The 72,089-nt window shown below is 46.3% G+C and overlaps 1 pseudogene; it reads left to right on the forward strand.

The window, feature by feature from the left end:
* Nucleotides 1-21,587: 21,587 nt before the first annotated feature.
* On the forward strand, nt 21,588-40,019 carry LOC123158462 (uncharacterized; annotated as a pseudogene).
* The last annotated feature ends 32,070 nt before the right edge of the window (nt 40,020-72,089 follow it).

Raw genomic sequence — 72,089 nt, forward strand, 5'->3', positions numbered from 1 at the left:
CCTCCCTCACTGGAGCCGGGCAAAACTTATTGTAATAGACAGTCGAAAAGTCGTTGTGCTAAGGCCCCATAGGACCAGTGCAGCAGAATAGCAACCGCCGTCGATGAAGTGTAGTGTAGATCGAAAGGATCCAAACTGAAGACACACGAAGGTAGATGAACTATGATCAGATTTGAGCAAATCCACCAAGGACAGATCCGCCAGAGACACATCTCCACACGCCCCACCCACAATGCTAGACACACCACCGGCACGGGGCTGGGCGGGGAGGACCTTATTCCATCTTCAGGGAGCCACCATTGTCTCGTCTTTCTGAGCAGGACACAAAACCTAACGAAACTCAAATAAACATCTGAAAAACATAGCCTTCCCGCTGGCAAGGTGAAAGTGCTAGTTATCGACTAGAGGGGGGTGAATAGGCAATTTTTATGAAAGTATTCAAGACAGGCAATGTCTTCGAAGACAGATAATCAAATAATACCTAAACAGGATGCAGCGGAAGATAACCTACACTAGTCATGCTACAGTCAAGGAAACAATACAGTGAAAGCACAAAGACAGATGGCAGCTAGGTAGAACAGATCGGAACAGGAAGACAGTATGAAGCCAATTATGCAAACAGAGATGATAGTCTTCACACAATGAATTCAAATGGAATAGACAAGCATAGACTTCATGAAGCTAAACTATAGGTAAAGGGTGAAGTGACAGAACCAGTTGCTTGACGAAGACAAGGATTTAGTAGACCAATTCCAGTTGTTGTGACAACTGTACGTCTGGTTAGGGAGGTTGGGATTGAACTAAGAAGACCACGTCTTCACCTTATTCCCCTTGAGCTAAGGTAACTTAGTCCTCGCCCAATCACTCAGGTAAGTCTTCAAGGTAGACTTCCAAACCTTCACAGACTTTGTTCATTATCGATCCACAATGTCTCTTGGATCCTCAGAACACAACGCCTAACCGACTGGAAGATCACGGTCTTCAAGTGTAATAAGTATTCAGATCACGCGGACAGAAAAAGACTTCAGTGATGCCAACACTCTTTGCGCTTTGGGTGTTTTGGGTTTTTGTCCTCGCAAGGATTCTCTCTCAAAGGCTTCGGAGGTGGTTTGCTCTCAAACGACAAAAGCCGTGCACTAACTCTGAGCAGCCACCAATTTATGATGTATGGGGTGGGCTATTTATAGCCAGGAGGCAACCCAACATGATATGTCCGAAATGACCCTGGGTCACTAAGGAACTGACACGTGTCCAATGGTCGGATTTCAAACACACGCGGCAGCTTGACTTGGGCTACAAGTAAAGCTGACTTATTCAACTTAGGATAAGATTTCCTCTCATTGTCTTCACTCGAAGACATAGGATTTGGGTTGAGCATCACGTCAGTTTTCTGACTTTGTTCACTTGAACCCCACTTGACAGTTCGGTGGTTCCTATGACTCAAGAAAGAAGAAAATGAAATTACGAAAGAAACTATGTCTTCGCACTCCATTGTCTTCAAGCGAATGTCTTCACGTGTCATTATGTTCAACACGAATGTCTTCGCGAACCACCATTGTCTTCAATGTCTTCATACATTTTTAGGGGCTAACTTCGGTGGTTAAACCGAATCAATAGGGACTTCTATCTGTGTTCTCCTGTGAAACTCACAAACACATTAGTCATTCAACCATGTTTGTCGTCAATACTCCAAAACCAACTAGGGGTGGCACTAGATGCACTTACAATCTCCCCCTTTTTGGTAATTGATGACAAACTGGTTGAAGTTTTCAACGGGGATAAAATATGTGAAAGTTATGGTACGTGGTCATTGGCTTCATGAAGTTGACAGGGCTCCCCCTGAAGATGTGCATATAAGTAATTTGCCTTTGAATGCAAATGCACATTGCAGGTTTTGCTTTGTGGAGATCTCCCTCTATTCATGAAGTCAAATCATAGTGCATACAAGAATGTATTGAAGATAATGATATGCACAATGATAAATGGGTGTCTGCAGAATGATTTCATGCGCATAAGATAGAATTTCAACCACACAAAGAGAACAACAGAAAATGTAGCAGATGCCCCACTTGGACTTAAGTGTTACAACTCAAAAACCAACAGTTCATGAACGAGAGTTGCAAGATTTAACAAAATAAGGCACCCGACCCATATAGACCCGCTTGAAGACTATCAACCCATATACTTCTCCCCCTTTTGTCATCGAATGACCAAAAAGGAATGAAGACATAGAGTGTCTAAGCATTCCCCGGAGGTGTTGGTGAAGATTTTGGGGTAGCGGGGTCGATGTTGGAGTTGGGTGGTGCAGAGGGGCCTGATGCAGCGTCTTGGTGCAGTGAAGCCATAGTGGGTGAAGTGGCATTGTCCTCCTCATCGATGACGCGCGCAACGACAGTTGGAGCGGATGATGAGTAATCAGAATCTTCAATGGAAGGTGCAAGATGCCACTTAGCTGATTTAGGGGCTTTGGAGTCGAATTTGAATCTCTCCGTGAAGCCATCTGCAATGAGATCGTCTTCAGAACAGAGCATTGTGAGGCTCTTCCAAGCACGGCTGCAGGCTTCATGAGCAACAAAAGAGTTCTTGGTGGAGAGGTTGTGAACCCGATTGACATCCACGAGAAGACTTTACATTTGATGCTTCATCCAATCATGATTCCTATCATGCTTCTGACGTAGAGAAACTATAAGTTCCCTGTCGTTCAACACATGAGCATGCTTCTGAGGCCTTTGAGAAACTGTGCTGGCGGTCACATCAGTGTTAGCACTATGCGGCAGACGAAGTTGACCGACAAGAGGACCAGCGGCAGCAGGATTTGGCACATGGGTGGCTTCAAGAGGTGCAGAGAAGCTTTAAAAGGCAGTATTGTCTTCACGGATGGGTTCCTTGGCAGGCTGTGGATAGATGGCTTCATGGGACATATCCACGTCAGGCAAGAAGACAACATGATTTCGTGTTGAAGCTTGATAGTTGATAATAGAACGAAGCTTAATCAGCCGCATAATCCATGGAGCATAGAATTTCTGGCCAAAAAGATCAATGCCTGAGGCTGCCAGCTGCCCGATGAAGAAATCATGTGTATTAAAGTGGATGCCATTGAGGATGTAGAAGACCAATGTCTTCATGGTGACTTCAAGCTTCGCAGAGGAGGAGTGCCCTTTGATTGGCCATAGAGTATGCCTCACAATGTGGTAGATGATGCGGGGCAAGTACTCGAGGTCACTGACAAAGAAATGTGTGGGGACTCAGCATCTGCAGGCAATGGCTTCATCATAGATAGCATTTGGCTCATGTTGGGCTTTGGCTTCTAGAAGATGCTCTCTAACTCCTTGCGATGGGCTTCACAACCTGGCTCATATAAATCTAGGAGTGGGTAGGGATGTGAGCTCAAGGATATCTTGAGCTTTGGCTTCAGGATACACGTCACCTGTCATCCACTCAAGGATCCATGTCTTCGGATCCCTGTTGTACCCAGATATGTGCAGAGTTGCATAGAATTGGAGCATAAGTTCTTCATTCCAGTGCACCTTGTCAACAACAAAAGGGAGAAAGCCAACGTCACGGAAGTAGTCAATGGCTTCTTCTAAACATGGCAATCCAACCATGGCATCACAACAGAGGCGCTTGTGGGGAAAGATTTTGTCCTGATTATACAAGATGCATGAGTAGTACCTTCGTTGCAAATGACTCCAGAATTTGTCTGAAGAAATCTTTGGCTTCTTGAAGGGGTTATTGGCCTTTTCAAAGAAGGTGTTGTGCTCATGGAAGTTCAACACACTGAAGGAACTTGCAGTTGCGACAACACTGGGAAGCCTTGGCATTCTTAGCATGGGCTTCTGCATCTGAGGCCTTTGCTCAATATGATAGTCATATTGAGGCCCATGAGATTCAGGAGGTGTCAGGGCAGGCCACCCGATGCCGATCAGCTCTCCTTCACGATTGTATGTCCTTGCCATAGTGTGTGGAAATTACATATTCTACCCTCCCACCTCCTTACTTCAAGGGTAGCCTTTGTCACCCACACGCTTGCGCGACATGGCTGGCACCATATTATACAGGGTAGAAAACGAGGGCGACGCATGCGGTGATGGCGTAGTCTTCTCCATATCTTCTGGTGTATCTTGTGAAGGAAATATGCCCTAGAGGCAATAATAAAGTTGTTATTTATATTTCCTTATATCATGATAAATGTTTATTATTCATGCTAGAATTTTATTAACCGGAAACTTAGTACATGTGTGAATACATAGACAAACAGAGTGTCCCTAGTATGCCTCTACCTGACTAGCTCGTTAATCAAAGATGGTTAAGTTTCCTAACCATAGACATGTGTTGTCATTTGATGAACGGGATCACATCATTAGAGAATGACGTGATGGACAAGACCCATCCGTTAGCTTAGCATTATGATCGTTTAGTTTTATTGCTATTGCTTTCATCATGACTTATACATGTTCCTCTGACTATGAGATTATGCAACTCCCGAATACCAGAGGAACACCTTGTGTGCTATCAAACGTCACAATGTAACTGGGTGATTATAAAGATGCTCTACAGGTGTCTCCGATGGTGTTTGTTGAGTTGGCATAGATCGAGATTAGGATTTGTCACTCCGTGTATCAGAGAGGTATCTCTGGGCCCTCTCGGTAATGCACATCACTATAAGCCTTGCAAGCAATGTGACTAATGAGTTAGTTATGGGATGATGCATTACGGAACGAGTAAAGAGACTTGCCGGTAACGATATTGAACTAGGTATGAGGATACCGACGATCGAATCTCGGGCAAGTAACATACCGATGACAAAGGGAACAACGTATGTTGTTATGCGGTTTGACCGATAAAGATCTTCATAGAATATGTAGGATCCAATATGAGCATCCAGGTTCCGCTATTGGTTATTGACCGGAGATGTGTCTCGGTCATGTCTACATAGTTCTCGAACCCGTAGGGTCCGCACGGTTAACGTTCGATGACGATTTATATTATGAGTTATGTGATTTGATGACCGAAGTTTGTTCGGAGTCCCGGATGAGATCACGGACATGACGAGGGGTCTCGAAATGGTCAAGAGGTAAAGATTCATATATTGGAAGGTTGCATTTGGACATCGGAATGGTTCCGAGTGGTTAGGGCATTTTTCCGGAGTACCGGGAGGTTACCGGAACCCCCCGGGAGAAGTATTGGGCCTATTGGGCCTTATTGGAGGAGAGGAGAAAGGGCCACGTGAGAGGGGCGCCCCCCTTGCCCAAACCGAATTGGCCTAGGTGAGGGGGCGGACCCCCTCTTTCCTTCTCCCTCTCTCTCCCTTCCCTTTCCCTCCGGTAGAAGAAAGGAAAAGGGGGGGGGCGAATCCTACTTGGGCCGGGAGTCCAAGTAGGACTCCCCCCTTGGCGCGCCCCCTTGGGCCGGCCTCCTCTTCCCCCCCTCCTTTATATACGTGGGAGGGGGGCACCCCAAAGGCACACCAAGTCTTCTATTAGCCGTGTGCGGTGCCCCCCTCCACAGTTACACACCTCGGTCATATCGTCGTAGTGCTTAGGCGAAGCCCTGCGCCGGTAACTTCATCATCACTGTCGCCACGCCGTCGTGCTGACGGAACTCTCCCTCGTCCTCAACTGGATCAAGAGCTCGAAGGACGTCATCGTGCTGAACGTGTGCTGAACACGGAGGTGCCGTACGTTCGGTGCTAGGATCGGTTGGATCGCGAAGACGTTCGACTACATCAACCGCGTTACTAAACGCTTCCGCTTTTGGTCTACGAGGGTACGTGGACACACTCTCCCGTCTCGTCGCTATGCATCTCCTAGATAGATCTTGCGTGATCGTAGGATTTTTTGAAATACTGCGTTCCCCAACAGTGGCATCCGAGCCAGGTCTATGCGTAGATGTTATATGCACAAGTAGAACACAAAGAGTTGTGGGCGATAATAATAGTCATACTGCTTACCACCAACGTCTTACTTTGATTCGGCAGTATTGTTGGATGAAGCGGCCTGGACCGACATTACATGAGCGCGTTCATGAGACTGGTTCTACCGACGTGCTTCGCACACAGGTGGCTGGCTGGTGTCTTTTTCTCCAACTTTAGTTGAATCGAGTTTGACTACGGCTGGTCATTGTTGAGGGTTAAAATAGCACACTTAACGAAAAATCATTGTGGTTTTGATGCGTAGGTAAGAACGGTTCTTGCTAGAAGCCCGTAGCAGCCACGTAAAACTTGCAACAACAAAGTAGAGGACGTCTAACTTGTTTTTGCAGGGCATGTTGTGATGTGATATGGTCAAGACGTGATGAGATATAAATTGTTGTATCAGATGATCTTGTTTTGTAAAATTTATCGGCAACCGGCAGGAGCCTTATGGTTGTCGCTTTATTGTATGAAATGCAATCGCCATGTAATTGCTTTACTTTATCACTAAGTGGTAGCGATAGTCGTGGAAGCAACAATTGGCGAGACGACAACGATGCTACGATGGAGATCATGGTGTCAAGCCGGTGATGATGGAGATCATGACGGTGCTTTGGAGATGGAGATCAAAGGCACAAGATGATGATGGCCATATCATGTCACATATTTTAATTCCATGTGATGTTTATCCTTTATGCATCTTATTTTGCTTAGTACGGCGGTAGCATTATAAGATGATCCCTCACTAAATTTCAAGGTATAAGTGTTCTCCCTAAGTATAAACCGTTGCTACAGTTCGTCGTGCCGAGACACCACGTGATGATCGGGGGCGATAAGCTCTAAGTTCACATACAACGGGTGCAAGCCAGTTTTGCATGTGCAGAATACTCGGGTTAAACTTGACGAGCCTAGCATATGCAGATATGGCCTCGGAACACTGAGACCGAAAGGTCGGACGTGAATCATATAGTAGATATGATCAACATAGTGATGTTCACCATTGAAAACTACTCCATCTCACGTGATGATCGGACATGGTTTAGTTGATTTGGATCACGTGATCATTTAGATGACTAGAGGGATGTCTATCTAAGTGGGAGTTCTTAAGTAATATGATTAATTGAACTTTAATTTATCATGAACTTAGTACCTGATAGTTTTGCATGTCTATATTGTTGGAGATCAATGGCCCGTGCCACCGTTCCTTTGAATTTTAATGCGTTCCTAGAGAAAGCTAAGTTGAAAGATGATGGTAGCAACTACACGGACTGGGTCCGTAACTTGAGGATTATCCTCATTGCTGCACAGAAGAATTACGTTCTGGAAGCACCGCTAGGTGCAAGACCCGCTGCAGGAGAAACTCCGGACGTTGTGAACGTCTGGCAGAGCAAAGATGATGACTACTCGATAGTTCAGTGTGCCATGCTTTACGGCTTAGAATCGGGACTTCAAAGACGTTTTGAACGTCATGGAGCATATGAGATGTTCCAGGAGTTGAAGTTAATATTTCAAGCAAATGCCCGAATTGAGAGATATGAAGTCTCCAATAAGTTCTATAGCTGCAAAATGGAGGAGAATAGTTCTGTCAGTGAACATATACTCAGAATGTGTGGGTACCACAACCACTTGACTCAACTGGAACTACTGCAGGATGCTGCTAACGCGACACTGCGATCGGAGACCCTTCGACGAAACTGTGTGCGATGCCATAATCGCAAACGGTGGTGTAAAAAACCCGTCAAAAAAGGTGCAAAACGTTTGCGATGGAGGATGCATCAAACACAGTTCAGATTTTAGTTGCGTGTGCGATGCAGGCCACACGGTTAACCCGTTCGAACTATTTGCGATGAGGCAGAACAACAGAAATGGGCAGCCATATCAATGTGTGTGCAATACGGCATACAGTTCGCTCTGATGAACCGTTTGCTATTAGGGAGTGCAACATAAATGGTTAGCCAAATCAAGGTGTGTGTGATATAGGGCATACGGTTCACTCGGACGAACTGTTTTCGATTAGCAAATGCAACAGAAACGGTTCAACTTAATAAGATGTGTGTGATACGTGGCAAACAGCCGACTCGATGAATTGTTTGCGATGAGAAATTATAACACAGACGGTTAATACAGTTAGTTCGTCTGCGATTCTGTGTGTACAAAAAACTTTGAAAAATGCAAACTAGTTGCTTGCGGTGGCTAGGAGTATCGCACACGATGCGTCTGCGAGTACTCGTGTGCGATGATTAGTAAGTTACACATACGTTTCCTTATGTTAACACTTGTGTGATAAATAACATGTGGCACCGGCTACGGTATTTGGGTTGTGTGTGTGCTCCACTTAGTCTTCCCGCGCTCCAGTGAATGCTTCCCGCGCTCCACGTGGGTGAATTGTAAAATCCATGCTAATTCCCTTGAAGGAAATATGCCCTAGAGGCAATAATAAAGTTGTTATTTATATTTCCTTATATCATGATAAATGTTTATTATTCATGCTAGAATTGTATTAACCGGAAACTTAGTACATGTGTGAATACATAGACAAACAGAGTGTCACTAGTATGCCTCTACTTAACTAGCTCGTTGAATCAAAGATGGTTAACTTTCCTCGCCATAGACATGAGTTGTCATTTGATTAACGGGATCACATCATTAGAGAATGATGTGATTGACTTGACCCATCCGTTAGCTTAGCACAATGATCATTTAGTTTGTTGCTATTGCTTTCTTCATGACTTATACATGTTCCTATGACTATGAGATTATGCAACTCCCGAATACCGGAGGAACACCTTGTGTGCTATCAAACGTCACAACGTAACTGGGTGATTATAAAGATGCTCTACAGGTGTCTCCGATGGTGTTTTTTGAGTTGGCATAGATCGAAATTAGGATTTGTCACTCCGATTGTCGGAGAGGTATCTCTGGGCCCTCTCGGTAATGCACATCACTATAAGCCTTGCAAGCAATGTGACTAATGAGTTAGTTACGGAATGATGCATTACAGAACGAGTAAAGAGACTTGCCAGTAACAAGATTGAACTAGGTATTGAGATACCGACGATCGAATCTCGGGCAAGTAACATGCCGATGACAAAGGGAACAACGTATGTTGTTATGCGGTTTGTCCGATAAAGATCTTCGTGGAATATGTAGGAACCAATATGAGCATCCAGGTTCCGCTATTGGTTATTGACCAGAGACAAGTCTCGGTCATCTCTACATAGTTCTCGAACCCGTAGGGTCCGCACGCTTAACGTTCGATAACGATCGGTATTATGAGTTTATGTGTTTTGATGTACCGAAGGTTGTTCGGAGTCCCGGATGTGATCACGGACATGACAAGGAGTCTCGAAATGGTCGAGACATAAAGATCGATATATTGGAAGGCTATGTTTGGACATCAGAATGGTTCCGGGTGAGTTCAGGCATTTACCGGAGTACCGGGGGGTTACCAGAACCCCCCGGGGAGTCTATGGGCCTTATTGGGCCTTAGTGGGAGAGAGGAGGAGGCGGCCAAGGTCGGGGCGCTCCCCCAAGCCCAATCCGAATTGGGGTGGGGGGCCGGCCCCCTTTCCTTCTCCCTCCCTCCTCCTTCCTTCTTCTCCTACTCCAACTACGGAATGGGGAATCGTACTCGCACCGGGAGTAGGACTCCCCCCTTGGGCGCACCATGAGAGGGCCGACCCCCCTCCTCCACTCCTTTATATACGGGGGAAGGGTGCACCACATAGACACACAAGTTGATTGTTTAGCTGTGTGCGGTGCCCCCTCCACAGATTTCCACCTCGGTCATATCGTTGTAGTGCTTAGGCGAAGCCCTGCGTCGGTAACTTCATCATCACCGTCATCACGTCGTCGTGCTGACGAAACTCTCCCTCGACCTCAGCTGGGTCTAGAGTTCGTGGGACGTCACCGAGCTAAATGTGTGCAGATCGCGGAGGTGTCGTACTTTCGGTACTAGGATCGGTCGTATCGTGAAGACGTACGACTACATCAACCGCGTTGTCATAACGCTTCCGCTTTCGGTCTACGAGGGTACGTGGGCAACACTCTCCCCTCTCATTGCTATGCATCACCTAGATGGATGTTGCGTGTGCGTAGGAATTTTTTTGAAATTACTTGCGTTCCCCAACAGTGGCATCCGAGCCAAGTCTATGCGTAGATGTTATATGCACGAGTAGAACACAAAGAGTTGTGGGCGATAATAGTCATACTGCTTATCAGCATGTCATACTTTGATTCGGCGGTATTGTTGGATGAAGCGGCCCGGACCGACGTTACGCGTACGCTTACGCAAGACTGGTTCTACCAACGTGCTTTGCACACAGGTGTCTGGCGGGTGTCAGTTTCTCCAACTTTAGTTGAATCGAGTGTGACTACGCCCGGTCCTTGTTGAAGGTTAAAACAACACACTTGACGAAAAATCGTCGTGGTTTTGATGCGTAGGTAAGAACGGTTCTTGCTCAGCCCGTAGCAGCCATGTAAAACTTGCAACAACAAAGTAGAGGACGTCTAACTTGTTTTTGCAGGGCCTGTTGTGATGTGATATGGTCAAGACATGATGCTAAATTTTATTGTATGAGATGATCATGTTTTGTAATAGAGTTATCGGCAACTGGCAGGAGCCATATGGTTATCGCTTTATTGTATGCAATGCAATCGCCGTGTAATTGTTTTTACTTTATCACTAAGCGGTAGCGATAGTCATAGAAGCAATAGTCGGCGAGACGACAACGCTGCTACGATAGAGATCAAGGTGTCGCGCCGGTGATGATGGTGATCATGACGGTGCTTTGGAGATGAAGATCAAAGGCACAAGATGATGATGGCCATATCATATCACTTATATTGATTGCATGTGATGTGTATCCTTTATGCATCTTATTTTTCTTAGTTCGGCGGTAGCATTATAAGATGATCTCTCACTAAATTTCAAGGTACAAGTGTTCTCCCTGAGTAACATTGCGAAAGTTCGTCGTGCCGAGACACCACGTGATGATCGGGTGTGATAAGCTCTACGTTCACATACAACGGGTGCAAGCCAGTTTTGCACACGCAGAATACTCGGGTTAAACTTGACGAGCCTAGCATATGCAGATATGGCCTCGGAACACTGAGACCGAAAGGTCGAGCGTGAATCATATAGTAGATATGATCAACATAGTGATGTTCACCATTGAAAACTACTCCATCTCACGTGATGATCGGACATGGTTTAGTTGATTTGGATCACGTGATCACTTAGATGATTAGAGGGATGTCTATATAAGTGGGAGTTCTTAAGTAATATGATTAATTGAACTTTAATTTATCATGAACTTAGTACCGGATAGTATTTTGCATGTCTATGTTGTTGTAGATCAATGGCCCGTGCTACTATTCCTTTGAATTTTAATGCGTTCCTAAAGAAAGCTAAGTTGAAAGATGATGGTAGCAACTACACAAACTGGGTCCGTAATTATCCTCATTGCTGCACAGAAGAATTAAGTCCTGGAAGCACCGCTAGGTGCCAGGCCTGCTGCAGATGTTGTTGATGACGTTAAGAACGTCTGGCAAAGCAAAGCTGATGACTACTCGATAGGTGCCAGGTCTGCTGCAGATGCTTTACGGCTTAGAACCGGGACTTCAACGTCGTTTTGAACGTCATGGAGCATATGAGATGTTCCAGGAGTTGAAGTTAATACTTCAAGCAAATTCCCGGATTGAGAGATATGAAGTCTCCAATAAGTTCTACAGCTGCAAAATAGAGGAGAATAGTTCTATCAGTGAACATATACTCAGAATGTCTGGGTACCACAACCACTTGACTCGGGTGGGAGTTAATCTTCTTGATGATAGTGTCATTGACAGAGTTCTTCAATCACTGCCACCGAGCTACAAGAGCTTCGTGATGAACTATAATATGCAAGGGATGGATAAGACAATTCCCGAGCTCTTCGCAATGCTAAAGGTTGCGGAGGTAGAAATCAAGCAGGAGCATCAAGTGTTGATGGTCAACAAGACCACCAGTTTCAAGAAAAAAGGTAAAGGGAAGAAGGGGAACTTCAAGAAGAACGGCGAGCAAGTTGCTGCTCAAGTGAAGAAGCCCAAGTCTGGTCCTTAGCCTGAGACTAAGTGCTTCTACTGCAAAGGGACTGGTCACTGGAAGCGAAACTGCCCCAAGTATTTGGCGGATAAGAAGGATGGCAAGATGAACAAAGGTACATGTGATATGCATGTTATTGATGTGTACCTTACTAATGCTCGCAGTAGTGCCTGGGTATTTGATACTGGTTCTGTTGCTTATATTTGCAACTCGAAACAGGGACTACGGATTAAGCGAAGATTGGCTAAGGACGAGGTGACGATGCGCGTGGGAAATGGTTCCAAAGTCGATGTGATCGCTGTCGGCACGCTACCTCATCTACCTTCGGGATTAGTTTTAGACCTGAATAATTGTTATTTGGTGCTAGCGTTAAGCATGAACATTATATCTGGATCTTGTTTGATGCGAGACAGTTATTCATTTAAATCCGAGAATAATGGTTGTTCTATTTATATGAGTAATATCTTTTATGGTCATGCACCCTTGAAGAGTGGTCTATTTTTGTTGAATCTCGATAGTAGTGACACGCATGTTCATAATATTGAAGCCAAAAGATGCAGAGTTGATAATGATAGTGCAACTTATTTGTGGCACTGCCGTTTGGGTCATATTGGTGTAAAGCGCATGAAGAAACTCCATTCTGATGGATATTTGGAATTGCTTGATTATGAATCACTTTGTGCTTGCGAACCATGCCTCATGGGCAAGATGACTAAAACTCAGTCCTCCGGAACAATAGAGCGAGCAACAGATTTATTGGAAATCATACATACTGATGTATGTGGTCCAATGAACATTGAGGCTCGCGGCGGGTATCGTTATTTTCTAACCTTCACAGATGATTTGAGCAGATATGGGTATATCTACTTGATGAAACATAAGTCTGAAACATTTGAAAAGTTCGAAGAATTTCAGAGTGAAGTGGAAAATCATCGTAACAAGAAAATAAAGTTTCTGTGATTTGATCGTGGAGGAGAATATTTGAGTTACGAGTTTGGTCTTCATTTGAAACAATGCGGAATAGTTTCGCAACTCACGCCACCCGGAACACCACAGCGTAATGGTGTGTCCGAACGTCGTAACCGCACTTTATTAGATATGGTGCGATCTATGATGTCTCTTACTGATTTACCACTATCGTTTTGGGGTTATGCTTTAGAGACGGTTGCATTCACGTTAAATAGGGCACCATCTAAATCCGTTGAGACGACACCATATGAACTATGGTTTGGCAAGAAACCCAAATTGTCGTTTCTTAAAGTTTGGGGCTGTGATGGTTATGTGAGAAAGCTTCAACCTGATAAGCTCAAACCCAAATCGGAGAAATGTGTCTTCATAGGATACCCAAAGGAGAGTGTTGGGTACACCTTCTATCACAGATCCGAAGGCAAAACATTCATTGCTAAGAATGGATCCTTTCTTGAGAAGGAGTTTCTCTTGCAAGAAGTGAGTGGGAGGAAAGTAGAACTTGATGAGGTAACTGTACCTGCTCCCTTATTGGAAAGTAGTTCATCATAGAAATCAGTTCCTGTGACTTCTACACCAATTAGTGAGGAAGCTAATGATGATGATCGTGTAACTTCAGATCAAGTTACTACTGAACCTCGTAGGTCAACCAGAGTAAGATCCGCACCAGAGTGGTACCGTAATCCAGTTCACGAGGTCATGTTACTTGACCATGACGAACCTACGAACTATGAGGAAGCGATGATGAGCCCAGATTCCGCAAAATGGCTTGAGGCCATGAAATCTGAGATGGGATCCATGTATGAGAACAAAGTGTGGACTTTGGTTGACTTGCCCGATGATCGGCAAGCCATTGAGAATAAATGGATCTTCAAGAAGAAGACTGACGCTGACGGTAATGTTACTATCTACAAAGCTCGACTTGTTGCGAAAGGTTTTCAACAAGTTCAAGGAGTTGACTACGATGAGACCTTCTCACCCGTAGCGATGCTTAAGTCTGTCCGAATCATGTTAGCAATTGCTGCATTTTATGATTATGAAATTTGGCAAATGGATGTAAAGACTGCATTCCTGAATGGATTTCTAGAAGAGTTGTATATGATGCAACCCGAAGGTTTTATCAATCCAAAGGATGCTAACAAAGTGTGCAAACTCCAGCGATCCATTTATGGACTGGTGCAAGCATCTCGGAGTTGGAATAAACGTTTTGATAGTGTGATCAAAGCATATGGTTTTATACAGACTTTTGGAGAAGCCTGTATTTACAAGAAAGTGAGTGGGAGCTCTATAGCATTTCTAATATTATATGTGGATGACATATTGTTGATTGGAAATGATATAGAATTTCTGGATAGCATAAAAGGATACTTGAATAAGAGCTTTCAATGAAAGACCTCGGTGAAGCTGCTTATATATTGGGCATCAAGATCTATATAGATAGATCAAGACGCTTAATTGGACTTTCACAAAGCACATACCTTGATAAAGTTTTGAAGAAGTTCAAAATGGATCAAGCAAAGAAAGGGTTCTTGCCTGTGTTACAAGGTGTGAAGTTGAGTGAGACTCAATGACCGACCACTGCAGAAGATAGAGAGAAAATGAAAGTCATTCCCTATGCTTCAGCCATAGGTTCTATCATGTATGCAATGCTGTGTACCAGACCTGATGTGTGCCTTGCTATTAGTTTAGCAGGGAGGTACCTAAGTAATCCTGGAGTGGATCACTGGACAGCGGTCAAGAACATCCTAAAATACCTTAAAAGGACTAAGGATATGTTTCTCGTTTATGGAGGTGACAAAGAACTCGTCGTAAATGGTTACGTCGATGCCAGCTTTGACACTGATCCGGATGACTCTAAGTCACAAACCGGATACGTATTTATATTGAACGGTGGAGCTGTAAGTTGGTGCAGTTATAAGCAAAGCGTGTCATTCTTGTTTTGCTTGCCATTTGCAAACCGTGCATCCGTTTCTGGTGATCTTTATATCGATTTCGACCGAAATCATCTCATCTTTCCAGTGGCATGATTGGTTTGCCAAGTTACTGCCTTGTTCATCATTTTTCCTTCCGGAGCACGCATATGCATCGCATATCATATCTCGCATATCTTACATGTTTTGCATCATGTTGCTTGTGCATTTCTCGTGATTGATTGTGGTTCCGTTGCTTGTGTTCTTGTCTTGGGTAGAGCCGGGAGACGAGTTCGTGAACGAGGAACCTGTTGAGTACGCTTACGAGGATCAAGCTTTCGACAACTCTGAGAACCTTGCAGGCAAGATGACCACCCCTCGAAATCACTTCTATCTTTGCTTTGCTAGTTGTTCGCTCTATTGCCATGCTGCGCTACCTATCACCTGCTATATCATGTCTCCCATATTGCCATGTCAGCCTCTAACCATCCTTTCCTAGCAAACCGTTGTTTGGCTAAGTTACCGCTTTTGCTCAGCCCTTCTTATAGCGTTGCTAGTTGCAGGTGAAGTTGAAGTTTGTTCCATGTCGGAACATGGATATGTTGGGATATCACAATATCTCTTATTTAATTAATGCATCTATATATTTTGGTAAAGGGTGGAAGGCTCGGCCTTATGCCTGGTGTTTTGTTCCACTCTTGCCGCCCTAGTTTCTGTTATAACGGGATTATGTTCCTTGGGTTTGCGTTCCTTACACGGTCGGGTGATTTATGGGACCCCCTTGACAGTTCGCCTTGAATAAAACTCCTCCAGCAAGGCCCAACCTTGGTTTTACCATTTGCCACCTAAGCCTTTTTCCCCCGGGTTTTCGCGAGCCCGAGGGTCATCTTTATTTTAACCCTCCCCGGGCCAGTGCTCCTTCGAGTGTTGGTCCGAACCGAGCAGCCTGCGGGGCCACCTCGGGGAAACTCGAGGTCTGGTTTTACTCATAGCTTGACTTATCCGGTGTGCCCTGAGAACGAGATATGTGCAGCTCCTATCGGGATTTGTCGGCACATTCGGGCGGCTTTGCTGGTCTTGTTTTACCATTGTCGAAATGTCTTGTAAACCGGGATTCCGAGACTGATCGGGTCTTTCCGGGAGAAGGTTTATCCTTCGTTGACCGTGAGAGCTTATGATGGGCTAAGTTGGGACACCCCTGCAGGGTATTATCTTTCGAAATCCGTGCCCGCGGTTATGAGGCAGATGGGAATTTGTTAATGTCCGGTTGTAGAGAACTTGTCACTTGACCCAATTAAAATACATCAACTTGTGTGCGTAGCCATGATGGTCTCTTCTCGGCGGAGTCCGGGAAGTGAACACGGTTTGAGTTATGTATGACGTAAGTAGGAGTTCAGGATCACTTCGTTGTCATTGCTAGAGGACGTCCGTTCCGTTGCTTCTCTTCTCGCTCTCTTTTGCGTATGTTAGCCACCATATATGCTTTTTGCCGCTGCAGCTCCACCTCATTACACCATCCTTTCCTATAAGCTTAAATAGACTTGATCTCGCGGGTGTGAGATTGCTGAGTCCTCGTGACTCACAGATTCTACCAAAACAGTTGCAGGTGCCGACGATGCCAGTGCAGATGATGGGATCGATCTCAAGTGGGAGTTCGATGAGGAACGTGGTCGTTACTATGTGTCTTTTCCTGATGATCAGTAGTGGAGCCCAGTTGGGACGATCGAGGATCTAGCATTTGGGGTTATCTTAGTTTCATTTGGATCTTGACCGTAGTCGGTCTATATGTGTGTATTTTTGGATGATGTATGATTTATATTTATGTATTGTGTGAAGTGGCGATTGTAAGCCAACTCTTTATCCCATTCTTGTTCATTACATGGGATTGTGTGAAGATGACCCTTTTTGCGACAAAACCACTATGCGGTTATGCCTCTAAGTCGTGCCTCGACACGTGGGAGATATAACTGCATCGTGGGCGTTACAGAGACATAGAGATTTGCAAGATACATACGGATCTGAATGTTGCAGATCCGTTGACTAAGCCTCTCTCACGAGCAAAACATGATCAGCACCAAGACTCCATGGGTGTTAGAATCATTACTGTGTAATCTAGATTATTGACTCTAGTGCAAGTGGGAGACTGAAGGAAATATGGCCTAGAGGCAATAATAAAGTTGTTATTTATATTTCCTTATATCATTATAAATGTTTATTATTCATGCTAGAATTGTATTAACCGGAAACTTAGTACATGTGTGAATACATAGACAAACAGAGTGTCACTAGTATGCCTCTACTTGACTAGCTCGTTGAATCAAAGATGGTTAAGTTTCCTAGCCATAGACATGAGTTGTCATTTGATTAACGGGATCACATCATTAGAGAATGATGTGATTGACTTGACCCATCCGTTAGCTTAGCACGATGATCGTTTAGTTTGCTGCTATTGCTTTCTTCATGACTTATACATGTTCCTATGACTATGAGATTATGCAACTCCCGAATACCGGAGGAACACCTTGTGTGCTATCAAATGTCACAACGTAACTGGGTGATTATAAAGATGCTCTACAGGTGTCTCCGATGGTGTTTGTTGAGTTGTCATAGATCGAGATTAGGATTTGTCACTCCGACTGTCGGAGAGGTATCTCTGGGCCCTCTCGGTAACGCACATCACTATAAGCCTTGCAAGCAATGTGACTAATGAGTTAGTTACAGGATGATGCATTACAGAACGAGTAAAGAGACTTGCCAGTAACAAGATTGAACTAGGTATTGAGATACCGACGATCGAATCTCAGGCAAGCAACATGCCGATGACAAAGGGAACAACGTATGTTGTTATGCGGTTTGACCGATAAAGATCTTCGTAGAATATGTAGGAACCAATATGAGCATCTAGGTTCTGCTATTGGTTATTGACCAGAGACGAGTCTCGGTCATCTCTACATAGTTCTCGAACCCGTAGGGTCCGCACGCTTAATGTTCGATGACGATCAGTATTATGAGTTTATGTGTTTTGATGTACTGAAGGTTGTTCGGAGTCCCGGATGTGATCACAGACATGACGAGGAGTCTGAAAATGGTCGAGACATAAAGATCGATATATTGGAAGGCTATGTTTGGACATCAGAATGGTTCCGGGTGAGTTCGGGCATTTACCAGAGTACCGGGGGGTTAGCGGAACCCCCGGGGAGTCTATGGGCCTTATTGGGCCTTATTGGGAGAGAGGAGGAGGCGGCCAAGGTGGGGGTGCTCCCCCCAAGCCCAATCCGAATTGGGGTGGGGGGCCGGCCCCCCTTTCCTTCTCCCTCTCTCCTCCTTCCTTCTTCTCCTACTCCAGCTAGGGAAGGGGGAATCCGACTCCCACCAGGAGTAGGACTCCCCCCTCGAGCACACCATGAGAGGGTCCGCCCTCCCCCTCCACTCCTTTATATACGGGGGAAGGGGGCACCCCATAGACACACAAGTTGATTGTTGAGCCATGTGCGGTGCCCCCCTCCACAGATTTCCACCTCGGTCATATCGTTGTAGTGCTTAGGCGAAGCCCTACGTCGGTAACTTCATCATCACCGTCGTCATGCTGTCGTGCTGACGAAAATCTCCCTTGACCTCAGCTGGATCTAGAGTTCGTGGGACGTCACCGAGCTAAACGTGTGCAGATTGCGGAGGTGCCGTACTTTCGGTACTAGGATCGGTCGGATCGTGAAGACGTACGACTACATCAACCGCGTTGTCATAACGCTTCCGCTTTCGGTCTACGAGGGTACGTGGACAACACTCTCCCCTCTCGTTGCTATGCATCACCTAGAAGGATCTTGTGTGTGCGTAGGAATTTTTTTGAAATTACTGCGTTCCCCAACATCCCTCACCGGTTTCCCGCCACCAGCTAACGGTTTGCTGCATATAACCCAGGCGGCAACGCACCGCCGCGACACTCTGCGAAGATCTAGTCCTCACCCATCTACCATTAGTTATTCGAAGCATGCCAGGCAACGACCAAAGCTTCGACGTCGACGCCTACCTATGTTACATCTTCGGCGAGGAGAACGAGCCGGAGCAGGTCGGGGAGCAAGAGCTTCATCAGCCGGTGTAGGCACCATGGCCTATCGGCAGCGATATTGGCGTCACAGTCCTTGGGAGCACAATCGACATATTGTAGAGGAGGTGTGATGAGCAGTTTGCCATCCACCATGCAAAAGATCCAGAGCTGCTCGGCGGCATGATCGACGAGCCACCCGAAGAGCTGTCGTCACCAGTGCTCATCGAGAGCCTGATGCCCCGCAAGGAATGGGCAGAGGACCTCTGCGATTCAGTCAAGACAAAGGCGGCCTACGGCTTCATCATTGCCGGCGGCGGCCGTGTTAACCTCGATCCCGATGATGTGGTGGCCAGGCTCGAGCGCACCCTTGGCGGAGTTGACGTCCCCGACGAAGTAGAACATCACCAACGTGATATCTTGAGGATGCAGGTGATCGACGAAATTTGCTACCAGGACAGAGACATGGAAATGGAGCGGTTTCGCGGAGTTGTCATGCGCCCGATTGCACGCTGTCAAGCTCTTCTAGAAGAGGCATAGCAGCCCCAAGAGCCTCCCAGCGCTAGCAGCTCCATAGGCGGAGGCGGGTCGGGACACTTGGAGTGAACGACCGCAAGGGTGCTATGTTGATCATGGAGTCCGAGAAGACCATCGTCGGAAGGCCGCCAGCTCAGCCTTTTAGCTTATATTTTATTATAATTGTATGCATATGTAGGTCGTGAGTGTTCTCGGCCTTGCCGCATTTGGCATTTTTATTATCCTGAATATGTAAGACAATTATTAAGAATTATTAACAGTTGCCATTGTAACTTTGCCTCAACGGCGAGCAGAGCGCGCAGGGACGCCAGGCGGAGCGCGCCACGGCCGCCTCAACGGCGAGCCACCACGTGGTCAACCTTCTGCCATCAATAAATTTTTACCTTGTTTCTCGTCACATGGCTGATTACAACGCAATAAGTAATTGCAAATATGTTCACAACTATCAAACTAATATGTGTTCACACTTAGCACCGGGCTATAAAAACCACCCACTCGAAAATTACTTCACAGTTCCTCTCCTCGTCACCCAAAAAACTGGTTTTTTCTGTCAAGTCGTTCCGCCATGACCGGTAGGAGGAGTTTAGGGTGGACATATAACTAGGAAGCAAAGACCAAGGCCGCGGAAGCACTAGAGAGGTCACGCTGCGAAGCTGCAGCCGTAGCAGAGATGTCCCGGCACGCCGCGGAGCCCTCGAACAAGCTCTCATGGGCACGCGAGGGCTCTCACAAGCGCATTCGCGACATCGGCCATCGCGACGAGCCGGCGTTCCTGAAGTCTTTCGCCGGCGACGACGACATTATCGCTGGCGTCACTACGCAGCAGGAGCTGGTCGACGGCTTGATGAAGCTGCTCAAGATCAGCGATGCCTCGGTGACAAGGCGACCAGCCTCGTCGAGCAACTCATGGGTGACAATGCGAAGCTCCTCAAGTTGGTCGTGGAGAAGGAGGAGGAGGCCGCCAGCTGGAAGATGCTGCATGAGCAGAGCAGTGCCTCGGAGATGACGCTGAAAGCGGTCGTTGAGGAACTGATGGGTGGCTTGAGGAAGCTCCGGATCGAGCACGAGCAGGAGGTGGAGGAATCCGTGGCTGCTTTCAAGCAAAGTCATGAGGAATTGAAGAAGGAGCTGGAGGATTTCGCCGCCCGGCGATCCATCGATGAGTATAGTCAGTAGCGACCCAGATCGTTGTCTGCAATTTCCTTCTTCTCTTGCCCCCGTGTCTTCCGGGCTTTGCCGCATGTGGCATTTTAAATTATCCAGAATATGTAAGACAATTATTATCTGCGCCATTGTAAATTTGTCGTCGTATTATCCGTTGCCATTTTATTTGTGGTCGTATTATCCGTTGCCCTATGTGGCAATTTAAACTAGGGCGGAATACGAGTTGAAAACACGAACAAATCAAATGCTGCCATGGGATCACAAGCAAACACCCTCCGTCCAGGTGATTTAATTAACCCATTAATGGAGAAGTTGTGAGCGAGGCGGGCAGCGGCTGGTGCATGGAGGTCAAAGAGCTCGCTTCCTGGTGAGCATGGGCGGCCTTGCTGCTCGCACGTGTCCCATCGAGCCTGCCAGGTGGACAGGATGCATGCGTCCCATCGAGCCTGCACGGCGGACTTCTCGCGCTCGTCCTGTCTAATCAAATAGCTGCACGCACGCCACACGGTAAATACAATACAACCGTTTGCGAAATTAACGTGTCAGCTTTTTGTTTCAAAAAGGACTTCGTTGGCTACTAATGTGTGCGCCTCTTCTCAAACTAGACGATTTTTTACCACGACATATATGTGCCATGTCATGAAACCATGCCAAGTTTCATGTTTTTTGAGTGACTTTTTGATTTACTGGGATTTAAAATCCGAGATTCTCATTGTTTCAGGACGACGACAAGTTTGTAATTCATTCTCATTCCTTAAACGAGACCTAAACATGCACCCAATGACACATGTACGATTTCCCACCCATTTTGCTTCACTGGAGCATGTGGTTGTAGTTCAAATTTGAATTATGGACTACATTAAATGCATAAAAAACTTAGTAATTAGTAATATATATACAATGGCCAAACGAACCCTGAACAGTTTCAAATTTTAGCCCGACACTCCTGTTATTCTATGTTGCCTGTAGAAAACAAAGTTCAAGGCGAGAAGAGGCAGCGATTATCGTTTCGCCCACAAGAGGGGCATATTTCCCTACCGGAACCACGAGGGTTGCGATAGGCTCTGGTTTGTAAAAGGCTTGTAATATAGCTTCGCCCAAATTGGACAATTATATGTACCATGTAGTGACACCATGCCAAGTTTCATGATTTCCTGGTGAGTTTTGGATTTACAGACATTTAAAAACCGAGATTCGCAATGTTTGTGGCCAAGCCAGGACGGCGAGGCGGTTGAATTCGTTCCCATTCGTTCCATGGGACCTAAACATGCACCCCAAGGAAACATGTACATTTTTTCTAGCCATTTTGGTGCATTGGAGCATGTATTTGTAGTTCGGATTTGAATGATGGACATTAAATGCCTAGAAAACTCAATTAATGAATAAAAAAGGTCAAACGAACCCTGAATAATTTCAAAGTTCAGCGCGAATCTCCAGTTGTTCCGTGTCGCGTGTGGAAGAAAATACGAGGCTAGAAGAGGGAGTGATTATCGTTTGGCCCACAAGGGGACACGTTTCCCTATCGAAACCACGAGGGTTCTTGCGACAGGCTCCGGTTTGTAAGAGGTTTGTAATAAAGCTTGGCACAAATTGGCAATGTTTTTACCACGACATATATGTGCCATGACGTGACACCATGCCACCTTTGATGACTTTCTGGTGAGTTTAGGATTTATGGGGACTTAAAAACCGAGATTCGAAATGTTTGAGGACGAGCCAGGACACCGGTACGGTTGTAATTCGTTCCCATTCCTGGCATGAGACCTAAACATGCACCCAAGGACACATGTATAATTTTTCTAGCCATTTTGGCGAACTGGAGCATGTATTTGTAGTTCAGATTTGAATTATGGACATTAAATGCCTAGGAAACTCAATTAGTGTATAAAAAGGCCAAACGAACCCTGAATAAGTTTAAATTTCAGCATGGATATCTTGTCGTTCCATGTTGCCCATGGAAGAAAATACAAGGCAAAAAGAGGCAGTGATTATGTTTCGCCCACAGGGGGAACATGTTTCCCTATCAGAACCACAAGGCTTCTTTGAGAGAAGCTCCAGTTTTTGTAAGAGGTTTGTAGTAAAGCTTGGCCCAAATTGGACAATGTTTTTACCATGACATATATGTGCCATGACGTGACACCATGCCACCTTTGATGACTTTCTGGTGAGTTTTGGATTTATGGGGACTTAAAAACCGAGATTCGAAATGTTTGAAGACGAGCCATGACACTGGTACGGTTGTAATTTGTTCCCATTCCTGGCATGGGACCTAAACATGCACCCAAGGACACATGTATAATTTTTTATCCATTTTGGTGAACTGGAGCATGTATTTGTAGTTCAGATTTGAATTATGGACATTAAATGCCTAGGAAACTCAATTAGTGTATAAAAAGGCCAAACGAACCCTGAATAAGTTTAAATTTCAGCACGGATATCATGTCGTTCCATGTTGCCCGTCGAAGAAAATACAAGGCGAAAAGAGGCAGTGATTACGTTTCGCCCACAAGGGGGACACGTTTCCCTATCGGAACCACGAGGCTTCTTTGAGAGAAGCTCCGGTTTGTAAGAGGCTTGTAATAAAACTTGCGCCACAATGGACGAAAAAAATTCCTCGACATATAAGTGCGATGTCGTGACACCATGGCAGGTTTCACGATTTTCAGCTTAGTTTTGGATTTACGGGGATTTAAAAACCGAGATTCTTCTCACGAAATGTTTTCAAATAGCACACGGTTCACTCACGAAAGCCGATATTCAATGAAAACTTCGTGCAAACCATATTTTAAAGTTTCATAAAAATCTGAAAAAAATGTGGGATGTTAAGAACGTGATGTTTTATTGCGACACAAAATTTCAAGTTGAAAAACATTACGAGATGTGAGCTATGAAAAAGACAAATTCCGCCCTGAATAGTGACATTACTATTCGGCACTATTCAACACTGATTTTGTCTTTTTCATAGCTCACATCTCGTAATGTGTTTCAACTTGAAATTTTGTGTGGCAATAAAACATCATCCTCTTAACATCCCGCATTTTTTTGAAACTTCAAAACATCTTTTTCTCGTGGTTTTCACCGGTTCCCACCGAATGTTGGTTTCCGTATGATATTCCCACCCCCGCTGCGCACGCGATCTGAGTCGTGCGTTCTGAATGGCCAGAACCCAAAGCCCACGGATCGTACGTGTGCACCGTTGGATGCTCCCAAATCGAACGGCAACCCTAGCCCTTTCGACAGCACATGCAGTACATGGGTAAGCACTGTGCGCATGCGTCGTGTAGCTCACACTTCCTTCTCTACTAGGTTTTCATTCAAAACAGGCTACCATTTCTCGCCACTCCTCTCATCGGTTTCCTGCCTCTTCTCCCAGATATGCATGATGTAGATGTTCGTTTAATTCTTATAGTTCATCTCATCCAAAATCAATTAGTTTTATAAAAAAACTATTTTAAGATTCATGGAATTGTGCATTGTAAAGGTAAAAACAAGAAGTGACAATTCATTTTGAAAAAAAGGTTTGGGCAATTAAGATATGAAAGATTCTAGAGAACAAAGGAGAAGTGCTTGTAATTTGAGGGTTGTGCATTATGCTTAAGTTCAACCATGGGGTCTTCTAGATTGTACATGTGGCAGAATCTGGTGGAATGTAGATGATATCCAACGGCCAGTAGTGCTTGGATTTGCCATCTCTGTACCGTCGGATTGGCTTCATCCAACGAGCAACTTTCAAAGTATTCGCACACTATATAGGTATGTATAGATATATATAGATGTGTCCCATGCTAGAGAAAATAAAGTTTGAGCGCATGCGTGAGATGACCCTCCTGCCCCCCCGCCGCCGCCGCCTCGAAGTTGGGAAACTGACATCATAGGTATTGAACCAGGCTTGCAGTCGGGTACGGTGTTCGGTTTGTAATGTAGTTGGCGTGGTCCATCGAAGTTGTGCATTTGGGATTTAAACACATCATACACCATCGTACCCATACATATTTTTGGGCCGCATGCAGTGTATATGGGGTCTTCTGATCGACCACGTCTCCCTCTTGTGTGGTTTTTTTGTGACAACACGGATATCTGTGGGCTCCCCGAGTGTATATATATCATCCTTTGACCGATAATGAGGGGTATGTGTGTTGGCCATGAATGGATTCCTCCTAGTTCGTGTTAGGGCCGGTCACCGTCAAATGTCGGTCAACCAAAGCTCGAGCTCATGCCTTGTCAGGATTCCCTCCCAGATGCTTGGATTGCTGGGTTCGACCTACATTAAACCCTGCGTACGTATCTCGTCCTTAACTACCTTGCCTTCATGGTTCTTGTATGTATCGAGAGGTAGGCACCACATCCAAATTGTACATTATTCTATATTGAAAACACACATCACCCCTTCCCAACGTACATCATTTTGGGCCGCATGCAAGAGGTGCTGGTTTTGTGGTCCCTCTCGTGCGATTTTTATGATGGTTCAATCTATTGGCCCAAGCGGTTTATCAACAACAACAATTGTCATTTGACCAAACGAAAGATTCATTGATCCGTCTTATGGTAGGTCATGGCGGCATGCATGTATGACCAAAGTATCGATCATTACGCGCATCCGCCTCGCTGACACGAAGTGGGAGGTGGTGGGCCAAGCATCCTAGCTAGGTACGACATTATGTGATTATATATATCCTAGCTAGGTGGTTGTTAGGATGCTTTCGGGTTTGCGAGGCAGGTGCCACCAAAGTTATGCATTGTGTATTTAAAGTTTTAAACATCCCCAATATTCGTACATATATTTGGCCACTTCCATGTGGTTCTTGACTTCTGGCCCCTCTCATCGATCTTCAACGACGCGCCCAACCGTGGGCCCGCGGGGTCAAAGTTGTGCATTGGAATTTTGAACATCACAGACCACCCTTTTCACTCATATATATTTGGCCCACATGCTGGTGTGGCTATCTTTTGACCCTATCTAACGTTATTTTTTGCTGCAAAGACTCTGATGACCCTCAACGGACACATGGTATAATATCTTAATCGTGTGCGATACAAGTGCAATGTGAATCACCACGACCGCGCAAGCGCGAGCAAATTAAGGTGGAGGTACTGGCTCAACCGTGTGTGATGCCAGTGCGCTGAAATCACCACGACCGCGCAAGCGCGAGCAAAGGGTGGAGGTACTGGCTCAACCGTGTGCGATGCAAGTGCGCTGAAATCACCATGACCGTGCAAGCGCGAGCAAATTAAGGTGGAGGTACTGGCTCAACCGTGTGTGATGCAAGTGCACTGAAATCACCACGACCGCGCAAGTGCGCTGAAATCACCACGACCGCGCAAGCGCGAGCAAAGGGTGGAGGTACTGGCTTAACCGTGTGTGATGCAAGTGTGCTGTAAAACCACCACCTGTGCAAGCTAAAGGCGGGTAAGTTCATTTAGAAATTAGGACGAACCATGTGCGATAGACCAGCTAGCTAGAAATATAAAAAACAAACTACCCGCCTTGAGCGTTGCAAAAATCGGCGGATCCACGCCACTTTTCCTTATTATCATACACGCATATTGTTATTGGACCGTGCGCGATCTTGGGCACTCCTGCCCCGCATCAATTCCTTTACCCAAATTTTAGTAGCCTCCGTACTTCAACCGTCGCCCACACTCCTCCAGCACCGACCTTATAGTAAAATTGCAGTAGCCGAGGCATTTGAACCGTCGCCCTCCCTCGTCCACCACCCTCTCCACCCACCATTACTAAAAATTTCAGTAGTCGCGGCGTATCCTCAAACACCACCCCCCTCCACAGTCCCCCACCCGCCCCCTCCCCCTCGAACCCTAGCTCGTGGCCGCCGCGGGCGCCACTGCCAACCCTGCCGGTCTGCCCGTTCCTCCTAGCTTAGATAATAAAGTTCAGGTTACCCAACGATTCCCATACCGTCGCCCCACTCCCCTAAGTTTTTAGATGAGGCCTGCGGTGTCCCTCCCCGCTAGATCCACATCCCCTGTTCCAGAATGTCGCAGCCTAAGCTCGACCACGTATCCCGGGGAGCCCGACGAGCGTTCGGCCAAGAAGAGGTTTATCATGGCCTCTCCGGGGGACGTTGGCGAGGTGGCCGCCGTTCGCCCCGACCTATCAATCCTGGAGCAACACGTCGCCACGGAAGCCGGCAAAGACGTTGACTATGTTGCCATGCCGAAGGCTTCATATCAGCAGGCTAGCGTATTACTGTATCTCGGGAGAGTTGGCTACGACATCAAGCTCGTCCACACCGACGGCTTCACGCGGGCCATGTCACAGGTTAAGTGGTCCATCCCCAACCCCTTTGGTTCAACCGCCGTCGATCTCTTCGACGTCCCTGCCGCTGATCTCCTCCGTCAAGCGGTCAAGGATTTGCGAGCTTTATACGCCATCGAGCCCATTTTGTCACTTCTGAAGGACATGTTCTACGACGGTGGCTTGGGATCCTCAATTGCCAAGTCAGATCTCATCGACCACGACCATGAGGAGGGCACCCACGAAGGTTCTTCCAAGGTGAAACAACCCATCTGTGACATCGAAGAGCGCACCATGGGTCTATGCTCTTCCAACTGGAAGGATCCCGTCCATGAAATGTGAGGCAACATTCTATCAGCAAATCTTACCTTTTCTAGCTTGCCAACCCATACCCTTTGTTGTAGTAGCATTTGCCGTGCGGTGCTTTAACTGTGCCATGTTTAATTATTTCAGTTATGCAAAAATGTATTGTTCAATAGGTCTATGTGATGTTTAAGTATGAATTGTCCACTTTAGTTTCACGAATGGCTATATTTGGTTGTTTGTAGTGAGTAGACACCTTGTTTATCTGTATTTGGTTGTTAGGTTGGTCGGAGTGAGCATTTTTCAGTTATCGAGCAGATGCCTTGTTTATCTGTATTTGGTTCTTAGTTTGGTTGCAGTGAGTATTTGTCCAGTTATCAAGCAGATGCCTTGTTTATCTGTATTTGGTTGTTAGGTTTCTTTTTTAGCATTTGTCCAGTTATCAAGCAGATGCCTTGTTTATCTATATTTGGTTGTTAGGTTGCTTAATTTTAGCATTTGTCCAATTATCAAGCAGATGCCTTGTTTATCTTTATCTGTTTGTTAGGTTGGTTGCAGTGAGCTTTTGTCCAGTTTTCAAGCATATGCCATGTTTATCTGTATTTTCTTGTTAGGTTGGTTGCAGTGAGACTATCCAGTTTTCAATGGCTATATTTGGTTGTTACACTGGTCATTCTGCCTTGTTTATTTCAGTCATTCACAATGTGTTGTTCATTATGTGCAAGTCGGAACTGTGCCGCTCGACTACATCAATACCAGTTTGAACGGCTATATTTGGTTCCAGTTATTCCTGGTGTAGTTAACACATGCCCTTTATTTCAGTTTTACACATTTATCCAGTGTGATGTTTAAGCATTACCTACGTTCTATTCATTTTCAACAATACCAGTTTGAATTGCAATATTTGATGGCTGTTAAGCCTGCTGTCGGTAACATTGCCTTCCATTTTATATCTGCTTTAACAACATGCTGAAACCAACACATTCAAGCTATCATTTGGAGATGATGTTGTTTACCTTTGCTATATTTTTTTGATGTTAAGATTGCTGTACTTATCATGCTTTTCCACTACTTATGCAGGACAACAACGGGAGTGGCCACCATTTTGCACCGAGGTTAGCTTCATCCCTTGGCTTGTACTCCCCCGTCGTTCCATAATGTAGTGCATATAGACCCAGACCTGGACACTAGTTAGCTTCTAATATTGACTCGTTGCTTGTAGGTACATATGTCCTTGGCAAGGATCCACGCATCGACCCTTTTTGCGTATGGGGCAATGAGATATTGATGAACAAGCATCAAGTGAGGAAACTGATAAGGATTATTAGCAAAAAGATACGAATGGTGGCAAGCAAATTATTTGTATATGCTCTATCCAACACAACAGTGAGCTGTAGGATGGTAACTACAAACTCTGCAGCTTTCTCTCTTTACTGCCCATAATGAGTTGTTAGACAACAATGTCTGAATCTTTTTCGTTCCCAGTGGTTCCTGAAGCAGTTCACTCAAGATTACCTCACAAAGTACATGATTGATGGACACACAATGAAGGTTAAAGTATTTCATCCAGACTACAATGAGCATCGAGAAGTCCTAATGAAGATAGTGAAGGATGGACGGGCAGCCATCACAAGGGGTTGCCCAAGAGTCGTGCGCGCATTACGCATGGAGGAGGGCACAATATGGGCATTCCGCTTCACCTTCTCCAGCAACCAGAATGTCTTTCGCCTCTCTCTTTACAGTCTTTAGTACAACTGTGGTTCATCATTCTTTACTTGGTGCTTGTGTAGTTCTTTAGTATATGTACCTGTGCATCAAATTATGGATTCGTGGTTGAACCTATATTTGTAATAAACATGGTTGGATATGAAATAAGTGATTGCCTACTTTCAAATTCTAAACATGTGATTTTTAAATTAGGGATTACACTACACACGGTTTGCAAAAGCTAAACGTCCGCGATATACGTGGAGATCAGAAACGTTTCTAGGATCCACTACGTGTGCGATCAATCTCCACTGCACACACGACTTTCTCTTGAAAACTGTTTGCGTTAGGCCACCTTGCGCAAACGTTTACCACATAAAAAGTGTGTGTGATGGGCAACCTTTGCCACATAGTTTCTTCTACGCACCGTGTGTGATGCATTCAATAACGCAAACGATAAAATTATTAATATCGTGTGCCATGGCAACGCTATCACAAACGATTTAATGGGAAAATGAAGGAGTCTGGATGAAGGAGTTCATATCCGATCTAGGTGTTATACCTAGTGCATCGGGTCCAATGAAAATCTTTTGTGACAATACTGGAGCAATTGCCTTGGCAAAGCAATCCAGTTTTCACAAGAGAAGCAAACCCATCAAGAGATGCTTCAACTCCATCGACGATCAAGTCAAGGAGGGAGACATAGAGATTTGCAAAATACATACGGATCTGAATGTTGCAGACCCATTGACTAAGCCTCTCTCACGAGAAAAACATGATCAACACCAAGAATCCATGGGTGTTAGAATCATTACTATGTAATCTAGATTATTGACTCTAGTGCAAGTGGAAGACTGAAGGAAATATGCCCTAGAGGCAATAATAAATTTGTTATTTATATTTCCTTATATCATGATAAATGTTTATTATTCATGCTAGAAGTGTATTAACCCGAAACTTAGTACATGTGTGAATACATAGACAAACAGAGTGTCCCTAGTATGCCTCTACCTGACTAGCTCGTTAATCAAAGATGGTTAAGTTTCCTAACCATAGACATGTGTTGTCATTTGATGAACGGGATCACATCATTAGAGAATGATGTGATGGACAAGACCCATCCGTTAGCTTAGCATTATGATCGTTTAGTTTTATTGCTATTGCTTTCATCATGACTTATACATGTTCCTCTGACTATGAGATTATGCAACTCCCGAATACCGGAGGAACACCTTCTGTGCTATCAAACTTCACAACAAAACAGGGTGATTATAAAGATGCTCTACAGGTGTCTCCGATGGTGTTTGATGAGTTGGCATAGATCGAGATTAGGATTTGTCACTCCGTGTATCGGAGAGGTATCTCTGGGCCCTCTCGGTAATGCACATCACCATAAGCCTCGCAAGCAATGTGACTAATGAGTTAGTTATGGGATGATGCATTACGGAACGAGTAAAGAGACTTGCCGGTAACGAGATTGAACTAGGTATGAGGATACCGACGGTCGAATCTCGGGCAAGTAACATACCGATGACAAAGGAAACAACGTATGTTATTATGCGGTTTGACCGATAAAGATCTTCGTAGAATATGTAGGAGCCAATATGAGCATCCATGTTCCGCCGTTGGTCATTGACCGGAGATGTGTATCGGTCATGTCTACATAGTTCTCGAACCTGTAGGGTCCGCACGCTTAACGTTCGATGACGATTTTGAAGGAAATATGCCTTAGAGGCAATAATAAAATTGTTATTTATATTTCCTTGTATCATGATAAATGTTTATTATTCATGCTAGAATTGTATTAACCGTAAACTTTGTACATGTGCGAATGCATAGACAAACAGAGTGTCCCTAGTATGCCTCTACTAGACTAGCTCGTTAATCAAAGATGGTTAATTTTCCTAGCCATAGACATGTGTTGTCATTTGATGAACGGGATCACATCATTAGAGAATGATGTGATGGACAAGACCCATCTGTTAGCTTAGCACTATGATCGTTTAGTTTATTGCTATTGCTTTCTTCATGACTTATACATGTTCCTATGACTATGAGATTATGCAACTTCCGAATACCGGAGGAACACTTAGTGTGCTATCAAACTTCACAACGTAACTGGGTGATTATAAAGATGCTCTACAGGTGTCTCCGATGGTGTTTCTTGACTTGGCATAGATAGAGATTAGGATTTGTCACTTCGATTGTCGGAGAGGTATCTCTGGGCCCTCTCGGTAATGCACATCACTATAAGCCTTGCAAGCAATGTGACTAATGAGGTAGTTGTGGGATGATGCATGATGGAACGAGTAAAGAGACTTGCCGGTAACGAGATTGAACTAGGTATGATGATACCGACGATCGAATCTCGGGCAAGTAACATACCGATGACAAAGGGAACAACGTATGTTGTTATGCGGTTTGACCGATAAAGATCTTCGTACAATATGTAGGAGGCAATCTGAGCATCCAGGTTCCGCTATTGGTTATTGACCGGAGATGTGTCTCGGTCATGTCTACATCGTTCTCGAACCCGTAGGGTCCGCACGCTTAGCGTTCAATGACGATTTGTATTATGAGTTATGTGATTTGATGAACCGAAGGTTGTTTGGAGTCCCAGATGAGATCACGAACATGACGAAGAGTCTCGAAATGGCCGACACATAAAGATTGATATATTGGACCATGTTATTCAGACACCGGAAGTGTTCCAGATAGTTTCGGGTAAAACCGGAGTGCCGGAGGGGTTACTGGAACCCCCGGGGGAACTAATGGGCCACCATGGGCCTTAGTGGAGAGAGAGGAGGGCAGCCAGGGCAGGCTGCACGCCCCCTTGCAGTCCGAATTGGACAAGGGAAGGGGGGCGGTGCCCCCCTTTTCATTCTCCCTCTCGCCCTCTCCTTCCTTCCCCCTCTCTCCCTCTTGGTGGAATCCTACTAGGACTTCGAGTCCTAGTAGGACTCCCCTCCTTGAGTGCGCCCCCTAGGGCCGGCCGGCCTCCTCCTCCCCTCCTTTATATACGGGGGAGGGGGGCACCCCATAGACACACAAGTTGATCTTTTAGCCGTGTGCGGTGCCCCCTCCACAGAAACACACCTCGGTCATATCGTCGTAGTGCTTAGGCGAAGCCCTGCGCCGGTAACTTCATCGTCACCGTCACCACGCCGTTGTGCTGACAAAACTCTCCCTCGGCCTCAACTGGATCAATAGTTTGAGGGACGTCACCGAGCTGCACGTGTGCAGATTGCAGAGGTGCCGCGTTCAGTACTTGGATCAGTTGGATCGCGAAGACATTCGTCTACATCAACCACGTTACTAAACGCTTCCGCTTTTGGTCTACGAGGGTACGTGGACACACTCTCCCCGCTCATTGCTACAGTTCTCCTAGATAGATCTTGCGTGATCGTAGGCAATTTTTTTGAAATACTAAGTTCCCCAACAGTGGCATCCGGGTCTATATGTAGATGTTATATGCACGAGTAGAACACAAAGAGTTGTGGGCGATAATAGTCATACTGCTTACCAGCATGTCATACTTTGATTTGGCGGTATTGTTGGATGAAGCGGCCCAGACCGACATTACATGACTGCGTTCATGAGACTGGTTCTACTGCCGTGCTTCGCACTCAGGTGGCTAGTGGATGTCTGTTTCTCCAACTTTAGTTGAATCGAGTGTCACTATGCCCGGTCCTTGTTGAAGGTTAAAACAACACACTTGACGAAAATCGTTTTAATTTTGATGCGTAGGTAAGAATGGTTCTTGCTAGAAGCCTGTAGCAGCCACGTAAAACTTGCAACAACAAAGTAGAGGACGTCTAACTTGTTTTTGCAGGGCTTGCTGTGATGTGATATGGTCAAGACGTGATGATATATAAATTGTTGTATGAGATGATCATGTTTTGTAACAGTTATCGGCAACTGGCAGGAGCCATATGGTTGTCGCTTTATTGTATGAAATGCAATCGCCATGTAATTGCTTTACTTTATCACTAAGCGGTAGCGATAGTCATAGAAGTAATAGTTGGTGAGACAACAACGATGCTTCGATGGAGATCAAGGTGTCAAGCCGGTGACGATGGTGATCATGACGGTGCTTTGGAGATGGAGAACAAAGGCACAAGATGATTGTGGCCATATCATATCACTTATATTGATTGCATGTGATGTTTATCCTTTATGCATCTTATTTTGCTTAGTACGGTGGTAGCATTATAAGATGATCTCTCACTAAATTTCAAGGTATAAGTGTTCTCCCTAAGTATGCACCGTTGCTACAGTTCGTCGTGCCGAGACACCACGTGATGATCGTGTGTGATAAGCTCTACGTTCACATACAATGAGTGCAAGCCAGTTTTGCACACGCAGAATACTCGGGTTAAACTTGACGAGCCTAGCATATGCAGATATGGCCTCGGAACACTGAGACCGAAAGGTCGAGCGTGAATCATATAGTAGATATTATCAATATTGAAAACTACTCCATTTCACGTGATGATCGGACATGGTTTAGTTGATATGGATCACGTGATCACTTAGATGATTAGAGGGATGTCTTTCTAATTGGGAGTTCTTAAGTAATAAGATTAATTGAACTTTAATTTATCATGAACTTAGTACCTGATAGTATTTTGCATGTCTATGTTGTTGTAGATAAATGGCCCGTGCTACCGTTCCGTTGAATTTTAATGCGTTCCTAGAGAAAGCTAAGTTGAAAGATGATGGTAGCAACTACACGGACTGGGTCCGTAACTTGAGGATTATCCTCATTATTGCATAGAAGAATTACGTCCTGGAAGCACCGCTAGGTGCAAGACCCGTTGCAGGAGCAACGCCACACGTTGTGAACGCCTGACAGAGCAAAGCTGATGACTACTCGATAGTTCAGTGTGCCATGCTTTACGGCTTAGAACCGGGACTTCAACGACGTTTTGAACCTCATGGAGCATATGAGATGTTCCAAGAGTTAAAGTTAATATTTCAAGGAAATGCCCGAATTGAGAGATATGAAGTCTCAAATAAGTTCTACAGCTGCAAAATGGAGGAGAATAGTTCTGTCAGTGAGCATATACTCAGAATGTCTAGGTACCACAATCACTTGACTCAACTGGGAGTTAATCTTCCGGTTGATAGTGTCATTGACAGAGTTCTTCAATCACTGCCACCAAGCTACAAAAGCTTCGTGATGAACTATAATATGCAAGTGATGGATAAGACAATTCCCGAGCTCTTCGCGATGCTAAAGGCTGCGGAGGTAGAAATCAAGAAGGAGCATCAAGTGTTGATGGTTAACAAGACCACTAGTTTCAAGAAAAAGGGCAAAGGGACGAAGGGGAACTTCAAGAAGAATGGCAAGCAAGTTGCTGCTCAAGGGAAGAAGCCCAAGTCTGGACCTAAGCCTGAGATTGAGTGCTTCTACTGCAAAGGGACTGGTCACTGGAAGCGGAACTGCCCCAAGTATTTGGCAGATAAGAAGGATGGCAAAGTGAAAGGTATATTTGATATACATGTTATTGATGTGTACCTTATTAATGCTCGTAGTAGCGCCTGGGTATTTGATACTGGTTCTGTTGCTCATATTTGCAACTCGAAACAGGGGCTACAAATTAAGCGAAGATTGGCTAAGGACGAGGTGACGATGCGCCTGGGAAATGGTTCCAAAGTCGATTTGATCGCAGTCAGCAGGCTACCTCTACATCTACCTTCGGGATTAGTTTTAGACGAGAATAATTGTTATTTGGTGCGAGCGTTAAGCATGAACATTATATCTGGATCTTGTTTGATGCGAGAAGGTTATTCATTTAAATCAGAGAATAATGGTTGTTATCTTTATATGAGTAATATCTTTTATGGTCATGCACCCTTGATGAGTGGTCTATTTTTATTGAATCTCGATAGTAGATACACATATTCATAATATTGAAGCCAAAAGATATAAGTTTAATAATGATAGTGCAACTTGTTTGTGGCAGTGCCATTTGGGTCATATTGGTGTAAAGCGCATGAAGAAACTCCATGCTGATGGTCTTTTGGAATCACTTGATGCTTGCGAACCATGCCTCATGGGCAAGATGACTAAGACTCCGTTCTTCGGAACAATGGAGCGAGCAATAGACTTGTTGGAAATAATACATACTGATGTATGCGGTCCGATGAGTGTTGATGCTCGCGGCGGGTATCGTTATTTTTTGACCTTCACAGATGATTTGAGCAGATATGGGTATATCTACTTGATGAAACATAAGTCTGAAACATTTGAAAAGTTCAAAGAATTTCATAGTGAAGTGAAAAATCATCATAACAAGAAAATAAAGTTTCTACGATCTGATCGTAGAGGTGAATATTTGAGTTACGAGTTTGGTCTTCATTTGAAACAATGTAGAATAGTTTCGCAACTCACGCCACCCGGAACACCACAGTGTAATGGTGTGTCTGAACGTCGTAACCGCACTTTATTAGATATGGTGCGATCTATGATGTCTCTTACTGATTTACCGCTATCGTTTTGGGGTTATGCTTTAGAGACGGTTGCATTCACGTTAAATAGGGCACCATCTAAATCCGTTGAGACGACACCATATGAACTATGGTTTGGCAAGAAACCCAAATTGTCGTTTCTTAAAGTTTGGGGCTGTGATGGTTATGTGAAAAAGCTTCAACCTGATAAGCTCGAACCCAAATCGGAGAAATATGTCTTCATAGGATACCCAAAGGAGACTTTTGGGTACACCTTCTATCACAGATCCAAAGGCAACATATTCGTTGCTAAGAATGGATCTTTTCTAGAGAAGGAGTTTCTCTCGAAAGAAGTGAGTGGGAGGAAAGTAGAACTTGATGAGGTAATTGTACCTGCTCCCTTATTGGAAAGTAGTTCATCACAGAAATCAGTTCCAGTGATTCCTACACCAATTAGTGAGGAAGCTAATGATGATGATCATGAAACTTCTGATCAAGTTACTACCGAACCTCGTAGGTCAACCAGAGTAAGATCCGCACCAGAGTGGTACGGTAATCCTGTTCTGGAAGTCATGTTACTTGACCATGACGAACCTACGAACTATGAGGAAGCGATGATGAGCCCAGATTCCGCGAAATGGCTTAAGGCCATGAAATCTAAGATGGGATCCATGTATGAGAACAAAGTGTGGACTTTGGTTGACTTGCCCGATGATCGCCAAGCCATAGAGAATAAATGGATCTTCAGGAAGAAGACTGACACTGACGGTAATGTTACTGTCTACAAAGCTTGACTTGTTGCGAAAGGTTTTCGACAAGTTCAAGGAGTTGACTACGATGAGACATTCTCACCCGTAGCGATGCTTAAGTCCGCCCAAATCATGTTAGCAATTGCCGCATTTTATGATTATGGAATTTGGCAAATGGATGTCAAAATTGCATTCCTTAATGGATATCTTAAAGAAGGGTTGTATATGATGCAACTAGAAGGTTTTGTCCATCCAAAGGGTGCTAACAAAGTGTGCAAGCTCCAGCGATCCATTTATGGACTGGTGCAAGCCTCTCGGAGTTGAAATAAACGTTTTGATGGTGTGATCAAAGCATATGGTTTTATACAGACTTTTGGAGAAGCCTGTATTTACAAGAAAGTGAGTGGGAGCTCTGTAGCATTTCTGATATTATATGTGGATGAGATATTGTTGATCGGAAATGATACTGAATTTCTGGATAGCATAAAAGGATACTTGAATAAGAATTTTTCAATGAAAGACCTCGGTGAAGCTGCTTATATATTGGGCATCAAGACCTATAGAGATAGATCAAGACGCTTAATTGGACTTTCATAAAGCACATACCTTGATAAAGTTTTGAAGAAGTTCAAAATGGATCAAGCAAAGAAAGGGTTCTTGCCTGTGTTACAAGGTGTGAAGTTGAGTCAGACTCAATGCCCGACCACTGCAGAAGATAGAGAGGAAATGAAAGTCATTCCCTATGCTTCAGCCATAGGTTCTATCATGTATGCAATGTTGTCTACCATACCTGATGTGTGCCTTGCTATTAGTTTAGCAGGGAGGTACCAAAGTAATCCAGGAGTGGATCACTGGAAGCAGCAAATGAAAACCTGAAAAGGACTAAGGATATGTTTCTCATTTATGGAGGTGACAAAGAGCTCGTCGTAAATGGTTACATCGATGCAAGCTTTGACACTGATCCGGATGACTCTAAGTCACAAACCGGATACGTATTTATATTGAATGGTGGAGCTGTCTGTTGGTGCAGTTCTAAACAGAGCGTCGTGGTAGGATCTACGTGTGAAGCGGAGTACATAGCTGCTTCGGAAGCAGCAAATGAAGGAGTCTGGATGAAGGAGTTCATATTCGATCTAGGTGTCATACCTAGTGCATTGGGTCCAATGAAAATCTTCTGTGACAATACTGGTGCAATTGCCTTGGCAAAGGAATCCAGATTTCATAAGAGAACCAAGCACATCAAGAGCGCTTCAATTCCATCCACGATCAAGTCAAGGAGGGAGACATAGAGATTTGCAAGATACATACGGATCTGAATGTTGCAGACCTGTTGACTAAGCCTCTCTCACAAGTAAAACATGATCAGCACCAAGACTCTATGGGTGTTAGAATCATTACTATGTAATCTAGATTATTGACTAGTGCAAGTGGGAGACTGAAGGAAATATGCCCTAGAGGCAATAATAAAATTGTTATTTATATTTCCTTATATCATGATAAATGTTTATTATTCAAGCTAGAATTGTATTAACCGGAAACTTAGTACATGTGTGAATACATAGACAAACAGAGTGTCCCTAGTATGCCTCTACTAGACTAGCTCGTTAATCAAAGATGGTTAAGTTTCCTAGCCATAGACATGTGTTGTCATTTGATGAACGAGATCACGTCATTAGAGAATGATGTGATGGATAAGACCCATCCGTTAGCTTAGCACTCTGATCGTTTAGTTTGTTGCTATTGCTTTCTTCATGACTTATACATGTTCCTATGACTATGAGATTATGCAACTCCCGAATACCGGAGGAACACTTAGTGTGCTATCAAACGTCACAACGTAACTGGGTGATCATAAAGATGCTCTACAGGTGTCTCCGATGGTGTTTGTTGAGTTGGCATAGATCGAGATTAGGATTTGTCACTCCGATTGTCGGAGAGGTATCTCTGGGACCTCTCGGTAATGCACATCACTATAATCCTTGCAAGCAATGTGAATAATGAGTTAGTTGCGGGATGATGCATTACGGAACGAGTAAAGAGACTTGCCAGTAACGAGATTGAACTAGGTATGATGATACCGACGATTGAATCTCAGGCAAGTAACATACCGATGACAAAGGGAACAACGTATGTTGTTATGCGGTTCGACCGATAAAGATCTTCGTAGAATATGTAGGAGCCAATATGAGCATCCAGGTTCCGCTATTGGTTATTGACCGGAGATGTGTCTCGGTCATGTCTACATAGTTCTCGAACCCGTAGGGTCCGAACGCTTAACGTTCGATGACGATTTGCATTATGAGTTATGTGATTTGATGAACCGAAGGTTGTTCGGAGTCCCGGATGAGATCGCGGACATGACGAAGAGTCTCGAAATGGTTGAGACATAAAGATTGATATATTGAACCATGTTATTCGGACACCGGAAGTGTTCCGGATAGTTTCGGGTAAAACCGGAGTGCCGGAGGGGTTACCGGAACCCCCGAGGGAACTAATGGGCCACCATGGGCCTTAGTGGAGAGAGAGGAGGGCCGCCAGGACAGGCCGCCCCCTTACAGTCTGAATTGGACAAGGGAAGGGAGGTCGGCGCCCCTCCTTTTCCTTCTCCCTCTCGCCCTCTCCTTCCTTCCCCCTCTCTCCCTCTTGGTGGAATCCTACTAGGACTTGGAGTCCTAGCAAGACTCCCCTCCTTGAGCGCGCCCCCTAGGGCCGACTGGCCTCCTCCTCCCTCCTTTATATACGGGGGAGGGGGCACCCGATAGACACACAAGTTGATCTTTTAGCCGTGTGCGGTGCCCCCCTCCACAGAAACACACCTCGGTCATTTTGTCGTAGTGCTTAGGCGAAGCCCTGCGCCGGTAACTTTATCATCACCGCCACCACGCCGCCGTGCTGACGAAACTCTCCCTCGGCCTCAACTGGATCAAGAGTTCGAGGGACGTCACCGAGCTGAACGTGTGCAAATCGTGGAGGTGCCATGCGTTCGGTACTTGGATCGGTTGGATCGCGAAGACGTTCGACTACATCAACCGCATTACTAAACGCTCCCGCTTTCAATCTACGAGAGTACGTGGACACACTCTCCCCGCTCGTTGCTATGCTTCTCCTAGATAGATCTTGCGTGATCATAGGCAATTTTTTTGAAATACTACGTTCCCCAATAGATTTATATTATGAGTTATGTGATTTGATGACCGAAGTTTGTTCGGAGTCCCGGATGAGATCACGGACATGATGAAGAGTCTCGAAATGGTCGAGAGGTAAAGATTCATATATTGGAAGGTTGCATTTGGAGATCGGAATGGTCCGAGTGGTTCGGGCATTTTTCCGGAGTACTGGGAGGTTACTGGAACCCCCGGGAGAAGTATTGGGCCTATTGGGCCTTATTGGAGGAGAGGATAAAGGGCCACGTGAGAGGGGCGGCCCCCCTTGCCCAAACTGAATTGGACTAGGGGAGGTGGCCGACCCCCTCTTTCCTTCTCCCTCTCTCTCCCTTCCCTTCTCCCTCTGGTAGAAGAAAGGAAAAGGGGGGATCCTACTTGGACCGGGAGTCCAAGTAGGACTCCCCCCTTGGCGCGCCCCCCTTGGGCCGGCCTCCTCTTCGCCCCTCCTTTATATACGTGGGAGGGGGGCACCCCAAAGGCACACAAAGTCTTCTATTAGCCGTGTGTCGTGCCCCCCTCCACAGTTACACACCTCGGTCATATCATCGTAGTGCTTAGGCAAAGCCCTGCGCCGGTAACTTCATCATCACCGTCGCCACGCCGTCGTGCTGACGGAACTCTCCCTCGTCCTCAACTGGATCAAGAGCTCAAGGGACATCATCGTGCTGAACGTGTGCTGAACACGGAGGTGCCGTACGTTCGGTGCTAGGATCGGTTGGATCGCGAAGACGTTCGACTACATCAACCGCGTTACTAAACGCTTCCGCTTTCAGTCTACGAGGGTACATGGACACACTCTCATGTCTTGTTGCTATGCATCTCCTAGATAGATCTTGCGTGGTTGTAGGTAATTTTTTTGAAATACTGCGTTCCCCAACAGCTTGGGGGGTCTCAAGCACTGGAGTAGTGACATGAGATGGTGGAGTGCGCAGAATGACTTCATGGAGCGTGGAGTCGGGGTGTTTCTCTTTCCAGAACTCATCTTGTGCAATTGGCATCGTGGGACCACCAATGCTTATTTGCTCACTGCTCGTGGGAGCAGGCGATGATACTGGGTTCTAAGATAGCTGAGGAAGGACTTCGTCATCATTTCTTTCAACATTGTCTTCATGACCAATGTCTTCAGCTGCGGTGGTGTCAGCAGCTGGAATCTCAATAGTGACATGATCCTCTGTGATAGCAGGTTCATGCACGACAAGTCTTCGCTCTTGGTTGGTGGAGGCAGGCAAGGCAATTGATAGTGGCTTCACAAGCAACGGCTCTTGAGGAGCAGATGAGGACCCTTGTGCTTGTGCCCTTCTTGAAGCCTTTGAAGACTTTGTCTTCTGCTTCTTCTGGGAGGGAGCAGCATCAGAAGCTTCTTGATGCTTGCGCTTCTTGGCTTTAGCTTCAGCTTGCTTGGTCCTTTTCCTTTCGGAAGGAATTGATGGAGCAGTAGGCTTGGGACCAGCAAAGCCTTTGGGAAAGATAATCTTCAACACCTCTTGCTGTGAAGCTTCTGCTTCGGGTGCAACTGCCTTCTTCTTCTTGGCGGCAAGCTTGGGGTCAATTCCTGGGCGCCCAAGTGCCTTTCTCTTCAAGGCTTCATTATGATCCTGAACACATTTTTTAGCATAATACTTGATACGCTCTCGGGATCCCTTGGCTTCATCATGATGCTTTTGAAATTCTACCTTCAGATCAGTCATCATCAATTTGAAATTCTGAACATCAGAAACACTGAGCTTTGCCATGTGCTTCTTGAAGACTGCCTTCTCATGGTCAATTTTTTTCTGCCCAATGACCTTCTGAGCAATCGCAAGTTCCTTGGCAATGCAGCCTTGGGAAGTGACACTGATGTCAATTGGCAGCTGCAGATCATCAATGGTAAGATAGGTGTCTTCAAACCATTTATTGATGAAGTTGTTCAGAATATCAGTATCAAACAGAGGCTGATTCTTGAAGATTTCAGCCTCCTGTTCGCTCTTGATCAGTAGCTCCAGGGCATCATCAGCAAGATCTTCATCACTGGACAGATCTATAATATCATCTTCATTGGCAGAATGCTTGTTGGAGTAAGGCCTTGCCTTGAAATTCTCTTTGTCTTCGAAGAAGTCCAAGACAAGTCTTCAGAATGCACACTGGTTCTAGGAGGTGCAATTTTCAGTGGTTTCACTCTTGAAGCCTTTGGTGTAGATGTAGACTTTGAAGCCTGGGACTTCTTGGATGGCTTAGGGGAATCAGGAGCAGTAGTTGGTTGGGCTCTTTCTTGAGCAGCTTCAGCATGAGCTCTTTGCTCAGCACAATGTGCCAGATACACATTGAAGTCATTGAAGGGGCCAACAAGGTTGGGTTCAGCATCACGACTGCCATCGTACCTTGGTACTGCTGGACCTGGGTTGAACTCAATCCCATAGTCCTTCTTGTTTTGGGCAGTAGAGGCCTTGGCGAACTAATAGTTGGCCTCAAACAGATCATCATCTTGACACCATAACAGGCTTGAGGGATCAAGGTTTTCAGGCAATGGCCCTCTCACCATGCACAGATAGAAGTTCAACTGAATGGCTTCAGCCTTTGTCTTCGGATAAAGCTTCTTATATATGATGTCGACCCATGGTGGCCTCACAACATTCTCGGCAGCGTACTCTGGTGTCACAAACTTGTATTGAAACCATTTCTCTGCCCAGTACCTGCGAATCCATTGAACGCATGATTTCCACTCCCCATAGGTTTCTTCAGGATCAGACTTGAACATCTTATAAAGATCTGGAGGTAGACCATTGCAGTGTTGTCTCGTTGCTATCTACCCCCCTTCTTAACTGATTTGCCTCCTGCTGTTGGCTTCACATATATGATTGGCTTTGCTTTACTGGTTAGACAAGAACTGGCTTCAGGAGAGTCAATATGCCGCTGTAAGAAGTCTACAAACACTGGTACGCGTCGGTGCTATACAAACGGTTTTTAACCCCCGCGACGGCGTTTGGAACCGTCACCTAGTGAGTGACTGCGATAAGGGGTTCCTTCCCACACGACCAAGAAACCGTCGGGGATATGCCCTCCTGGCACACACGCTCGGCAAAATAAGGTCGTGTGCAATGGGCGAGCGACCAAGTACGGTTATACGTACAGTAGTGCTAAAAAATACAATTATACAGGCGAAATCGTTTCCGGTCGTAAGTACATCCCACACAGTCAGTCCCCGCTAAACATTTCTGTCCGTATATACATTCCGCACAGTCACTCCAAGGAAAACGTTTGCACAAGGTGGCGTAACGCAAACAGTTTTCAAGAGAATGTCATGTGTGATTGTTCATTGATCCAACACGGTTTATTCCTAGAAACTGTGAGCGTTGCGTGAGGTCATCGCCCACTGTGTTTTCTCAATAACCGTTTGCAGTAGGAAAACCCAATTAGCAGGCTAATTGCCCTATTATTAATAATCCATTTACTAATCTAATTGACATTCATATTAAGCACATAATATATTTCATTTCCATATAAGGAAGCAAGATTTCATAATTGAAATACATCCGAGTACAACATGATATAGCTTCAGCACTCAGCAACTGTCGGATCTCGGGTTCCGGCAAAACCCTTAAGGTTCGAACTCTGGGGTGCGCGCGAAGATCCCTCCCTCACAAATCATGCCCTCACACGCTTCACGATCTCTAGGCTAGCTCGACCAACTCGCAACACAGGGGACACAAGATTTATACTGGTTCGGGCCATCGCTGTGGTGCAATACCCTACTCCAGTGTGGTGGTGGTGGATTGCCTCTCGGGCTGAGGATGAACAATACAAGGGGAAGAACAGCCTCCTGAGGAGAGGTGTTCTTGTGCTTGGTGAACTTGAGGGTGTGCGAGGATGATCTGAATCAGTTCGTCCCCTCCTATGGTGGCTAGTCCTATTTATGGAGGCCCCGGTCTCTCTTCCGGAATATTGAGCGGGAAGGGATCCCACAACGGCCAATTTGAAAGGGGACAACTAGTACAACTTATCCTGACAAAAGCAGTCTTCGCCTGCCAAAGGCTCTGGTGGTGACGCCGCCTTGGGCTCCACGGTGACCTCCGTCCTGCCGTCCTGCCGGTCTTGGTCTCGTTGCATCGATAGGGAAACCTTTGCTTGACGCCTCGGTACTCCTCGCCTACGCTTTCCCCTTAGCACCAAAGAGGAAACAAGGACACTACGCGTGCTGGCGCCCGCCTGGTCTCGATCATCATGGCTCACGTCACGAGAACCTCGCGAGGTTTGCCTTGCCTTGATCTCTCCGCCCCTCGTGAGCCAGCCTGGTGAGGCCGCTCCCGAGGAGGTCTTGTGTCGTCCGCCTCGCGAGGGTCTTGAAGTCTTGTTGGTGAAGATGGGCCGTACGGGCCCGCTCGCAGAGCCACGCCATGGGCCGCAGGCAGGCAGGTCTGGGGACCCCCGTTCCCAGAACGCCGATAGTAGCCCCCGGGCCCAAGGCGCGCTCGGGCTTGGCTTCGAGGCGAAGCCAAAGGGCAAGTGCGGAGCGCCGCGGGCCCCAATAGCCTGCGGCCTTGGTCGACGCGTGGCGGTTGATTGGACGTGGGCGTCTCCGCTTCCCCACACCGCCTCGGTAACTGCCCGACTTGACAAGTCCCTGCGACATGCAAGGAAAAACCACCATTACCTGTGATCATGGGGGGCGCTGGTTGGCCTTCTCCTGCTATAAATGGGGAGGGGGGCAGAGCCCCCGTCGTCCATCTCTTCCCATTCCGCTGGCTTCTCTCCCTTTGCTCCATTGTCGCCACCAATGGCGCCCATCCGAAGGTTTTCTGCTGCGGAGAAAGGAAAGACCCCCCTCGACGGGCCGGGGCCGCTCCCGCCAAAGAAGAGGCCGGTCCACCGCAGTGACGCGGCGACGATGCAGGTGGAAGCGATGCCACCAAGGAAGGAGCACCTCTTGTGGGCGACGACGGTGTCCAGGGGTGACATGCGGCTGCTTTCCTGTTTTATTCCTGCAACATGCATCATGCCTCGTGGAGGCGTTTAAACTTGTGGTTGGTATTTGGGAGAACAATATGGCTTGTAATATTTGCTTTGGGATTTTGTGATTTTCTTCCTATTTGCTTTACGCTCTGCGTCGGCAGAGCCCGACCCCGCGCATACCTCAGCCGCCGTTGGGTCATCCGGAGACCAGGACGAGACCAAGGAGTGAGGGGCTACGTGACCAGTTAGGCTCCTGAGTCGCGATGCTCAGGAGTCCCCCTTGACGCGCAAATAGCTTATAGGAAGGAGACGCGAGGGTGGGTTTAGTGTTCTACGTCGGCAGAGCCCGGCCCCGCGCATACCTCAACCGCCGTTGGGCCGATCGGAGACCAGGACGGAACCAAGGAGTGAGGGGCTACGTGACCAGTTAGGCTCCTGAGTCGCGATGCTCAGGAGTCCCCCTTGACGTGCAAACACCCTTCATACCTTTGCCCTCGCCGAGGCTCGACTCGGGAGGGGCGCGCGACGACCAGGTCCGGGGAACCTGGTTGGGTGGCGTACGCTTGGGCGTGACCCGAGCGCAGCCCCCGTGCCCAGCCCCCTCGCGCAACTTTCCCGAGGGGAGATGTTGCGGTGAGGCCGGACACTGAGCTCAGGGGCTCCCTGAGGTTGATGCGGCCATGGGGCCGCCCTCAGTTGTTTATCGCCAGCGTGGACATAGCGCTTCCGCACTTGCACGGGCATAGCCACTCCTCGGTAGTGTCGACGGCCAGCGCGGAGCATGGTGCTTCCACTGGTACGTGGGAGGGGACTCCCTACTGCGGAGAGCCCCCGGGGCGTGTACAGCCCCGCCCTGACACGTGGCTTGCACGGCAGGGCTAGACGAGGCGTGTCTGGGCACTCATGAGCGCGGGACTCACGAGGCCCTACCTCAAGGCGGGTTGCGCCTGGTCTTGGTTCTTGTTCGCTGTGTTGGTCCTGCGAGGTGGTCAGACAACCTGCGCCGAACGAATCTCCTGAGGTTATCGCGTGAGAAGGCCAAGAACCAACGACCCCAGGAGGTGACGTGAACGGGGCCCGCCCGCCAGACAGAGCTCGGCCATTGGATTTATCGACGCTGCAGGGACGGGCCTGAGCACAGACGCCGTGCCTAACCCTCTCACGCGAAGGGTCCTGAAGAAAGACGATCGGCGCGCGGCTCCCGCGGTGGGTGACAATCGAGCAGGTGATAGTCATAAATAGATTAAGCATGGAAAGAAAACTGGCTCAAGTAAACGCAGGGGAAATATATGCCACTGGGTCAGGCCTGAGCGGCTTGGGGGATGATGCAGCCTAAGGGGCGCCCCCAACAAGGTAGGCTAAAGACATAAAAAGGGATACATGCCACAGGGACGGACCCACGCGGCCTGGGAATGATGCAGCCCTGAGGGCGCTCCCAGCTAAATAAACTTGGAAAATGTCACCTAGTTTTGTTGATGAAGGGATGTCGCGGCAGCTGAAGGTACACGGCGAAGGGGTTGCTCCTCACGAGCCACCGGGGCCCTGAGCCTCGGGAGGCTCTGGGGGTCCAGGCGGTTCCTTGAGGACCGTCTCCATCTCCGTCAGGATGGCATGGTGCCTGGCCTCCTGAGACGCCAGGACACGCCGCAGGTTGCGCTGGTAGGCGGATGCCACGCTCGGCAGGCCAAAAGGCATGCAAACATAGTTGTGCGGTGGGCCCTCACAGCGTCCCATGCGCGAAGGCCAGAAGAGCTCCTGAGACGCGGCCCGGTTGAGCCCTGGGACGTCGACGCAGACGCGCAGCCCGACATCCTCGCCTGGACGGGGAGCTGCGCCCGGTGAGCAGCGGTCGCTGCGCATGGCTCTCGCGTCCTGTAGTTCCTGAGTGGTCTTGGTAATGAACTCCTGAGCGGTGGGCGCTCCTCGCCTTGTGTCCTCCTGAGGGAGACGTGCCGTGAAGCACGCCTCCAAGTGGTGCCTGAGCGCCTCCCTCGTGACGTTGGCAAGGTTTGAGGCCCTCCAGAAGAGAGCCCCCGAACCCTGCCCAAGGAGGGCGCCGGGTGCGCCTTCCTATGCGAGGGAGGGAGGCGCCCTAGGCGCGGGCGCTGATCCTGACGAGGTACCTTCCACGACGCCACCCTCCTGAGGTCCTGCACGGAGTAGCTGCTTCTTCTTCTTGGGGACAACCTCAGGAGGGTATCGAGCTGCGCTGTTGTCGGGGTCTTCGATCGACGCTGCTTGGAAGGCGTGCTCGAGGGAGCACACCGCATCTCTTTCTTCACAGGGGACTGTGATGATCCCGGCGCTCCCTGGCATCTTGAGGACGTTGTAGCCGTGGTGCGTCACCGCCATGAACTTGGCCAGGGCTGGATACCCGAGGATGGCATTGTATGGCAGATGGATGTGCGTGACGTCGAAGTCGATGAGCTCGGTGCGGTAGTTGTTGCGTTCTCCGAAGGTGACAGGGAGGCGGACCTGCCCTATCAGTGTGGTGGAACCGTCGGTCACTCCCGAGAAAGGCTTGGTAGGCTGAAGCTGGTCGTAGGGCACTTGCAGGCTGTCGAACGTGTCGACGGACAAGACGTTGAGTCCTGCGCCATCGTCGATGAGGGTCTTGGTGACTTGTACGTTGCTGATGACGGGCGAACAAAGCATCGGGAGAACGCCAGCAGTGGCCGCACACTTAAGCTAATCTGCCAAACTGAAAGTGATGGCGCACTTGGACCACCTGAGCGGGCGTGTGGCCTCGAGCTTGGGGAGGACTGCGTTCACCTCGCGTGCAAACTGCTTGAAGATTCGCTGTGAGGCTGGGGCTTGAGCCCCGCCCAAGATGCAGGCGATACCACGCGGCTCCTGGAAGCCCCCAGCCCCCTCGTCTTGATGGTGGTCGTTGTTCCTTCTTGGTGGTGGCGGCAGCGGAGGAAGCCCAGCATTGCCCTAAGGATGGACCTCACGAGGCTGATTCCTCCAGGCACCCTCGCGAGGCTGATCCTGCCAGCGGTCCTCACGAGGCTGGTCGCGCCACTCCTGGCTTGGGCCACGGTCATCCCAGCATCCTCCGCCACGTCCTCCTCCTCGGCCGTAGCCCCGGTCATTGCGCTTGGGGCGTCGACCGAAGCGTCCATCGCGAATGGCCCTGAGCTCCTGACAATCGTTGGTGTTGTGGCTGTGCACGTTGTGGAAGGCGCAGAACGGTCGGCTACTCTTGGATGACTCGGGCTGGTCCCTGCCACGCTTCGAGTCCGGCTCTGCCGCGAGCACGGCTGCTCCCTTGCCTTCACGTCCTTGGCCTTGGCATTCTTCTCCTCCGGGTCAGCAGCTGGGAGCTCGAGAAGGGAAAGGCGCCCTTCCTCAGCCCTTGCGCACTTGGTCGCCAGGTTGAACAGCTCCAGGGATGTGCACAACTCCTCGTGGATGGTGAGCTCCTCCTTCATTTTGACGTTGCGAACGCCATCGGAGAACGCCGAGATGATGGCCTCGTCCGTCACCTTGGGGATCTTGAGATGAACGTTGTTGAAGCGTTGGATGTACTTCTGGAGGGTCTCTCCTGGTTGTTGCTTGACGCGGCGCAGATCACCCACGGCCGGGGGGCGGTCGCGAGTGCCTTGGAAGTTGGCGACGAAGCGGTCGCGCATCTCGTCCCAGGAGGAGATCGAGCCTGGAGGCAGGTTCAGGAGCCACGAACGAGCGCCGTCTTTGAGCGCCATGGGGAACCAGTTCGCCATGACTTTGTCGTCGCCGTTGGACGCATCGATGCTCAGGTCGTAGAGCTGCAGGAACTCCGCGGGGTCAGGGGTGCCGTCGTAGCGCGGAGGCAGATCTGGCTTGAACTTGCCCAGCCAGGCGACGCTACGCAGCTCGGGGTTGAAGGCGCGGCAACCGGCCATGGTCACCGGGGCCCGTCTTGGAGGTGGAGCTTGGTCTTGGCACCCGCGCGCCGCCACGGCAAGCGGTGCAGGGCCCTGTCGCAGCAAGCGATCCTGACGTGGCGGTGCGGGGAGCGGTGGAGCGTTCTCTTGCGGGCGAGGGACTTCTTGGCAGCTTCCTTCTTCACGCACGGGCTCCGAACGCAGTGGGTCGCGCCGCGGAGCCGCGCGCCTTGGCGCCAGGGCACCGTCTTGGTGCAGAGGTGGTGGAGGTACTCCATGAGCTATGTCGCCCGTAGCTAGCGGCGGACGAGGCAGCGAGAGGGACGGTGCGGGGGAGCCCCCCGCGGCGCTGACAAGCTCGGCAATGCGGTCCAGCCAGTCCTCGTAGAGGTCGTCGATGGGGCGGTAGCGCAGGAGTTCGCGCGCCATGCACAGCACGGCCTGCGCGTCCGTCGGAGCGCGACGGGCGTGAGATGACGAGCCGGCCGGGGTCAGCGATGGAGTGGCGGTGCGGCCGTCCCGCCGCACCGAGGGGTGCAGCGAGGAGGCTTGCTGCACGTTCCCCGCCGGGCCGGTGGCGGCGTTGACGGCAGGCGACGGAGAACGACGAGGTGGCCCGTCGATGGGAGCCGTCTAGGCGACGCGGGTGGCGAGGACAGCCCTGCGCTCAGCGCGGGCTCGGCGGGCGTCCACCATCGATGCGATGAAGCGATGGGACGCAGATCAACGGAAGGAAAACTCCGGCGCACCCCTACCTGGCGTGCCAAATGTTGGATCTCGGGTTCCGGCAAAACCCTTAAGGTTCGAACTCTGGGGTGCGCGCGAAGATCTCTCCCTCACACGCTTCGCGATCTCTAGGCTAGCTCGACCAACTCGCAACACAAGGGACACAAGATTTATACTGGTTCGGGCCACCACTGTGGTGTAATACCCTACTCCAGTGTGGTGGTGGTGGATTGCCTCTCGGGCTGAGGATGAACAATACAAGGGGAAGAACAGCCTCCTGAGGAGAGGTGTTCTTGTGCTTGGTGAACTTGAGGGTGTGCGAGGATGATCTGAATCAGTTCGTCCCCTCCTATGGTGGCTAGTCCTATTTATAGAGGCCCCGGTCCTCTTCCCAAATATTGAGCGGGAAGGGATCCCACAACGGCCAATTTGAAAGGGGACAGCTAGTACAACTTATCATGACAAAAGCAGTCTTCGCCTGCCAAAGGCTCTGGTGGTGACGCCGCCTTGGGCTCCACGGTGACCTCCGTCCTGCCGTCCTGCTGGTCTTGGTCTCGTTGCACCGATAGGGAAACCTTTGCTTGTCACCTCGGTACTCCTCGCCTGCGCTTGCCCCTTAGCACGAAAGAGGAAACAAGGACACTGCACGCGCTGGCGCCCGCCTGGTCTCGATCGTCATGGCTCACGTCACGAGAACCTCGCGAGGTTTGCCTTGCCTTGATCTCTCCGCCCCTCGCGAGCCAGCCTGGTGAGGCCGCTCCCGAGGAGGTCTTGTTTCGTCCGCCTTGCGAGGCTTGTCCCCTCGCGAGGGTCTTGAAGGCTTGTTGGTGAAGATGGGCCGTACGGGCCCGCTCGCAGAGACACGCCATGGGCTGCAGGCAGGCAAGTCTGGGGACCCCCGTTCCCAGAACGCCGACAGCTACCCCATAACACAACTGCACCAGCACCAAGTTTCACATGCAACATTAAGAACCTTTCAAAATTAGCATCATAGACGGTACATAGACATATGCATCTCATCTGGAAAACTACTGAAGCGGAAGGCGAATATTGAGCCTTCATTCATGTTGAAGGTCTTTGCAACTTTAGGGCAGTGCATGTGGATGAATGGCCGTCCATCATTCGACCTCTTCAGGAACACTTCAATATTGAACCGTGGGTGTTGTATGAAAACTTTCCTCGCCTTCTGACCACAGAGGTGGTTTGAGAGGTAATCATCAGTGAACTACTTTGGAAAGGCCTGAAAACAAGGATGTGCATAAATATCTTCTCTATATTGGAAATGGGGCAAAGGAATAAAAAAGGCACGGTATAATAGTTAGTACCATCTTGTAAACCTCAGTGCTTCCCATTGTTTCCCTGCAACACATGTAAGGTAGTTAGTCATCAGGTTAAGTAAGGGTCCGCATGCTATCAGTAAAATATGTTGATGATAAATAAGCACATTGCAGATTCATCAGATTAATTCAAGCCACATGGAAAACCAATTTATCCAAACCAAGCATGATTAAGAACTAGGAAATATAGCACTTGTATAAGTTTCTCATGTTGAAAGTGCAACTAATCCCTGGGTGGTTTTGGTAATTCCTAACAACATATAGCTCATTGAACTAATACTATTTCAAGATGATCATTTCAGAAAGTTCAATGATTGGCATGGCATGGGCTAGACATGTGGACCCCTCAAAATGCTAAGGACACATATTGGCAAAAGCTCAAGACTCTACATTTTCATTTTAGTGATCCAAGATCACATTGAGTCCATAGGAAAAGCCAATACTATTAAAAGGGGATGAGGTGTTGCTTAATGGCTTGCTTGCTCAAAATGCTTAGTGATATGCTCCAAAAGCCCTCAACCACTTTCTCAATTCCACATATGTCCTAAACCTAAAGCCAAACTCGGCCCCACCGATTTGATCTATCCAGCGCCGCTGAGTTCAATTGACATAGCCACTGCCAGAAACCCTAATCAGTTCGGTCTCACTGATAGGGATCTCGATCTCACCGAGATAGGATTGCAAACTCTTTGTTTCCCTTCGTAATGTTTCGGTCTAACCGAAATGAGCAATCGGTCCAACTGAGTTTGCAATGCAAACTCTCTGTTTCCTTTTCTTAACGTTTTGGTCTCACTGAAATGAGCAATCGGTCCCACCGAGTTTGCCTGACCAACTCTCTGTATGCCTATTACTGAAATCAGTCTCACCGAGTTCATGTGATCGGTCTCACCGAGATCAAGTTATGCCCTAACCGTAGCACATCGGTCCCACCGAGTTGATCATGTCGGTCCCACTGAAAATCCCAACGTTCACAGTTTGAACTAAATCGGTCTGACCGAGTTTCACTATTCGATCCCACCGAGTTTGGTAAATTGTGTGTAATGGTTAGATTTTGTGTGGAGGCTATATATACCCCTCCACCCTTCCTCCATTCGGGGAGAGAGCCATCAGAACGTGCCTACACTTCCACTACTCATTTTCTAAGAGAGAACCACCTACTCATGTGTTGAGACCAAGATATTCCAATCCAACCACAAGAATCTTGATCTCTAGCCTTCGCCAAGATTGTGGAGTTGAACCAAGGAGTTTGTACCGGCAAGGAGATCGCCTACTTCATGAAGATCTACCCTAGTGAGGCAAGTCCTTCATGGGCGATGGCCATGGTGGGATAGACAAGGTTGCTTCTTCGTGGACCCTTCGTGGGTGGAGCCCTCCATGGACTCGCGCAACCGTTACCCTTCGTGGGTTGAAGTCTCCATCAACGTGGATGTACGATAGAACCACCTATCGGAACCACACCAAAAATCTCTGTGTCTACACTGCGTTTGCTCCCTTCAAACTCCTCCCCTTTACCTTCATATGCAATGATTTACATTCCGCTGCTATACTCTTTGAATTGCATGTGTAGGTTGATTGCTTGACTTGTGCTAAGTTGCTAAAATCTGCCAAGACTTAAAATTGGGAAAAGGCTAGATTTTTATTTGGTCAAGTAGTCTAATCACCCCCCTCTAGACATACTTTCGATCCTACAAGTGGTATAAGAGCCTTGGTCACCATTTGCTCTATTTCCATAGCTTTGGTGATCATAGCCTTGGTTTTACATCCTAGGAGAGTATGGCGTCTAGCGAGGGAAATTACCACCGTAGATGTACTTACTTTGATGGTACTAATTTTGCTAGCCGGAAGCATAAGATGAAAATGCATATTCTTGGACATAACCCCGCCATTTGGGCAATTGTGTGTATTGGCTTTCAAGGCGAATTCTTCGATGGGAGAGAACCGAATCGTGAAGCGACCGCGGAAGAATTGAAAATGTTGCAATACAATGCTCAAGCTTGCGATATCCTCTTCAACGGATTGTGCCCCAAAGAATTCAACAAAATCAGCCGTCTTGAGAATGCAAAGGAATTTTGGGATACTTTGATTGATATGCACGATGGTACCGACTCCGTCAAGGAATCCAAATTGGATGTTCTTCAAAGTCAGCTTGACAAGTTCAAAATGAAGGATGGTGAAGGTGTCGCTGAAATGTACTCCAGGCTTGCTCTCATCACAAATGAGATTGCCGGCCTAGGAAGTGAAGAGATGACCGACAGATTCATCATCAAGAAGATCCTAAGAGCCTCGGATGGAAAATATGATACCGTGTGCACTTTGATCCAAATGATGCCCAATTACAAAGATCTCAAGCCAACCGAAGTCATTGGAAGAATTGTTGCTCATGAGATGTCACTCAAGGATAAAGAAGAGCTTCACAACAAGTCTAGTGGTGCTTACAAAGCCTCATGTGATGCTCCTACATCATCAAGTGAGAAACAAGCCTTCAATGAAGAATTAAGCCTAATGGTGAAGAACTTCAACAAGTTCTCCAATAGTAGAAGCAAAGAAAGAAGTTCCAAGTCAAGGTCCTACAATGACAAAAGATCTTCTAGTCGTGAGCGTAATTGGTACAATTGTGGAAGACTTGGACACTACTCCAATGAGTGTACGGCTCCCTACAAAAGAAGAGAAGACTCACCTAAAAGGAGAAGCAAAAGAGAAGAATCACCTCCAAGGGAGAGAAGGATTAGAGATGATCATTATGAACAAAGAACCTCTCGCAGAAGCAAGGATTCAGAAAGGAAGGACAAGTCATCAAGGAGCTATACAAAAGGAAGACATCCAGCTCATGTTGGTGAATGGGTATCCGGCTCCGACTCCGGCCACCACTCCGAGAGAAGTTATCACTCCGACTCAAAATATACTCAAGATGAAGGTGTTGCGGTCTAGCACTTGTGTCAACCAACTCCTATGCCATTTTTGATTCACCAAATGAAGGAATTGGAAGATGCTTCATGGATAAGGGCCCAAAGGTTCACACCCCACGTTTGTTGATTTCAATAGTGATGAAGATGATTTGCTAGGTGATGATGATTTACTTGTTGACAACTCTAGTGATGAAAACTATGATGAACTTGCTATTAATCATGCTAATCAAGATAAAACGAATGATGATGATAAGAAGGAGATTGAGCGCCTAACTAAAGAACTAAACACTCTTAAGTTAGCTCATGAAACTACCTTAGAAGATCATCGAGAGCTTTTAAAGACTCATGAGAAGCTATGCTTTGAAAAGCTCAACCTAGAGCAAGAGCATGGGTTCTTAAAAGCAATCAATGATGATCTTTGTAAGAAAAGTTCTTCTTACATTGCCAAGCGTTTACTCTTGTCCACTTACATACCACAAGTAAAATCTAGCAACAAGAACAAGAAGGATTCTTCATCTAGTAATAACAATAATCATGCTAAATCCAATATTGTTGCTTCTAGTAGTTCTCTTGATTCCACTAATGATTCTCTTAGCCAAGTTACACTTGAGCAAGAAAATAGCTTATTGAAGGAAATTATAGAGAAATGTGTTTACAAGAGCCTTGCCAGAAGTAAGCAATTTGAGGAAATTGTACGCAAGCAAGGAAGGCACCGGAAGAATCAAGGTGTTGGTTTTGAACGAAAGTTCAATGCCAATGGAGTTGAGTGGGAAGAAGATCAATACCCCAAGACAAAGTTTGTTCCTCAACAAGAAAAGTATGATCCTACTTCCTTCAAGGGTACACAAGCTCAAGATGATCTTCCACCACAAGACCACAAGCAAAAAGCCAAGGACAAGCTTCAAGAGGAGATTGATGCATTTGAAGAAGCTCCCAAGGCCTTGGTCAAGTGGGTTCCCAAGACTACATAAAGTTCTACTTCATCAAGTACGACAACAACTGCAAGGATTCCCATCAAGTTGATGTGGATCCCGAAGAAGACAATGACAAGCGCAAACAATTTCCACATCTTACACTAGTTCAAGGAGTCACAAACCATCTTGTTGGTAAGACAAGGGACAAGGTAATCTAATGCTTTCATGGACATCATCTTGTGTGTACTTCACTCTATGTCTATGGATATCCTTGTTTGTTCCGTGTGGGACCAACCCATGTAGGTATAAAGTGAAACTCACTCCAATGGCTTGCTCCAAATGATCTCCATAAATGTTGAGCATCCACATCTTCAATATCTACATGAAGTCATCATCGACAAAACCCAAGGTTAGTTCATCCCTCTTAGGGGTGTTATCACATCTAGGGGGAGATTTACTCTAAGAATTGAGCTAAAGCAACTCTAATGATGTGAACACAACAATGCTTTATGTAAGAGTGGTAACCCCACTTGTGCTTAAATGATGAGTATGACCTACGATCAAATGTTCTCATTTGACTCCTCAGTCAATATACTCATATATAGATGACCTAGTCATTGCTAATTGCTTGATAAATGCTAGAGTGTTTGTGCATGCTTTGACAAATATTTCATTTGCCATCTTATTGTGTGAGCATGTTGATTGCATATTTTCTCATTCGAGGACATCCATTTGTTGCTTTGATTGTTTGGCTCTTTCTCTTTTTGCCAAATGGATGGGCAAGAATGCCTAAGAACTTCCTCGAGCTATCTATGTTTTTCTCGTCTCAAACTCTATTCATGCTACATCACAACATTTGATCAAGTCAGATTCGAACCCTCTGGATGAGGAGCACTCGGAGCCTCCGATTCGTCATAGACTTAAACTTCCATAACCTCTCTGTGTATTTGGGTCTGACTGATTCATCCCTTTCAGTCATACGTGTTCATTGAGTTGATCTAGGTTTTCAATCTTGGTGCAACTGGTTTGAACAATTCGGTCACACGAGTTGCGGTAACCGCTTGCGATTCTGCATCTCGGTGCCACCGAGTCGTTCCACTCGGTCACACCGACAGGGTCAGGATATATATACCCATGGGTAAAATTTTGGAAATTCCTCCGAAACCCTTCGCCCGTGCGTATCCTGCTATGCCGACTCTAGTCTCCGGATCGTCTCCTCATCACCAGCGACCTCCTGCCGCTGGTCTCCGCCGCCGTCAATGGGAATCTTCACCGCCGTTGCCGCCATAGCGAGCTCATCACCAAGTTAGGGTATGAGTTCGATCCTTTGTGGTTTCTCACTCTGATTCTTAGCACAAAGACAATGTCATGATTCTTGCTACGTTTGAGATACTTCTATCCAGCAAAAACTTCCTTTAGATTAGTTTTGATTCGAAAATTTAGGGTTAGGTATCCGCCAAACTCATCTCGGACCGACCGAGTTGTAGAAATCGGTCTCACCGATTTGTCCTAGGCCATTGCACTTGTAACTTTCGGTCTGATCGAAACTTGCAAATCGGTGTGACCGAGTTCAACTCTGAGTGAAACCCTAGCAATCTCGGAGTCACCGAACTGTGTCTCGCTCTGACCGATGCCACTAGTTTAGACTCCAATGTTGCTTCGGTGTCACCGAGTTTAACAAATCGGTAGCTCCGAAATGCTTTCTGTAGAAAACTAAAACTAAGTTTTTGACTCAATTGTTTTGCAAAATCTCTGCACTTTGTGATGCTCATCCACTCTATCTCAACTACATCTATTCATAGGGTCAGCTTTCAGGTTGTAGTGTCAGCTATGTCAGATCAAAGTGACAACTAGAACAAGTCAAAAGAGCAAGTTAACTTGAGTGAGGGTACTAGTCCCTCTGGCAGCTATGATGAGGGTAGCAGAAGCAACCCCAAGCAACTTGGCCTAAGGCAGCAGCAAGGACAAGGAAGAAGAGAACTCAGACTCTGAGGATGAAGACTATGTTGCTGTTGAGGAGGAGGTCAGCTCAAAGAAGAAAGTTGTCAAGAAAGAATTTGGCACAACAGCTTCAACTAGCATGGTTTTGAACAAGAAGGCTCCTGCCAAGAGAGTGCCCATGTCTAAGCCTAGAGCTTGAACTTTTGAAGCCTCCAAATCAATAGTTGGAGAGGCCCACTTGTGAGGGCAAGAAAAAGAAGGAAAGGAAGAGAGGGAGATGGTGCAAGCGAGTTGATCCATGGCAGAATTTGAGAAGCATTCTTCTGATGAGGAAGAAGATGAAGAAGAGGATGCTGCACGAGCACCCAAATCTCAGAAGCTGATGGGGGATGCCATCAATTCTGGGGCTGCTCCATCAAAGCCCAAGACTGCCCCCAAGGCTACTGCTCAAGCCTCTAAGACTGCACTAAAGAGAAGCACCAGAAACATACCTGTTGCAGAAAAGAACAAGGCCCTAGTGCCTGAAATAGAAGAAGAAGAAGCCCAAGTGCTCAGAAAGTTCAAGCCCAAGATCCCAGATCATGATGATATACATCCAATGGCTGAAAACATGAAGATAAGGAAGGATGCAGGTCTCAGACCATTGGAGATAGTCAGATCCCTATGCTGCAAGGAGAAGAACTGTTGTAGACTACAGGTTCCACACTAAGGAACAACAGGACTTTTATGAAACTGTGCTCCTGGATAAGAAGCCCATAGTCCAGTGACATGAAATGGGTTGATTGGAAATACATTGATGAAAATGAAGATCACTTTCCTGGAGTTCATGAGAGCTTCAGAATGAATGGAGTTGATGCCTTTGTGGGTCAGAAATTGACCAAGTGGAATGATGAGCTTATCATGCAGTTTTATTCAACATCTCATTTCTACCCAGATGGAAGAATTGTTTGGATGTCTGAGGGTACAAGGTACCAGTCTACTGTTGCTGAGTGGGCCAAGCTTATCAATGCCCCTGAAGAGCATGATGATGATACAGATGTGTATGCCAAGCCAAGGAAAGGACACAACTCCATGGCACATATGTACAAGGAGATTCCTGATGCAGCCTTGGAACATCACAAGTTTGGCTCTGTCTATTATCTTCTGTCAGGACTGCCCACAATCAATACTATCCTGCAGGCACACATTGTTGCCCAAGTCTGAAGATCACAGGATGATAAGAGGACATTCCATCAATTTGCTGCATATGTTTGATGTGCCAGAAAAGTTCAAAGTGATGACACTGATTGTAGAGACAATCAAGAGGACAGCTGCTGATCAGAAGAGATCATGTGGGTATGCTCCACACATTCAGATGCTCATCAACTCCAAGATGGGCAAAGGCATATACCTGTTGGACAAAGAGCACCTTCCCTTGAGGCCTGATTTGAGGACAACACAGTTGTCATGGATGCTACAGATCCTACTTCAGTAGAGGCTCAGAGAAGAGAGCAAAGGCAAAAGCAGAGAAGGCAGCCAAGATGCCAAGTGTGGAAGAGGCATCTCAAGTTTTTCTCAAGTCAAAACAAGACCAACTTGGCTATCTTATTCAAGCTACTTTGAGGATTGAGAAAGGATTGGCCACCCTGACTCAGAATCAAGAGAGTCTTGAGAGAATTTTTGAGACCAAACTTCATGACTTGGATGTCAAGGTGACAGAGATTCAAACTTCTGTGGAGAAGATCCAAGAAGAGCTTGAGGATAGGAGTGACAAGACCACTACTGATGCTTATCAAAGGGTGCCCAGAAGACAAGAGTCTGCAGCAGTGCCAGTGTCAGACACTAGAGCCACAACTTCAGCTCCTGCAGCCACAGCTTCAGTTGCCCCTCCATTTGCCAACTCCACCAGCTCCTACAACCTCTTCAGATGCATTTGTGCAGGACTCCTCTCCACGCCACCTCCCGAAGATCAAGCTTAGAGAGTCGCATAGCACTATGCATTTTCAAGCTTTTTGGTAACTTGTTGCCAAAGGGGGAGAAAGTGTACAGATCATAGGCTTCGAGAGAGAGAGAGAGAGAGAGAGAGAGAGAGCTTTGCTTCTTTTTGCCTCTTTTGCTGCTACTTGTTTGTTTGCTTCTTGGATGATACACTATGGTTATGTGTGTGAGATACTTGTATGGTCATGTGTTTGATCATATCATACTTTAATGTTTGTGCTTGGATGATATTTTTCTATCTCTCATGTATGATCATTCACTTTGTCTTGGTGATGAGTGTATATTTCATATTCTATCATTTTGAGCGCTCCACCAAGATGTATGTGACATGGAAGAGTAACCCATGATCCTAATCGATTGTGCATTTGCATTCAAAAGCAAATTTTAAATAATGCACAAATTTAGGGGTAGCTCTTGCTTATCACATACTTCCAAAGCGACGATGTATTTCATTCTTATTATCATTTGTCAAGCATTGATCTATATGTTGTCATCAATTACCAAAAAGGGGGAGATTGAAAGTGCAACTAATCCCTGGGTGGTTTTGGTAATTCTTAACAACATATAGCTCATTGAACTAATACTCTTTCAAGATGATCATTTCAGAAAGTTCAATGATTGGCATGGCATGGACTAGAGATGTGGACCCCTCAAAATGCTAAGGACACATATTGGCAAAAGCTCAAGACTCTACATTTTCATTTTAGTGATCCAAGATCACATTGAGTCCATAGGAAAAGCCAATACTATTAAAAGGGGATGAGGTGTTGCTTAATGGCTTGCTTGCTCAAAATGCTTAGTGATATGCTCCAAAAGCCCTCAACCACTTTCTCAATTCCACATATGTCCTAAACCTAAAGTCAAACTCGGCCCCACCGATTTGATCTATCCGGCGCCACCGAGTTCATTTGACATAGCCATAGCCAGAAACCCTAATCAGTTCGGTCTCACTGATAGGGATCTCGGTCTCACCGAGATAGGATTGCAAACTCTTTGTTTCCCTTCGTAATGTTTCGGTCTAACCGAAATGAGCAATCGGTCCCAACTGAGTTTGCAATGCAAACTCTCTGTTTCCTTTTCTTAACGTTTGGTCTCACTGAAATGAGCAATCGGTCCCACCGAGTTTGCCTGACCAACTCTCTATATGCCTATTACTGAAATCAGTCTCACCGAGTTCATGTGATCGGTCTCACCGAGATCAAGTTATGCCCTAACCGTAGCACATCGGTCCCACCGAGTTGATCATGTCGGTCCCACTGAAAATCCCAACGTTCACAGTTTGAACTAAATCGGTCTGACCGAGTTTCACTATTCGATCCCACCGAGTTTGGTAAATTGTGTGTAACGGTTAGATTTTGTGTGGAGGCTATATATACCCCTCCACCCTTCCTCCATTCGGGGAGAGAGCCATCAGAACGTGCCTACACTTCCACTACTCATTTTCCGAGAGAGAACCACCTACTCATGTGTTGAGACCAAGATATTCCAATCCAACCACAAGAATCTTGATCTCTCGCCTTCGCCAAGTTGCTTTCCACTCAAATCATCTTTCCAACATATCCAAATATGTGAGAGAGAGTTGAGTGTTGGGGAGACTATCATTTGAAGCACAAGAGCAAGGAGTTCATCGTCAACACACCATCTATTACCTTTTGGAGAGTGGTGTCTCCTAGATTGGTTAGGTGTCACTTGGGTACCTCCGTCAAGATTGTGGAGTTGAACCAAGGAGTTTGTACGGGCAAGGAGATCGCCTGAAGATCTACCCTAGTGAGGCAAGTCCTTAATGGGCGATGGCCATGGTGGGATAGACAAGGTTGCTTCTTCGTGGACCCTTCATGGGTGGAGCCCTCCGTGGACTCATGCAACCGTTACCCTTCGTGGGTTGAATTCTCCATCAGTGTGGATGTACGATAGAACCACCTATCGTAACCATGCGAAAAATCTTCGTGTCTACACTGCGTTTGCTCCCTTCAAACTCTTCCCCTTTACCTTCATATGCAATGATTTACATTCCGCTGCTATACTCTTTGAATTTCATGTGTAGGTTGATTGCTTGACTTGTGCTAAGTTGCTAAAATCTGCCAAGACTTAAAATTGGGAAAAGGCTAGATTTTTATTTGGTCAAGTAGTCTAATCACCCCCCTCTAGACATACTTTCGATCCTACAAGTGGTATAGAGCTTTGGTCTCCATTTGCCTTGATTTCCATAGCTTTGGTGATCATAGCCTTGGTTTCACAACCTAGGAGAGTATGGCGTCTAGCGAGGGAAATTACCACCGTAGAGGTCCTTACTTTGATGGTACTAATTTTGCTAGTTGGAAGCATAAGATGAAAATGCATATTCTTGGACATAACCCTGCCGTTTGGGCTATTGTGTGTATTGGCTTGCAAGGTGAATTCTTCGATGGGAGAGAACCGAATCGTGAAGCTACCGCGGAAGAATTGAAATGTTGCAATACAATGCTCAAGCTTGCGATATCCTCTTCAACGGATTGTGCCCCGAAGAATTCAACAAAATCAGTCGTCTTGAGAATGCAAAGGAAATTTGGGATACTTTGATTGATATGCACGAAGGTACCGACTCCGTCAAGGAATCCAAATTGGATGTGCTTCAAAGTCAGCTTGACAAGTTCAAAATGAAGGATGGTGAAGGTGTCGCTGAAATGTACTCTAGGCTTGCTCTCATCACAAATGAGATTGCCGGCTTAGGAAGTGAAGAGATGACCGACAGATTCATCATCAAGAAGATCCTAAGAGCCTTGGATGGAAAATATGATACCGTGTGCACTTTGATCCAAATGATGCCCAATTACAAAGATCTCAAGCCAACCGAAGTCATTGGAAGAATTGTTGCTCATGAGATGTCACTCAAGGATAAAGAAGAGCTTCACAACAAGTCTAGTGGTGCTTACAAAGCCTCATGTGATGCTCCTACATCATCAAGTGAGAAACAAGCCTTCAATGAAGAATTGAGCCTAATGGTGAAGAACTTCAACAAGTTCTACAAGAGTAGAAGCAAAGAAAGAAGTTCCAAGTCAAGGTCCTACAATGACAAAAGATCTTCTAGTCGTGAGCGTAATTGCTACAATTGTGGAAGACCCGGACACTACTCCAATGAGTGTACGGCTCCCTACAAAAGAAGAGAAGACTCACCTAAAAGGAGAAGCAAAAGAGAAGAATCACCTCCAAGGGAGAGAAGGAGTAGAGATGATCGTTATGAACAAAGAACCTCTCGTAGAAGCAAGGATTCGGAAAGGAAGGACAAGTCATCAAGGAGCTATACAAAAGGAAGACATCCAGCTCATGTTGGTGAATGGGTATCCGGCTCCGACTCCGACCACCACTCCGAGAGAAGTTATCACTCCGACTCGAATATACTCAAGATGAAGGTGTTGTGGTCTAGCACTTGTGTCAACCAACTCCTATGACATTTTTGATTCACCAAATGAAGGAATTGGAAGATGCATCATGGATAAAGGCCCCAAGGTATCACACCCCGCGTTTGTTGATTTCAATAGTGATGAAGATGATTTGCTAGGTGATGATGATTTACTTGTTGACAACTCTAGTGATGAAAACTATGATGAACTTGCTATTAATCATGCTAATCAAGATAAAACGAATGATGATGATAAGAAGGAGATTGAGCGCCTAACTAAAGAACTAAACACTCTTAAGTTAGCTCATGAAACTACCTTAGAAGATCATCGAGAGCTTTTAAACACTCATGAGAAGCTACGCTTTGAAAAGCTCAACCTAGAGCAAGAGCATGGGTTCTTAAAAGTAATCAATGATGATCTTTGTAAGAAAAGTTCTTCTTACATTGCCAAGCGTTTACTCTTGTCCACTTACATGCCACAAGTAAAATCTAGCAACAAGAATAAGAAAGATTCTTCATCTAGTAATAACAATAATCATGCTAAATCCAATATTGTTGCTTCTAGTAGTTCTCTTGATTCCACTAATGATTCTCTTAGCCAAGTTACACTTGAGCAAGAAAATAGCTTATTGAAGGGAATTATAGAGAAAGGTGTTTACAAGAGCCTTGCCAGAAGTAAGCAATTTGAGGAAATTGTACGCAAGCAAGGAAGGCACCGGAAGAATCAAGGTGTTGGTTTTGAACGAAAGTTCAATGCCAATGGAGTTGAGTGGGAAGAAGATCAATACCCCAAGACAAAGTTTGTTCCTCAACAAGAAAAGTATGATCCTACTTCCTTCAAGGGGACACAAGCTCAAGATGATCTTCCACCACAAGACCACAAGCAAAAAGGCATGGACAAGCTTCAAGAGGAGATTGATGCATTTGAAGAAGCTCCTAAGGCCTTGGTCAAGTGGGTTCCCAAGACTACATCAAGTTCTACTTCATCAAGTACGACTACAACTCCAAGGATTCCCATCAAGTTGATGTGGATCCCGAAGAAGAAGAACTAGAGAGTTCTTGAGGGTGACAACGCCAACATACTTCACTCACATTTATTTTGGCAATGACAAGTGCAAATAATTTCCACATCTTGCACTAGTTCAAGGAGTCACAAACCATCTTGTTGGTAAGACAAGGGACAAGGTAATCTAATGCTTTCATGGACATCATCTTGTGTGTACTTCACTCTGTGTCTATGGATATCCTTGCTTGTTCCTTGTGGGACTAACCCATGTAGGTATTGAAAGTGCAAATCACTCCAATGGCTTTCTCCAAATGATCTCCATCAATGTTGAGCATCCACATCTTCAACATCTACATGAAGTCATCATCGACAAAACCCAAGGTTAGTTCATCCCTCTTAGGGGGGTTAGCACATCTAGGGGGAGCTTTACTCTAAGAATTGAGCTAAATCAACTCTAATGATGTGAGCACAACAATGCTTTATGTAAAAGTGGTAACCCCACTTGTGCTTAAACGATGAGTATGACCTACGATCAAATGTTCTCATTTGACTCCTCAGTCAATATACTCATATATAGATGACCTAGTCATCGCCAATTGCTTGATAGATGCTACAGTGTTTGTGCATGCTTTGCCACATATTTCATTTGCCATCTTATTGTGCGAGCATGTTGATTGCATATTTTCTCATTCGAGGACATCCATTTGTTGCTTTGATTGTTTGGCTCTTTTTCTTTTTGCCAAATGGACGGACAAGAATGCCTAAGAACTTCCTCCAGCTATCTATGCTTTTCTCGTCTCAAACTCTATTCATGCGACATCACAAAGTTTGATCAAGTAAGATTCGAACCCTCTGGGCGAGGAGCACTCGGCGCCTCCGATTCGTCATAGACTTAAACTTCCAAAACCTCTCTATGTATTTCGGTCTGACCAATTCATCCCTTTCGGTCATACCGAATTGAGTTGATCTAGGTTTTCAATCTTGGTGCAACTGGTTTGAACAATTCGGTCACACGAGTTGCGGTAACCGCTTGCGATTCTGCATCTCGGTGCCACCGAGTCGTTCCACTCGGTCACACCGACAGGGTCAGGATATATATACCCATGGGTAAAATTTTGGAAATTCCTCCGAAACCCTTCGCCCGTGCGTATCCTGCTATGCCGACTCTAGTCTCCGGATCGTCTCCTCATCACCAGCGACCTCCTGCCGCTGGTCTCCGCCGCCGTCAATGGGAATCTTCACCGCCGTTGCCGCCATAGCGAGCTCATCACCAAGTTAGGGTATGAGTTCGATCCTTTGTGGTTTCTCACTCTGATTCTTAGCACAAAGACAATGTCATGATTCTTGCTACGTTTGAGATACTTCTATCCAGCAAAAACTTCCTTTAGATTAGTTTTGATTCGAAAATTTAGGGTTAGGTATCCGCCAAACTCATCTCGGACCGACCGAGTTGTAGAAATCGGTCTCACCGATTTGTCCTAGGCCATTGCACTTGTAACTTTCGGTCTAATCGAAACTTGCAAATCGGTGTGACCGAGTTCAACTCTGAGTGAAACCCTAGCAATCTCGGAGTCACCGAACTGTGTCTCGCTCTGACCGATGCCACTAGTTTAGACTCCAATGTTGCTTCGGTGTCACCGAGTTTAACAAATCGGTAGCTCCGAAATGCTTTCTGTAGAAAACTAAAACTAAGTTTTTGACTCAATTGTTTTGCAAAATCTCTGCACTTTGTGATGCTCATCCACTCTATCTCAACTACATCTATTCATAGGGTCAGCTTTCAGGTTGTAGTGTCAATAATGTCTGATCAAAGTGACAGCCAGAACAAGTCTGAGGAGCAAGTTAAGTTGAGTGAGGGCACTAGTCCCTCTGGCAGCTATGATGAGGGTAGCAGAAGCACCCCAAGCAACTTGCCCAAGGCAGCAACAAGGACAAGGAGAAAGAGAAACTCAGACTCTGAGGATGAAGACTATGTTGCTGATGAGGAAGAAGTCTGCTCAAAGAAGAAAGTAATCAAGAAAGAATTTGGCACAACAGCTTAAACTAAGCCTGGTCTGAACAAGAAGGCTCCTGCCAAGAGAGTGCCCATGTCTAAGGCCAGAGCCTCAACTCTTGAAGCCTCCAAATCAGCTGTTGGAGAGGCTGCTGGTGAGGGCAAGAAGAGAAAGGAAAGGGTCAAGAAGACCATGGCCAGAGTTATTGGCAGATCTTCTATGATGAGAGACCCAACTGAGGATGAGGAAGAAGATGAAGAAGAGGATGCTGCACCAGCACCCAAAGCTCATAAGCTGATGGGGGATGCCATCAAGTCTGGGGCTGCTCCATCAAAGCCCAAGACTGCCCCCAAAGCTACTGCTCAAGCCTCCAAGACTGCACCAAAGAGAAGCACCAGAAACATACCTGCTGCAGAAAAGAACAAGGCCCCATTGCTTGAAATAGAAGAAGAGGAAGCCCAAGTGCCCCAAAAGTTGAAGCCCAAGATCCCAGATCATGATGATACACATCCAGTGGCTGAAAGCATGAAGATAAGGAAGGATGCAGGTCTCGGATTGTGGAGATAGTCAGATCCCTATGCTGCAAGAAGAGAACTGCTGTAGACTACAAGTTCCACACTAAGGAACAACGGGACTTCTATGAGACTATGCTCCTAGATAAGAAGCCCATAGCCAGTGATATGAAATGGGTTGCTTGGGAATACATGGATGAAAATGAAGATCACTTTCCTGGAGTTCATGAGAGATTCAGAATAAATGGAGTAGATGCTTGCAGTTCTATTCAACAACTCATTTCTACCCAGATGGGAGAATTGTTTGGATGTCTGAGGGTACAAGGTACCAGTCTACTGTTGCTGAGTGGGCCAAGCTTATCAATGCCCCTGAAGAGCATGATGATGATACAGATGTGTATGCCAAGCCAAGGAAAGGACACAACTCGATGGCACATATGTACAAGGAGATTCCTGATGCAGCTTTGGAACATCACCAGTTTGGCTCTGTCTATTATCTTCTGTCAGTACTACCCACAATCTATACTATCCTGCGGCACACATTGTTGCCCAATTCCGAAGATCACAGGATCATAATAGGACATTCCATCAATTTGCTGCATATGTTTGATGTGCCAGAAAAGTTCAAAGTGGTGACACTGATTGTAGAGACAATCAAGAGGATAGCTGCTGATCAGAAGAGATCATGTGGGTATGCTCCACACATTCAGATGCTTATCAACTCCAAGATGGGCAAAGGCTTACACCTATTGGACAAAGAGCACCTTCCCTTGAGGCATGATTTTGAGGACAACACACTTGTCATGGATGCTACAAATCCTACTTCAGTAGAGGCTCAGGAGAAGAGAGCAAAGGCAAAAGCAGAGAAGGCAGCCAAGATGCCAAGTCCTGAGGAGGCTTCACAAGTTTTTCTCAAGTCAAAACAAGAGCAACTTGGCTATCTTATTCAAGCCACTTTGAGGATTGAGAAAGGATTGGCCACCCCGACTCAGAAGACCATGGCTAGAGTTATTGGCAGATCTTCTATGATGAGAGACCCAGCTGAGGATGAGGAAGAAGATAAAGAAGAGTATGCTGCACCAGCACCCAAAGCTTAGAAACTGATGGGGGATGCCATCAAGTCTGGGGCTACTCCATCAAAGCCCAAGACTGCCCCCAAAGCTACTGCTCAAGCCTCCAAGACTGCACCAAAGAGAAGCACCAGAAACATACCTGCTGCAGAAAAGAACAAGGCCCCAGTGCCTGAAATAGAAGAAGAGGAATCTCAAGTGCTCAGAAAGTTGAAGCCCAAGATCCCAGATCATGATGATACACATCCAGTGGCTGAAAACATGAAGATAAGGAAGGATGCAGGTCTCAAATTATGGAGACAGTCAGATCCCTATGGTGCAAGAAGAGAACTGCTATAGACTACAGGTCCCACACTAAGGAACAACATGACTTCTATGAGACTATGCTCCTGGATAAGAAGCCCATAGTCAGTGATATGAAATGGGTTGACTGGGAATACATTGATGAAAATGAAGATCACTTTCCTGGAGTTCATGACAGCTTCAGAATGAATGGAGTAGATGCTTTCGTGGGTCAAAAATTAACCAAGTGGAATGATGAGCTTATCATGCAGTTCTATTCAACATCTCACTTCTACCCAGATGGGAGAATTGTTTGGATGTCTGAGGGTACAAGGTACCAGTCTACTGTTGCTGAGTGGGCCAAGCTTATTAATGCCCCTGAAGATGATACATATGTGTATGCCAAGCCAAGGAAAGGACACAACTCCATGGCACATATGTACAAGGAGATTCCTGATGCAGCTTTGGAACATCACCATTTTGGCTCTGTCTATTATCTTCTGTTAGGACTGCCCACAATCAATACTATCATGAGGCACACATTGTTGCCCAAGTCCAGAGATCACAGGATGATAAGAGGACATTCCATCAATTTTCTTCATATGTTTGATGTGCCAGAAAAGTTCAAGGTGATGACACTGATTGTAGAGACAATCAAGAGGACAACTGCTCATCAGAAGAGATCATCTGGGTATGCTCCACACATTCAGATGCTTACCAACTCCAAGATGGGAAAAGGCATATACCTGTTGGAAAAAAGCACCTTCCCTTGAGGCCTGATTTTGAGGATAACACAGTTGTCATGGATGCTACAGATCCTACTTCAGTAGAGGCTTAGGAGAAGAGGGAAAGGCAAAAGCAGAGAAGGCAGCCAAGATGCCAAGTGCTGAAGAGGCTTCACAAGTTTTTTCTCAAGTCAAAACAAGACCAACCTGGCTATCTTATTCAAGCCACTTTGAGGATTGAGAAAGAATTGGCCACCCCGACTCAGAATCAAGAGAGTCTTGAGAGAATCTTTGAGACCAAACTTCATGACTTGGATGTCAAGGTGACAGAGATTCAGACTTCTGTGGAGAAGATCCAAGAAGAGCTTGAGGACAGGAGTGACAAGACCACCACTGATGCCTATCAAAGGGTGCCCAGAAGACAGAGGTCTGCAGCAGTGCCAGTGACAGACACTAGAGCTACCACTTCAGCTCCTGCAGCCACAGCTTCAGTTGCCCCTTCTGTTGCAACTCCACCAGCTCCTTCAACCTCTTCAGATGCATTTGTTGCAGGACTCCTCTCCACGCCACCTCCCGAAGATCAAGCTTAGAGAGCCGCATAGCACTATGCATTTTCAAGCTTTTTGGTAACTTGTTGCCAAAGGGGGAGAAAGTGTATAGATCATAGGCTTTGAGAGAGAGAGAGAGAGCTTGCTTCTTTTTGCCTCTTATTTGCTACTTTTTGTTTTTGCTTGCTTGGATGATACACTATGGTTGTGAGTGTGAGATGCTTGTATGGTCATGTGTTTGATCATATCATACTTTATTGTTTGAGCTTGGATGATATTTTTCTCTATCTCTCATGTATGATCATTCACTTTGTCTTGGTGATGAGTGTATATTTCATATGCTATCATTTTGAGCGCTCCACCAAGATGTATGTGACATGGAAGAGTAACCCATGTTCCTAATTGATTGTGCATTTGCATTCCAAAGCAAATTTTAAATAATGCACAAATTTAGGGGGAGCTCTTGCTTATCACATTCTTCTCAAAGCGACGATGTATTTCATTCTTATTATCATTTGTCTAAGCTCTATATGTTGTCATCAATTACCAAAAAGGGGGAGACTGAAAGTGCAACTAATCCCTGAGTGGTTTTGGTAATTCCTAACAATATAAGCTCATTGAACTAATACTATTTCAAGATGATCATTTCAAAAAGTTCAATGATTGGCATGGCATGGACTAGAGATGCGGACCCCTCAAAATGCAAAGGACTTATATTGGCAAAAGCTCAAGACTCTACATTTTCATTTTAGTGATCCAAGATCACATTGAGTCCATAGGAAAAGCCAATACTATTAAAAGGGGATGAGGTGTTGCTTAATGGCTTGCTTGCTCAAAATGCTTAGTTATATGCTCCAAAAGCTCTCAACCACTTTCTCAATTCCACATATGTCCTAAACCTAAAGTCAAACTCGGCCCCACCGATTTGATCTATCCGGCGCCACCGAGTTCAATTGACATAGCCACTGCCAGAAACCCTAATCAGTTTGGTCTCACTGATAGGGATCTCGGTCTCACCGAGATGGGATTGCAAACTCTCTGTTTCCCTTCGTCACGTTTCGGTCTAACCAAAATGAGCGATCGGTCCCACCGAGTTCGCAATGCAAACTCTCTATTTCCTTTTCGTAATGTTTCGGTCTCACCGAAATGAGCGATCGGTCCCACCGAGTTTGCCTGACCAACTCTCTGTTTGCCTATTATTGAATCGGTCTCACCGAGTTCATGTGATCGGTCTCACCGAGATCAAGTTATGCCCTAACCCTAGCACATCGGTCCCACCGAGTTGATCATGTCGGTTCCACCGAAAATCCTAACGTTCACATTTTGAACTAAATCGGCCTGACCGAGTTTCACTATTCGGTCCCACCGAGTTTGGTAAATTAGGTGTAATGGTTAGATTTTGTGTGGAGACTATATATACCCCTCCACCCTTCCTCCATTCGGGGAGAGAGCCATCAGAACATGCCTACACTTCCACTACTCATTTTTTGAGAGAGAACCACCTACTCATGTGTTGAGACCAAGATATTCCAATCCAACCACAAGAATCTTGATCTCTAGCCTTCGCCAAGTTGCTTTCCACTCAAACCATCTTTCCACCATATCCCAATCGCTGAGAGAGAGTTGAGTGTTGGGGAGACTATCATTTCAAGCACAAGAGCAAGGATTTCATCATCAACACACCATCTATTACCTTTTGGAGAGTGGTGTCTCCTAGATTGGTTAGGTGTCACTTGGGAGTCTCCGTCAAGATTGTCAAGTTGAACCAAGGAGTTTGTACGGGCAAGGAGATCGCCTCCTTCGTGAAGATCTACCCTAGTGAGGCAAGTCCTTCGTGGGCGATGGCCATGGTGAGATATACAAGGTTGCTTCTTCGTGGACCCTTTGTGGGTGGAGCCCTCCATGGACTCGCGCAACCATTACCCTTCGTGGGTTGAAGTCTCCATCAACGCGGATGTACGATAGAACCACCTATCGGAACCACGCCAAAAATCTCTGTGTCTACATTGTGTTTGCTCCCTTCAAACTCCTCCCCTTTACCTTCATATGCAATGATTTACATTCTGCTGCTATACTCTTAGAATTGCATGTGTAGGTTGATTGCTTGACTTGTGCTAAGTTGCTAAAATCTGCCAAGACTTGAAATTGGGAAAAGGCTAGATATAACAAGTAGTTAACTAAACACCACAACAAATGAACCAAACGTTAACTGAGCACCACATTGCACAATATAACATGCTCCTAATAGAGGATCAGACAGTTAACCAAACCAAGCATGCTTAACAACTTGGAAATATAGCAATTGTAATTGTTTCTCATGTATTTAGTACAACCAAATTAGATTTATTTCTCACATGGTATACAATAACAGAATGCAGCCACAACAATTGAACATCGCATTGCAGAATTGAACCAAGCAGTTAACTAAACACCACCACAAATGAACCAAATGTTAACTGAGCACCACATTGCACAATATAGCATACTCCTAATAGAAGATCAGGCAGTTAACCAAACCAAGCATGCTTAACAACTTGGAAATATAGCAATTGTATTTGTTTCTCATGTATTTAGTACAGCCAAATTTGATTTATTTCTCACATGGTATACAATAACAGAATGCACCCACAACAATTGAACATCGCATTGCAGAATTGAACCAACCAGTTAACTAAACACTACAACAAATGAACCAAACGTTAACTGGGCACCACATTGCACAATATAACATACTCCTAATAGAAGATCAGACAGTTAACCAAACCAAGCATGCTTGATAACTTGGAAAATTGCACCCTGAAGAATTGAACATCACATTTGCAGAATTGAACCAAACAGTTAATTGAACACCACATTGCATGACATATAGAACATATACTCTAGAGCAGAAGATTGCATGGTAAAAGTAGATAGCATAATCCACTCGAATTTGTTAAGGAAAGGCAGTAGCTAGCGAACTGAACATGGGACCTTATAGTGAGCTAATAAGACAAACTACTCTTCATTGTCGGAGATATCGATAACGATTGGCTCCTTGGACATGGAAGAGGGCGAGGCCTCCGCATCATGGGTGCCCTCGTCGTAGTGGTGAGTTGCCTAAGCCGCTCCGGGCACCAACCTACTGGCTCTCGAGATGAGGTAAGCACGTGCACGCTGAGAAAACATCTCGTAGTCTTCGTCGAAGGCACCGATGGTAGCCTTGAGAAAACGCCACGAACTAACGTTTAAAGCAGCCAACTGCGTTGCGGCGTCGGCGCGCGAGGTGTCGACGGTGGCCTCGATGGTGAGGTGCTCCTCCAAGATCTGGGGGTTGGCACGAATGGCAGCCATCATGACCTCATCCGCGCGTGCGGCCGTGATTTGCTTCTCCGCTGCCAAATGCTCCTTGAGCTCCTAGCTATACTGCATGCACCATGGCTTAGGGCAGCGCTTATTTGGTGGAGGGGTCGGTGATTTGGGTGGAAGGTGTCGCGCCGGCGGTCGGGGCATGTGGGATGTGGAAGGAGGAGGAGGATGGGGGTCTGGTGTGGATTACCTACCTCGATAGACAAGGCCGAGCAGTGTGAAGGAGGGTCACCGGCAAGGAGGCGGCGCTGCAAGCAAGGAGTGAAGGTTTCAATTTGGAAAGGAAGGCGGAAACAGGGGAAATGTGGCTTTTGGTAAGGGGGAGGGGGCGGGGAGGTAGATATTTCCGCGAAAGCCGAAAATTTGGAATCGCTTCAGCGACAAAACTGACACGCAAAGTGTCATCAGACACGGTCCCTTATTCAGAGCGGGCTGTGGACTGTAGCCGTCGCACCTTCTCGCGTAAGCCGTATGCGTACTATACTCCGACGATGCTCCAAGATATTTTGTGCTGCATCTCACATGGTTGGTTATAATAAACTGTGTGGGATCTACTTGATTTTTCGTCTTGATTTGAATTACATAATGGGGTCACAACGACAATGGACAGTGTTTGAATTGCTAGACCTTTTATCTGCAGTGAACATGCAACTATATGTGTGTCGTAAAAGAATTGGAATTATTCAGGGTTCGTTTGGACATTTTATACATTAAATTGGTTTTCTAGCCATTTCAGGTGCACAATTCAAAATTAAACTACATGCACATTCTCCGGTGCACCAACATGGGTTGTAAAATCATATATGTGTCCATGGGTTTATGCTTATGTCCCATGCAAGAAATGGGGATGAATTTCGAACACCATGACGCCTTGGCTCTCCGGCAAACATTGGCGTACTTGCTTTTGTAATTCTAATAAGTCGTCCGAAATTCATGAAACTTGGCATGCTATCGTGGAGCGGCATCAACATGCCGTGGTAAAATTTTTGTCCCATTTTGGGCAGGTTTGGGTATAAGCTTCTCATAAACCAGAGCTTCTCACAACAAGCTTTCAAATGTTGAGGACACCACTCCAAGGATTCTTTTTATCTCTTCCCTATTCTCCTCTGGACACTGCTCACTGAAAAGCACAGAACACTTATTCTCACTTAGCAACTGCCCCGTGCCCCTCTGGAAGGACGACAAAACCCTCTTCATTACTTGTGCCTGCTCAACTGACGCCTTGAAAAATAATAGGCTGTCATCCGCGAAGAGGAGGTTTGATATACCTGGACAATTCCTCGCAATCTTTACGGGTGTCAGGTTGCCTTCATCTATTTCTTTATTCATTAAGTTGACCAGTCCATCTGCAATAAAGAGGAACAGATACGGGCTCAGAGGGTCCCCTTGTC

The sequence above is a fragment of the Triticum aestivum genome, chromosome 1D, assembly GCF_018294505.1.
Source record: "Triticum aestivum cultivar Chinese Spring chromosome 1D, IWGSC CS RefSeq v2.1, whole genome shotgun sequence".
Classification (NCBI taxonomy): Eukaryota; Viridiplantae; Streptophyta; class Magnoliopsida; order Poales; family Poaceae; genus Triticum; species Triticum aestivum.